Source organism: Lissotriton vulgaris, chromosome 9 (assembly GCF_964263255.1).
Source record: "Lissotriton vulgaris chromosome 9, aLisVul1.2, whole genome shotgun sequence".
NCBI lineage: Eukaryota > Metazoa > Chordata > Amphibia > Caudata > Salamandridae > Lissotriton > Lissotriton vulgaris.
The window spans coordinates 512,965,633-513,037,721 of NC_141697.1; the positions used below are offsets into that span (position 1 = coordinate 512,965,633).

The 72,089-nt window shown below is 43.0% G+C and overlaps 1 protein-coding gene across 1 annotated transcript; it reads left to right on the forward strand.

Moving 5' to 3' along the window:
* The first annotated feature begins 7,481 nt into the window (after positions 1-7,481).
* NAA30 (N-alpha-acetyltransferase 30, NatC catalytic subunit) lies at positions 7,482-52,819 on the forward strand. Its single transcript, XM_086937975.1, has 4 exons — positions 7,482-8,220; positions 18,790-18,913; positions 47,166-47,221; positions 50,590-52,819. The coding sequence occupies exons 1-4, from the start codon at positions 7,738-7,740 to the stop codon at positions 50,725-50,727; spliced, it is 801 nt and encodes a 266-aa protein (XP_086794101.1). The 5' UTR covers positions 7,482-7,737; the 3' UTR covers positions 50,728-52,819.
* Positions 52,820-72,089: the final 19,270 nt, after the last annotated feature.

A 72,089-nucleotide genomic window follows, 5' to 3' on the forward strand; every position in this document is an offset into this window, starting at 1 on the left:
TGAAAGACCCCCGAGACGCTGACTGCGCAGCACCCGAGGCATCCTCGACTCTGTGCTTTGGGGTTTAAGAAGCCCCACAACCGAGCAGCATTTGCACCAAAGATCAGCCCTCCAGCATCTCCACGATCTGCGTGGGGCCCTTTTGCTTTGTGCCACTCGACTCGCCATCCCGGCCGCTTGTCACGTGATCAGCGGCCATCTTGGCGACGAAACCTACGATTTACACTGTGGGTCTGGTTGCTCCAGACCTGCCCTCGCTCCTGTAGAAAGGAGTACCCGCTCTGACCTTGCTGGTCCGAGTAATAAGCCTTTGTCACTTTCCCCGTGGCTTGCTTTAGCCAAGGCTTGTTTGCTTCAATCGAGTTGCCGACACCGCCATCAGCTAGAGGCTTCGAGGGACAGCTCGTGATCGACTCCTGGACGTCCTTGACCTCTTCGTGTCCACGTGGCTGCAGAGAGAAGCAACACCTCATCACCTGTTTGCACCCGACTTTGCCTGGTTCCAATCTGGTTCCACGGTGGTCACTGGTCAGTGACTTTGAACATTGTCCCCTCTGCTTTCAGGTCTTCACCACTTCAGATCCACCCTTGGATCCACCGGACACTTCTCCTTCACATCGCCTGCAGCATCTTCAGCTTCAAGCGCCAAGAACCTGCGTGTCAAAACCCGACGCCACTTCGACCCTGTGCACCCACTTCCTGTGGGTGAGGTAACATTGCAACGCCGGTGTCCCTACACTGGTACACACCTCTAGGGTCTGTGTCTTAAGTTTTGTTCCTCTAGGTTCATCTGAAGTGCCTTTAAACTAACTTTGTGTACTTTTTACGCACCATAGACTTTGCATTGGAAAGTGCGTGCACTTTGAACACTGCACCCGAGTCCCGTGGGCCTTTCCCGACTTAATCATTGCTAGTCTCGAATAGCTCCAGCGATTCCCAAGGCCCTAGGCCTGTTCTCTTTCCCATTGGTATCTCTTATACCACTTTCTTAGTATATGGTTTAGGTGGCCCCTAGGGCTCATCCATATTGTGCAACTTTTGTGTATTTTAAACTGTCTTGTGATTTAACGCTTGTGCTTCTGTGCTCATAAAGAGTCCAGGGGATTTTATAGTTAATAAATCAATATATATTTTCAATATATATCTGTGTGGTGTCCCTTTCATTTGGTATTCAAGGGGGTTGTGTATGGTATAACAGCTGGCTTCACATGCCTTTCAGAGTTTAGCCTAAGACTGCTTTGTCCACGTTACCACTAGGATAACTGGTCTACAAGGTTGAATTACAACCATCATCATAAGGGTTGCTTGCATGGTACAAAGTGATCACTAAGAATTAGTGAGCATTATATACCAGGCCAACTTCTCATAACAACTTACATGAACTGGCCTAAAAAGTGCTGTGGCAGAGGTGTAGCGATAGTGTACAACATTTCTCTCACTGCTACCACAATAAATGATCACCCAACACCAGATAGTGAAACCTTACTTCTACACTGCATACCACTGCGAGCATTCACAGCCTCAATTCTCTTTCATTTACAGCCCATCCCTCCTGGGGCAACATTTGCAGACAACCAACTGGTGTCTGTATCAGGTATCATAATTGACAAACCTAGCCTTTGTATAAGTGGAGATCTCAATATCTGATAGTGTAAACATTACATTCACCAGACAAGAGGCTTCCTAACCAATAACCTTAAAGCTCTTACCTAACGCCAACTTGTCAATGGGGCAGCACATGATGCTGGAAATACCCACAAAGCAATATTTACTCAACTTACTGATAACACAGCCTGTCATAGGGAGCGACCAATACATAATCTAGGTTATCCTAAACTTTCTGATGGCACCATCACTGCAAATAAAACCAGTGCTTATAGACCACAGAAGGCTTTCCATACACATATTCCGGAAACAATTCTCAGCAACATGTCTGCTGAATCCTTTGATGTTAAACAACCAATAAAACCAAAGGCTCAGAGAAACTGTGACATATTAGCTCAGATCAAAATGAATTGCACCATGCCAGAAATTAGGCTGGCTCACTTCAAATATAAATACACAAAAAAGTAAAATCAGAATGCTAGAATGATAGTGGAGAAAGACACATGACCAAAACAAAAAACATGACACAGAAACAACACACAATCGACCAGAGAACAAATAAAACCGCCAAGAGATGTTGAAAGTCTTGAGCCACGCTGGAAAGGACTGGTGCAAGTGCTACTCGCCACTCAGACTGCTGTTAAGTGTCTGGGACACAAACATGGCTGTATGCCAGCCACGTTAAGAAAGCTCCATTGCCTTTACTCTATGATCAATGTGTGAAGCAAAAAATTTCTGATTTGGAAAGTGAACAAATTCCACAGCAAGTATCTTTCAATGATGGTGAGCTGGTTGAAGAAGGAGATGTAGCGCATCCACTGGTCAACTACATTCCTATTGAGCCTAAATTGATACCAATACCTCTATTTGAGCATCCGGATTGTGATTCGCCGAGGTATAAATTGAGACCTAAGACTGTCAAAAACTATAGACTTTGAATGAAAAAACTCTCTGGGGAGAAAGCAACCCAGGGCCGTGGTCAAGACTGCCAACGTCTGGACCTGTACAAAAGCTTGCCTGTGAGGCTTTGAAGTACAGGATTCTGAGAACTCTCTTTGTTCTTTAGTAGAATAGATGGGGATTTTTAGGAAGTCTTAGCCATGTTACTTTGCTTTTGGCTGTTAGGTATATTTGATTTGTTTCTCTTTTTTAAAAAGAAAAAATAAGAGGCCTGCAGAATCAAGGTTATCTATCCAAGGAAGGGAAGGGTAGAAACGAGAGTATAAGAATAGTCTGAGCATAAAGACAAATATTAGGAGAAGCATCATTCAAGAACAGGTACATTTACATCACACACAAATAATACAATATGGGTAAGACTAGGAGTATTGAACTGAGACCATTTTGGAAATCACCCTCTCTGGTCTGAGTCAGGAGGGAAAGACTCCAGTGTCTGGTATACAACAATTTTGGACCAAGAAAGTGAAAATTGTTGTGCTTCTGATAATAATATTAGGAATGCTAGGGTTGTTGTGGTTAGAATAAAACCACCCAGTTTCTAAATAATTGACATCAGTACAGAGCCAGCTTATGGATCACTTTTATTATCAAATGCTGTTAGAATCTATGGCACCACGGAGGAGAGGGAGAAATTTACAGGCTATGATAACTCCTCTAAGCTATTATCCTTTAATGAGCGAAAGCTGTCCACGGTGGCTATGATACCCATACCTGTGCATGCCCATAACACCCTCTTTTGTGTTCAAGGTGAAGGGCCCCTTGCTGTTGGAAATAGTATTTGCTCCCGTACTGTGATATTAAATTGCACTAGTTCTCCATCATTTGTGGCCTCGCAAAACACCTATTTTGTTTGTAGTAATCAGGCTTATGTCTGGCTCCCTAAAGGATGGTTAGGGCAGATGCTATATTGCATTTATTCTTCCTCACACTTACCTTGCACCATCTGATAATCACAGGACAAATTGACTTAATAAACAGGAAGTACAGGTTGACCAGACAGATACCACGCTGTAACAATTTTTTTTTTTTTTTTAACGCTTTTTAATGAAAATAAAGCGGCATGTTAGATAACAGAGACACAACATTTCACATGTAGTCATTGGCACACATTGTAGTAGCACCACGATGAACCAATTCTCCCCAGTGCAGCATAGACAATATCAAGAAAAACACATCATTCAAAAATAACAGACCCCCTGGCGGTTCACAAATCTACCCCCGGAATGTGTTCCAAGGCCCCAATATTTCCGACCATTTTTTCGAGGCAGCCGGTATCTCAGTGACCATGCACCAGCCCATGTCCTTGGCCAAGTCCGCAATGCTCGGTGAAGTCAGAGCCCTCCACAGTCGTGCAATACTCCGCTTTGCTACTATGAAGCCCATTGTGACCCATGTTCTCTCTCTGGCTGTAAGATCATTGGGGTCCCATATGTTCAACATTATTAATTGCACTGTATCTGCTTCCCCATTACTTCCTCCATCATTGATACCACCCTCTCCCCAAACCTCTGAATTGTGTTGCATTTCCAAAGTGTATGGATGAAAGTGCCCTCCTGGCCGCACTGTTGAGCACACCCACTGTCCTGGGCGTACCCCATGTGAACCAATGAGGCTCCGGACAGATACGTCTTGTGAAGGATTTTTAGCTGAACCAGTCGGAGTCTGGAGGAGATAGCACCCTCACTGGGAGAAGCCACTGCGGCTCACTATTCCTCATCCTCCAAGCCGGAAACGTTGTGGTCCCACTTAACTCTGAGCCGTAGTAGGGGATCGGTAATGTTGTTTATAAGCTTCTTGTATATGAGGGATATGGCCTTTTCCGGCAGATCCCCATCTAAAATTCTGTTTTCCAGAGGGGAGAAAACCGGGAGGGCTGTACCCCCAGGGAGAGCCGATAGTAGTGCCTGCAGCAATTTATTGATGCAATGAAGGGTCTAGTGCCTTTATGGGGTCCTACAGCTAATAGTGTACAGGTGCGCCGATTAATCAGAGTAGTTTAAGCTGTTATTAATTAGCATGCTGGTGCACTCAGTAACAATACTGTAGAAATGCAAGCTACCTGTCTTGTTTCCCTTCAAAGTCAAATTGTTTGACATTCTTTTAGCAGAGAAGGAGGGGGGGTATGCCACTTAATTAGTAGTTCCTGCTGTGTGTATATCCCAGATAACGCTCCTATTGTGAATTTGGCCAACAACTTCACAAAATTGCTGCTGAAATACATCAGGATAATGGAGACTGGACTTGGCCAGGATGGTTTAGACTGCTTACATGGGGTTGGAAACTATTAGTGAGAGCCATGGTTATAGATGGGATTATTTTAGGGTGCTGTCTATGTGTGAATTGTCTTGCTGTGGTATGCTCCTTTCAGCCTGAAAGCCCTCTCCAGTTTCTGTTCCACAACAGAATATGCTTATTATGCCAGAAGAAGAAATAAGGCTTTTAATGAACATTAGTGTTAGTGTCCTCACAGATTAGCCTTCTTACAATGGCTCATTTGTTTTTTTTATTTTCTCTGTTAACAAATCTATAATGGAGAATGTCTGAAAATGAAGTACTATCCCAATATGAGGGACCAGTCCAAATGATCTATTACTGATTCTATAGGTTAGTGATAGCAGGTAATTGGTAAATGTTGAACTCATGTTCTAGGACCATTTGAGGAAAAGGTTATATAATATGAACATGAGTGCAGACATTTTTTTAAATCCACCTGACTTTGTAAAACATTGTCTGAGGAATTTCCATGTATGTGCTGACATAGTGCTTTTTTTTCCCAAGGCCCTTGGAAAAATAAGGAAGGTTGCTAGAATAATTACACCTTGTTAATCATGTGTGCTTCTCTGAAATGTAAAACCACATTTCTGTTCCACTTCAATTTGCAATTAGTCATGGCTGGGATTCTTTCTTACATTACTTACCTTGAAAATGGAGTGTGGTTAGCTATTCTATTTGTATGTATAACTGGAAGGAAATTTCCAATGGATTAGGAGAGAGGAGTGGAATCTGTACACAGACTTGTTTGAAATATAGTATAAATATAAAAGGAGAATTCTTTCAGCTGTTCATTACCTTCACAGAACAGGGTTTTCCTTGTTGGTTTTGCACCAGCTTAAGCATGAATAAACTGCTCTGTTTTACCACCAACTACCTGCACACCTTTGGATTTAAGTGGGCAAGAGTCGAATTTTCCAGAGCGCAGAGGTGAGCTTTCCACGACCACTTTAACATTATGACAACTGAACAAAAAATGTTTCTCCTCTTTGGGATATCCCAAAAGAGAACAAACCTGTGCTGTTTAGATTACACTATGCCAGTAGAATGGTACAACTACTAAACATCCTGTCAGCTTCACAAATTATGGAACTCCTTAACCAATAATAACAATTGACAACCATCTTGGATTTATATAATAAAATCCTGACTTCTGACCAAAAATGTTCAAACCTCTTAAGCCCGAGAGGAGAGAATCGTATGTCTTTTGATTATATTGATCAAAAATCTATAAGTTCAGATCTCAACTCGATACACAATTCTTCACACCAGCATAAATGAATGGACCAAAATTTGCTAATGGCTTTAACATTACGTCTCAACATATGTAACATACAAACACTACCAACAGCAATCTTCAATCAGTAATCAGCACCACAAAAAAAGACAGTTAGGTTTTAGAAAGTGCTGCAGCGTCTCTCCTTACAATACTGTGCAGCATCACACTCATGGTCCCGGAAGCCCACCTAACACTTCCTCCTTACCTACAAACTACGTGCTTCCAGCCAAATGTAGGTTTAACTATAACCAACACCGTTCAATCATACACCAGGAAGAAGCCAAGTTGCAGAACCACAGTGACCTCCAGGAGCCATATAGTAGTTGCTTACACAACAATCTGAACATCGCTTTAGGCCTCTAAGAGGTAAGGAAAGTAATGCATAACCACACAATACCCAATTGGGACAGAGGCCTTTGGTGGTACTCTTTAATTCTGCGTGTATAAAACTGATAATATGTTTAAAATGTGCAGTAGTCTATCAAAATGTAGGAATTAGGCATGAGTAGCTATTTAGTCTTGTTTTAAGGTCTAACTTAGTTCTCTCACCAGCCTCATGTTTTCCAAAACACATAATAAAACTGCAAACAAATTATATATATATATATATATATATATATATATATATATATATATATATATACGGTGAGTGGCTTAGTGGCTTTCTATCAGCCCTCTTCATAAATTGATCAGTTCAAACATGATTCACTTTTTTGTTTACAACCAACTACAGAAAGTGAGTTCATCTATTGCCTGTCCTCCACTCTAAGTAACAGTGTGTGCCTGAGCACGTGTACAGCATACTTGCGAACAAACCAGATTCAGGACGAAAGGCTCCCGATTTTTGAAGCCAAAATAGCTTTATTTCAGTTGCCTCCCGCGTCAAATTGCCACTGCTTTAAAAGGTCAGTGGGGAAAATACATTACCCCATTTTTTTCAAAACATCCCTTCACTGTTCTAAAATGTTGTCATGTATGATGTACAGCTGCCCGAAAAGAAATGCACTTCTGCATGTCTGCACAGAAAAATACAAAAAAAAGTAGTACGTCTGCCAAGTGCAGACCGATTGGACGGTCCAGTTCTTCTTTTTACTAACCTCCGGGTTTTGGAGTCCCACCATAAACGCAGAACTGTACAACCATTCAACCCTGGAGTGGGTAACCCTGGTATGGGACACTTTTATAGTTCTAGTTATTGGGACACCTTTAAATGTATAGTTACTGTAACTCCCTATCGGTCGAACATCCTCCATTGGCACTTTTTGTCCCAAGAGACCCCCAAGCACCTGTTCTCCACCTATGTCTGATCGCCCGTCAGAAACCACAATAGGACAACGTCTCGTCCTTACTGTGACCGCGCGCTGCCGCAAGTCATCCGAAGAGTCGTAAAGCGGTGACGGAAGTGTCGTACTGCTGCCCTGGTAGTGTCGCGCAGCCTACCCGGAAGTGGTGCTCTCCGGCAGGCCGCGGCTCTCCGCCGTGTGAGAGGCAGAGGGGGGAGGCGGTGTTGGAGCGTTTCCTCAGGAGCCCGGAGTGCTCCTGCCCGCAGAGACCATGGGCGACGGGGCGGAGATGGCCCCCGACCTGGCCTGAGGCCTGGGAAGCCGTGTGCTTCGCGCAGGATGACCACTGAGTTGCCGCCCGGGCCTAGCGTGCTGGCTGAGGCCTTCCCCGGGCCGGAGGAGGTGGCCCCCGGAGGGTCCTGGAGAGGGCCGAAACAGGAGAACGAAGAGTCGGAATACAGTATCAAGGACCCGCACCACCATGGCCACTATCCGCCCAACGGTCTCATCGCCCCTGAGCTGCGGCACCTGCGGCCGGCCAGGAGTAAGGGCCACGCCTCGGAGGAAGACCCAGGAGATGCCCACCATGGGCCGCGGACTGCTGGCTGCGGGATCCCCACCACAAACGGGTTGGAGGAGGCGCTGGCCGCCTGCAGCCTCCGGGGTCCCGATCGGCGGGGCCCGCACATTAGATATGTGCGTTACGAATCCGAGCTACAGATGCCCGAGATCATGAGACTGATCACCAAAGACCTGTCTGAGCCCTACTCCATATACACTTATAGGTATTTTATCCACAACTGGCCGCAGCTCTGCTTCTTGGTAAGTGAGGATCTTCCCCAAAGGGAGTGCAGTGGAGAGCCAGCCCCTTCTGAGCCCGGGTCAATGACCATCTCCCAAAGTAGAACCCGGTGCTGCTACTCTGTAGCTCCTTGTTACCCTGATCCTCTTTCTCTTAACCATGCCTGTGTAATGGGGAGCACTTGACATTGTTTTTTTTTACTCCTATTTTTTGCCAATCTAACTGATTTCTTTTAAAGGACTACCCACTTTTCTGAAATTTGAGTGCGTCGCAGAATGTAAAATTATGTTAACTGTACTGTGAGTTGGTCCATGTGTTGCTATTTTTGTGTATGATACACGCAGCCTCCTCCAGATCTGCAATGACCAGCCTTAATGTGTGCTGCTGTAACCATTGTTTTCGTAAAGCCCCTTCACACTAACATTTGACCTCTGTTAAGTATTTTGTTTGGGCGTTTATAGAGTGTTCGGTTTAAAAGGGTAGTATACGAGCATTGTGGAAGTGACTATGCATTAAATAGAAGCAATATAATTGAGGTTCAAATCAGGGCAACGACATCTATTTTATCTAACTTGTTCAGTGGGGTGCTTGTAACTGCAAGGTTTGAGGTTGTCTAGCATAAGGAGAAAGTGTTCTTAAAGCTACTTTTCCTGAAACAAAGTGATTTGTTTTTAACAGCGGCGTCTTTGGGCCCATCGTGTACCCAGCCAACTAGCGGGTGCACCCTGTTGCAACTTGTCCTGTCTGATACCCTGAGATAATGCTCCCATGGCCTATCGGCCAATATCGCCGTGTGTTTTTCAGGAGGACATGTCAAAATTAGAGCTATCTGAAATACTACAACGTTTTATTATTGCAGCATTTTAAACGTATTGTAATTGGAAAGTCATAGGGATTGGACTGTTATCACTAGTTGCGAAACCCAAATATTTGTGTTTTCAGTATTAGAGTTAGGGATTTCTTTGCTTGTGTTCAGTAGAAAAACAGCTTTTGTCTGGGTTTAGTTGTAACCAAAAGGTTGTCCTCCTACAAGTGAAGAGTAATGCCCTTGTCTTTTCTTAGTGAGTTTCAGTGGCCCTATGTAGAGTTAAAGGATGGCAGTAATAAAGTTGACCATTACGTTTGTCAACAATCTAGAGATTTCGCCCTGCAGCTGGATGACTTCACAGAGGAAGAGAACCCGTTCAATACAGATATACAGGCCGATTTTAACAGAGTATGCTGATAAGGCGCTCACACACAAAATAAGTCGTCCTCGTAGTAAACTTTAGTCAAAGTACAAAAAGAGGGAAAATATTACAGTGCAATAAATAGACAATGGTATGATTTCCAGTACATTATATAAAAAAAATGGTGATAGTTTGTCTTATCATCAAACCCCTGTATGTATAAGACAGCCTAGTGATAGTTTTACGTTTAGAGGTAGCACCAGAACTGAGGGGGAAAAGCAAAAAACCTCGGCTAGGGGTCCGCTATGCAATCCCACTGCCTACATTTCTCTTGAGATCATCAACATTCATTTAAACTATTCAGTGTTCACTACAAAAGAGAAAACAGAAGTAAAGTTAAAACCACACCGTTTACAACATATATGGGACTTGTAGTGGTAAAGATCATTTAGCATATCCCATAATTTACAGAAATGATGTAATGGGCTATATAAAAAGTCGAGAAGGGAATAGATTAAGTTCCATAGGCCTTTAATGGTACAGTTCCTAGACACCACCACCCCCCCCCCCCTAAATTACAAGGATAATAAAATGGGCTATGATACAAACTAATGACCCCAACAGAGCTTCTCTCACCCTCCTCGCCACCCTAACAGGTGATTAGTGCGCTTTACAAAACCCTGATTGATTGCAATCGTATATAAGTCACAACATTCCTTGGTAGCCACAGTTAAATAGGTTAATTGCAACTAGATCTAAGCCTGACCGCAGACCTCAAGAAGCTAAGGACATATGAATTACTGGAAAGCACTTATAAAAAAAAAAGGCAAGTCTAACCTGCCTAAAGTTTGCAGCCTTTAAAATGGGAATGAGGTAAGACTTTCTTAGTACCTCATAAAAACTGCAAAACATTAAAAAATGCTTCCTGTCCCGTGGAGACTTCCTGTCGCAGCCACAGGGAGGGAGACTCTGACTCCTATGTGTCCCACCCGGATGGGCCAGAAGATAATGAAAAAGGTCCAAACGGAACCTAGTCAGTAAAAACCGACTGAGGTACTTTTAAACCATAGAAGATAGTGCTCAGTCGATGGCACAGTTTTCAATAAAAATGATTATTAATAATGCTCCAGAACTTTGCGCTGTTCGTCAAGTTGCTATCTAACCAAGCCTTGTCCTTCAAAGGAGAGTTGAGGTTAGCCAGGGTGGCTTTGTATAGTCTGCAACAAGCCTTAACAGTAGAGGGATCTCTTTGTTTGGTGCCATGGGCTACCTGCTGGTTCCTGGAGGCTCGTTAACCTTCGGGATCAAACCATCTCAGGATTGAGAAGGGTTGCTGCGCCACAGGGGCCTTTTTGTAACCTTGCAGTGGCACCTGGGATAACACTAAAGGCCTCTAAAATGTCTAATGGCTTAGCCAACCGGTCTGTACAGATTGCAAACTACTTTTGACACTGAGAGAACAAGGACTTGTAGAACTGGACTGGAGAAATCTGTATCCACTTAAGTCTCCTCCCACCATTGTCAGTGGCCCCCTGGTTTCCACCCTATTGAGTTGGGCAACCTGAGGCCAACAAATAGACCTACACACTGGGTTATGATTGCTATGCACACTCCTGGATGAAGAAGTCCAAAATGTGTGCAAAGAAGGGAGTAGGGACAAAAATAAAATCAAGGAACGACCCTCCACCGTTGAAAGTGGGTTTGATATCCTTATTCTTCGGGGACAACGTGTTCGTGGCTAAGGTTAACTCATTTACAATTACATTGAGTAAATTACGTATGCTCCATATGCCAGCCAGACAGTCGTGCACAGCCCGTGTGTTTAATCCCTTCACACCTCAAGTCCCCACACATGTGATGTTAAAATCTCTTGCAATCACAAGGTTAGCGTAGCTCTGTATTTTTTTTTTAACACAGGTTTCTTTGAAGATGCCCATCCGGGAGACGTTAGTCTTCGGCAGGGGAGGAAACAGCAGTATAAAAATTCAAAACTAGCAACTGCAGTGGAGTGTAAAGATCTGTGGGCACCGCTTCAAGACTACTACAAGACTAAACTAACCAGACCACCCTAGCTCTGCCCTCACCAGATGGAGTAGTTGGTACAAAAAACGTCTTGAACCCTTCCAGAAAAAAGCTGTCGACGGTGGCCCACGTTTCCTGCAGGGATATCACATCGTACTGTTTTATATGAAGCATCCAACTTGGATTGTGAAACTTGCTCGCCAACCATGCGATGTTCCAAGAGATTTTACTGATTTGCATTCAGTGAAAGTTGGTATGGCCTGCCTCAGGGGGCCTGTTTGGCTGATGGTTTAGAAGGTTCTTGGTTTCTGATAAGGCTCTAGCAGGCAGTCAATCGCAGCAATCTAGTGATCCCAATGGTTCATACCAATTGTAGGTGTCTATACCAGAAGCAACCTCCTGCCGTGTCCTCCGGCCCAGGTCATTGAGTCTGCACAAGTTCCTGGCTCCGGAAAAGAACAGGTAGATTGGGGGTCTGTAGGAGTAATCCAAGGGGAGGGCCATAATCATCAAAGTGGTTCCTGCAAGCTCAATGCAAGTATTTTGTCCGCAACATGGGGATTGTTAAAGTTAATGACAATACAATCACCTTTCCAGTCCTTCCTGTCTCTTCCCACCCAGCTAATTTTCCTACATAATGATTTGACTTTCCACCCCCAAGCCTGTGGCAGTGTTGGCGTTCAGCCTATGCAGCACTTTGCTTTTGAGTTGACTTAATTCTTCCTTTGCTCCCTCTGTGAGAACTAGGACATTTGCTATAACTACCATAAAGAGAGTAGATTCTGGTGGTAGGTGTAGAGAGGTCGACACCGAATATGGTTGTTGGTAGCCTCGTGACAAAATCTTTATGCCTCCCCTCTAGATGGTGTAACTGCACTACTCGCGGCATCCCCAGGGTTAGACTTGGATTAGAAAGGAGCCCTCTCATTCCTGGTTGTAGAAAAGTTGATGGGTGGGCAGGCTGTAGAGATGGGCGTATACAATTAGAGGGGCCATCCGATACTGACTCCAGTAGGGATGGGGCAGTGGACTCCTGATGTCACTCACCTACGTGCTGCAACACACTGGGATGGATGAAGCAGTTGTGGCCAAAATCCTGGCACCCACTGCCACAGGGTCAACTCAGAGGGGCAAATTCAGGGTGGTACGGCGCCTTTCTAATGCTGATAGGCTTTGGACAATAGGATCCAATTTTAGGTCCAGGGCAGTCGGGTCAGGTTTGGATATAACCGAACTGTCAGGAGAACTGGAATGCACTCTTACTCTTATGTCGTTTGGTGTTACTCCAGATAGGGGGGCACTTCATTTTAGTTCTTGCTCCCTTCCCGACCCCAGTATCCTGTGCAGAAATCACTGAAACCGCCCCCCTGTCTGTCTAAAAGGTACCATGGTCCGAATGTAAACCAGTTCCACTGCCCTCAGTCAAATCGATGAACAGTGAATCAGGGACTGTAGTGGGTTCAGAATGATCTGGAGTTGTGAGGGGAGTGGCACTCAGGGGGGGGCATTAAGTACATGATTTACTAGAGAATGGGAGAGACTTCGGACAGCTAACTCAATCTCCTTATCCAAGACGCCGACAGCTCTTTGTAAAAAAAAAGTCCATGGTTGACATTGTGTTCATAGGCGTTTTGGAAGTTCCTCCTGCTAGCTTGCGATTTCCCATGGTGGCACACCAACAGGGCCAAGATGGATTCAAAATGTATACTACAGAGTTAATCAGTCTCTGTCAGGCTAGTTAGCAGCTTGGATTAAAAGGCTGCCATGATGGTTCAGCATCATAAGCAGCAGGGAAGGTGAAAAAAGTGTATTGATTAATGAAAGAAAAGGCCCCTTATAGGCTACAGGGAAGATGCTAACGCTGCAACAGGATGACATCCAAAGAGTCCCAGGATGAGGGGAAAAAGGACTTAAACTCCCTACTTGCCTCCACAGGGGAATCCAAAATTCAAAGTTTCCTTTCTTCATGGTTCAAGATCTGCTCCTCTCTGGCAGTAGAATATCACCAGAGCCGAAGGCCATGGACCAAAGGGAGTGGCCCAGCCTCCTCCGGTCTCTGACAGGCCTGTGCGCTTCCCGCGCCACAGGATTCGGGGACAGTGAGTCTTTCACCAGCCTCAAAGGTCCTCTCCAACACCTCTCAACAAACAGGCGTCATCACTAAGCTATCCTGCAAGGCTAGTAGGTCTGTATTCTCATACCAGCAAGGCTAGGAGGCAGGTATCATCACCGTTTAGAATGTATGTTGCATCATCTAACTACAAGAGGGGCGGCTCCCATAGTCCATGTTGGGCGAAAGCTTGATAGTTATATTAAAGGTTGTAGTTGGCTTTTTTTTCGTTACATATGCAAGTGGGCTTTTAGGTTAAGAAGTATTGAGCCTTGATGTATGTTTTAAAAAATTTTTTTTTTTAAATAAGTGTTCTCTGCATATAGTATTTTTTAGGTTGTCTTATGTGATTGTATTAGTCACCTTCACTATTGTTCCTCCAGCTTTCTAATGCTTAAGTTGATATTTTTTCAGAACATTAGGGTTTGGATTGTTCTAGCTTTATTGCACCCATCTCCATCCCAGCTAGAATGTTGGTTTATTCAGTTAGATCCCTCACTGCTGCTATTTTATCAAGTTTGGTGTTACAAGTGAGCCTTCGCGGAACATTGGACTTTTCTGATTTTCTTTTACTATGATTCTATTATAGGAACGGTACAATTATCAATAAGTGTGTTGCTACATGGTCTGACTAGTCCCAAATTAAATATTTTTGTGTGAGGATAGTACAAAGGGGGCGGGGAGGGTGATGGGGGTGAAGCAGTTTGTAGTGTTGTAGCAGAAAGTTCCTCTGCTTTTACAAGGTCTCAAAATAGATGCGTATTGTGAGTCAGTGCGTCCTTATTTTGTTTGCTGTAGGTAAATGATTGGATACATTTCTGGAGCTTGGCTGTTGTATACCGGACACACGTACTCAGCTGCAATTCAGTAATGCATAACATTTTTTAAGTATTTTCTAATATCAAGTTTGTTATCTTAGGAGCATGTTGCGAGTTTCACAGCACCGATAGACCTTGAACAACTATCTGTCCCACCAAATGATTTGTAGGTGAGAGTACGGCCGCATTGGGCCGATGCACCCATAAAAAAAAGCGTATTAGCTAGGTAGAATGTGGCAATAGGATGAGGAGCGAGGCTGCAGTCAACCTATGGTAAGTAGGAGGCGGGGTCACAATCCTGTTAGTAAATACAAGAGGTCTTCCAGACAGCACATGCGCGCGCACGCTCAACCTAAAATGGAGAGACAAAGAGTAAGATTAACTACTGGCAATAAAGCATTTTTGAACGACAATCAAAGCCACAAATAAAAAGGTGTGGAAGGGCTGTAAGACCACAAAGTGAATACAGCTTGTCTCAAAGAGACTACGCATGCAATCCCTAGCGTAGACCTTAAAAGGGGGCATGTTCAGCTCTATGTAAAACATTGAAATAAAGTCCATAGCCAGAACTCATTTTTTCCCACTGAGCACTAGATCTTTCACTGAAAACAAAGGCCTTTTATTATTGTCTATCTGCCTCATCTTGTAAACAATGGGATTCTATCAATGTGAGTGGTGACTAATTTTATATGATTTTGTATATTCTCTAAACTCGTGGATACACTGCAATTTGAAAATCAGGCTTCTCTGCGAGTGGCAGAATGAGGGCACTGTGTGTTTTTAAAATACCCCTCACACACTATGAATCCCATAGTGTCATTCTCCCATCATTGGGGTCTTCCCGTCCCTCTACGGGGCGGGGAGTGCTTCGACCTACGAGTGACGCGGGAGCACTTATATTTTTGACAATAGGCTATGTGATGTGATGAGGATAGTGATATGTGTTAGGGAGTGTAGGGACCTATTTACGTGAATGGTAATGTAAGAAAAGGGTAAAAATTCCCTGGCTAGTCGAAAAAATTAACTTTAATGGCTTTGCAAGCTGGGAACATTCACGGAGCTGCTGAAGGGTATGGAATAAAGCCAGATTAGGCATGCGGTCACTAACCAGTCAACTAATCACCCTAAGACGCAGGCTCATGAGGCCCTATCACCACGCTTCAAATAGACCATATTAGGTCATTTTTCCATGGACATGCCTCACTAAGGGCCATTTCAAGCCCCGTGGCTAAATCTAGCAGCCGATTTTTGCTGTTAAGTTTTGGGACCATAGGCATTTAACATTTAGTTTAGAATTGAGTATTTTTGTAGGGATCAACAGAGGTCCTGATGAGTAGGCAGGAGTGGTCTGCCTATGAAACATGTCATGTCGACAAAGTAGACCACACTTGTAATTCTACTTACTAACCCCCTTTTTTAATGTTCCCAGCTTGCGGGACGGGAAGACCCCAATGAAGGGAGAATGACACTATGGGATTCATAGTGTGTGAGGGGTATTTTAAAAACACACAGTGCCCTCATTCTGCCACTCGCAGACAGGCCTGATTTTCAAATTGCAGTGTATCCACGAGTTTAGAGAATATACAAAATCATAAAAAATTAGTCACCACTCACATTGATAGAATCCCATTGTTTACAAGTTTAATTCAGGAGGGTGATTCTATCATCTCCTCTACACTTCCCCAATTTGATTTTTTGGCATTATCTGCCTCATCAACATCCCTAATGTCACTCATGAAGAGACTATTAAGTATAAACTAGGCTCCAAGGGGATGGAGGTAAATTTTGTGTAGGCTACATTTTTAATGAAAACAAAGATGTTCTCAGATCTTAGTATGTTTTTTCATTCATGTTAATAATATCAGGGATAAACACTCCCGTTCAGCTATCACATATTAAGATACAAAGAACCTGAAGTTGCTTTGTTAGCCACGTATTTATCACAGTGGACCATCCTGATGTTGGGACCGAGGAAGTTTTGAAAGGGAATTGTTTATGTTCTCCCTTAGAAGTGCAATAACCACAAAAAGACAAACCTGCCCCTATATTTTTTTCCCCCTTAGTCTCCCTCTCATGACCGATTTACAGCCCTAAACAAGGGGCTTGTTCGCCATTAGAGGCGATGAATCCTGCACACATGTGTAAGTCCGTAATACTGGATGAGGTGAGTGGCCAGTTAGTTATGCACTTCCAGTGAAGAAAATGCCTACACAATAAGGTGTGATAAGCCCAGAAGTAGGGCTTCGTTAGCCACTCCTGAGACGGACGGTTTGAAATTCACACATCTCACCAAACTGAATTCCAGATTCCGCAACCTGATCCTCCATGTTAAAAGGGGATAATGAATTGTGTAGGATTAACATGGTCAAAGTGTGTGGTTCCACACCGTTTAATACACCGTTCCTCAGAGAAAGGAGTACTGAATCAGCTTGATGTCTAAAAAAAAAAGTTCAAATGGCGCAATGTAGTGCATACCCATCATACATACATTTTGACTAACTAGCATGTCCAACAGTATGGATTTCTCTGTCCGCCCTCTGTTATGCCTTCTTAACAGTACGCAGTAACAGTACAGCAGGCAGTGGTCCATGGAACCACTGCCTGCTCTTATAAATGTTTTACAACCATTCCCAAAGGGGAAGGGATCTGTGGGAAGCCCTTCCCATTTTCAGCACTTTATTTTTCTTCGTAATCATTCTTTATCAGCCCTAATTCAATGGAACCTGTTTTAACAAAGACCACGTCACTGAGCCGCAGTACACATTTTGTTTTCCAATCCACGTGTTGCAGTACCTCCAGGATTGGTGCACTAGTTGCAGTACCTCCAGGATTGATGCACCAGTTCCCTGCCTGGGAAAAACAATTGATATCCTTCGGGATCATGTTCGCGCTATATAAAACGTTATAAATAAAATAAATAAATGCTATTCAAATAAGACAAGAAAACAAAAGTAGTGCTTCACTGGCAAACTCTGTAGAGTGACGTAAATGTGTTTGGGTGTGAATTAAATCAATCTGGCCACTATGCTGCCACTCTGTCTGGCTTTATTTAGTTATTTCTATATTTTTCATATTTTTAACCTTTTAACTCCAAAGCTGCACGTTGGAATAGAAAAGCATCAGAAAAAGATGACATTTCCAGTGTTTTTCTTTTTTGGGTCCATTTCATAGGGGAACAAATAACTGAAAGAAGGAAAGAGGATGAGAACCGTTACTTGAAGTCAGTTTTAAGTAAGTGCGGAGGAGCTGCTAGACAGAAAGAGGGAATAAGAGGAAGAAAGAAAGGGGGGACAGGTGAAGCAGTAGAGCAGAAGTGGATACTGTTGTGGTATTCTCTGGGCAAGAAGGAGAAAACCGCCCTTTTCCTTCTCTGCCTGCCCCATCCTTCCCTGTGCTAGGATGCTAATTTTTGACATTGTTTCCTGCAATTACGTCAGCGCTTGAAGCAGTCGAGCTGGAGAGCAAGAGTTTGCCAGCCTCTGCGAGCCATTGATGGTTCACTGGGTCCCTTATGACATTCGATGGCGGTAGACATTTCTTGTAGTTGTCCCTATAAATGATGCATGCACCATCATTCATGGCCTTTACAGAATGTGCCAGAGAAGCAATACTTTCCTTTTCTCGTGTGTCTTTCTTCAATATGGTAATGGAGGAAGCAGGCCGCTATTCCGGCTGTACAGCGCTGGTCACGTGATGACGTATTACAGCCAATAAAATGGCATAATTTTTTTATGCCTGCTGGGATACTTTTTTTTTGTGGTCGAAATAGTAAATATCGCTGCTATTGCACTTGTTATGTGGTTTTGCGATGTCTTTCGTAAATGGCGAAATGCTGGAGGGTCTGAAGAGTCATGATTTAAAGTGGTGCAGCAGGTGCATTACCTTTTTGTACATAAACAAATCATAACATTTTAACAGACTTTCTGTAATTTATATTGTACAACTACTCAGCAAGCTACACCTTACAACAACAAAAAAGCGTATTAATCACATAGGCGAAACCTAATGCATTTACCAATGCTTGTCTTAGTTCTGGACTCTACCCATTTTTCACTGTATCTTGGCTTTAATCTGCAAACAAGAGGTTCACAACTTTCAGTACTAACTGTACCTATATAGTGTAACCTCACTGGGCTACTGACTCATTTTAAATTTGTATTTAACAAATGTTTTTTTTAAATAAATGGAAATACCATTTTTTTTGCTTACTGTTAACATTACTCCATATTGCATTTTTTGTTTTCTGTATTTCATGTTATGCCAAATCCCTTATTCAAATCCTGAGCAAAAGGCTGTTTTTACATATTTGTTGTAACATCTTGTCAGCGGCCAGCATTCTAGAAGGGAGAACCTTTCAGGTACACGTCTTTGCTGTTTTAATAGTGTAAAAGACTTGTTACTCAATATGGTTACCAACATCAATGCTGTTTTAACTAGAAAACATTTAAACAAACCTACTTTATCTTTAAGGCCATGGTAGGAGAGGAATGTGTGGGTGCCATCGTCTGCAAGTTGGATATGCACAAAAAGATGTTCCGAAGAGGTTATATAGCCATGTTAGCTGTGGATTCCAAATATAGAAGAAATGGCATTGGTAAGAAATTTTTGGTTTACATAGAGCATGTCCTGTACTTCACTCTCTATCAACAGATGTACTTTTATCTACCATTGTTACATTGGTTTATTCTAACGATTGTGTGCTGGATACGACCACACCTGGTAGCTTAGATAGGGTAGTCTTCATGGAGAATAACAGTCCAATTGAATTATACTTTGTTTGGGTGGCCTGCTTTTACCAAGCCTGCACTTGATGCATTAAAGCGAAAGTGGACACCAGTAGTCTAGCAGGGATGGTAAAACAATCATGTTACTGCCTGTGGTATTACAACACAGATGACAGAATAGCTGATTAAGCCTCTATTTTTAGAAGTCTGTTCACTATCAAAGAGCCACTCTGCTTGATAGGAACTTCCTTGCCCTGTCACTATACTGATGTGCCACACAGCTGTGTTTTGTTTCTCTCTCTTCCCTGTTGTCTTTACCTTCGCTGCCTGTATGGGTTATCAGTTTGTCAGCCTATCCTGACTGCCCTATGCTGTGTGCTACTTTAATTTTTTCTGTTTCAGTGCAGAAAGTAGAGAAGGGCACACAGGGAGAATGGGCAAACGGGTGGGGCCCAGTGATGGTAGTCTGTGCTCTGTTTGAAGAGAAGATTTAAACTTCCGCATTGTTCATTAAATGTTGTAGACCACCTTTGTTTGTATTAACCTGAGATTTGCAGTACACACACTATATTTCAACTCGTGGACAGGGCAAATGTCCTTTGCATTGCTTAGAAATGTTATATTGCCCTGCCAATTGTTTTTCTGTGTAAACACTTTAAAAAAACATAAGTGTACTACATGATAAATCAAGTGCACTGATGGCACATCATTATTTTTGATAGGTTTTAGTTAAGGTGACAGTAGCTACCTTCATCAAACCAGGCAGTATAGTGGTGGCAGCAATTGTATTCCAGTCGAAGACACTAGGCTTTTTGTGGTATCTATGTGGTAAGATTGATTACAGACTCCCACAGTAAAAGCCCAGTCCATTTCCCATTCAACGTCTTTGCGGTCGTCATGTTTGCAATATGTGAACAGATCCTGTGCACACGCACGTATGGTTGATAGGCCGAGTGTAAGGACTTCGTATTCTCCTGATACAGATTGAATGCTTGAAAAAAGAGGCGTCAAGAGTTGTGTGAATATAGTTTTATAAGTCAAATGGTGGACAGTACAGTAAGGAAGTAGCCAGCCGACACGTGTTTCGTCACACCGTGAAGGAGGTGTAACTCATCAGGGCTGTAGGGCTACAGGGTAGGAGGAATCGTGTGGATAAGCAGACCCTCCAGGATTTCGCGATTTGCAGCAAAATCGGCACTTTTTAAAAAATGCCGCGGTTTTTACAAAAATGCCCACGAAATTGGCATTTTTGTAGAAATCGCGGCATTTTTAGCTATATCCTGGGGGGTCTGCTTTATGTGGCTATCGCCTGTGAATTGGGCTAGCAGCCAAAGACATCCAGTGCTGAGTTTTACGCCACGCCCAGCCTTCACTGCCACGCTTGTCTGCCCACACCATTCATGGAGCATTCGAACAAGGAAGTGTTTGCTAACGGACGCCATTTGTCCGTCATTTTAACAGGGCACCGGTTGCCCCACCCTAAAGCCGTCACAGTTTGCACCCACCTCCCTTCTTCACTCCGATGCTGCACCAAAGCTCCTCAGATACTCAGCAGCATTGAAGCGTCACAGCGGGATGGCAAACCTCACACCTCCAGCCCTTGATGGCCTGTTAAGAGGTGCTTCGAAGGTGACTGAGAGGGAGAGGCTGCAGGTTCAGGAGCTGCGACATCTATTCACATGCAAACAGCCCTGAATGTGTCATGTCTCTGCTATTTAGAGGGGGGCTCACACATTCCATTTCTACCCAGGGCCCCAAACATCCGAGACTCGGCCAGATTACACCCCTGATTACACCGAGGCAGCACGTGGTTCTCTTCACAGAGCGTAATTACTGTCACTAAATTGTAAGCAAACCTCGGTTCTTCAAACATGCAGTCTATAATTTAAGAAAATACAGAAATGGCACAATCGCACCCACACTGATTAACAGAGTATGGAGGACAATCGGTTCAATCAGTTCTCTTAGAGTATCTCCTGTAAGTACTGTACATCACAGTGGGGGATGGCATTTTGGACAGAGAGCCTGTCTTCCCGTTGTCTTGTGCAGGAGGGGGCGAGGAGCCCAAGATGATACTAGAATACTGCATGCCCAACCCTGTGCACACCCTGGTGGATCCTGTTCCCTCTCCTGTGATGGCTCCTGCCCTCCCCTCCGTGATGGCTCCTGTCCCCCCATGTGGTGGCTCCAGTCCACCCCCATGTTGTGGCTCCAGTCCACCTACACCTGTGATGGCTCTTGTCCCCCCTGTGGTGGATCCTGTCTCCGCCCTGGGTGGCTTCTGTCCCATTCCTGGAACGGCCCCTGCATCGAGGGTGAAGGTCTTGATGGGCCTCTTCTCCAAAGGGCTCAGCTCAAAATTAATATGGAAAGGTTGGCGAGTAAGTAAGTGAAGGGATGGGTGAATGGCTGGATGAATTAGTGAAAGGGTGAATGAATGATTGAATAAATGGATAATGAGAGAGGATGGATGGATTGATGAGAGGGGAAAGATGGAGAGAAAATGTAAATAGCTGGATGTATGGGTGGAAGGGTAGCTTGATAATGGATGAGGGGAAAGATGGATGAGGGGAAAGATGGATGAGGGGAAAGATGGATGAGGGGAAGAATGATGGATGAGGGGAAGAATGATGGATGAGGGGAAGAATGATGGATGGATGGAGGGGAAGGATGGATGGATGAGGGGATGGATGGATGGAGGGGAAGGATGGATGGAGGGGAAGGATGGATGGAGGGGAAGGATGGATGGATGAGGGGAAGGATGGATGGATGGGTGAGGGGAAGGATGGATGATGGATGGATGAGGGGATGGACGGATGAGAGGAAGGATGGATGAGGGGATGGATAGAGGGGAAGGATGGATGGATGGGTGGGTGGATGGATGGATGATGAGGGGGTGGGTGGATGGATGGATGATGAGGGGGTGGGTGAAAGGATGGATGATGAGGGGAAGGGTGGATGGATGATGAGGGAATGGATGGATGGTGAGTGGGCGGGTGAAAGGATGGATGGATGATGAGGGGAAGGATGGATGGATGATGAGGGGAAGGATGGATGGATGATGAGGGGAAGGATGGCTGGGTGATGAGGGGAAGGATGGATGATGAGGGGAAGGACGGATGATGAGGGGAAGGACAGATGGATGGATGGATGATGGGTGGGTGAAAGGATGGATGGAAGGAAGGATGGCTAAGTGAAAGGGTCGATGGAGAGAGAAAGGGAGGATGGATGGATGACTAAAATAGTGGATGGGTGGAAGGATTAGTAAGTGAAAGGATGGCTGGATTGGTGAAAGGGTAAATGGCTGAATGGATGGATGGGATGAAGAGTGGATGGATAAGTGTACAGATGGATAGGGCGAAAGGGTGGATGGATAATGGAGATGAGTGAAAGGATGGATGAGGGGATGGATGAAGGGATGGATGAGTAAAATGATAGATGGATACATGATGGATAGGTTTGCAAACGGTTGAATATGTTTGGAAATGGCTGGGCTTACTTATATACTATTGCGCTACCTCTGATGTGTCTGTAAAACGTACCTATTGTCCTGAATTTTGAGCTCCTGTCCTGAATTTGTGTCCTGAATTTTGACCCTTTGTCCTGAATTTTTACACTCACCGTCCTGAATTTGCACCAATGCCAGTTGGTCACCCTATTCGCTGGCTTGGAGACGGAGCGCCGTGCAGAGATGTCTGTCCCTCAAGATAAACAGGCAGAACCACTCAGCCGAGAGAGCTGAGGTGCACACGGGACGGGGTATCTGCAGAGGCGCGCTGGACAAGGCATGAAGTCAGAGGGTTGAGCTCACCTATTGCAGACCATTTCCCCCTGGGAGTGAGCCATGGGAAAAATCCTAGAGGCAAGAAATTTAACACGGGCGTCAAGTGGCCCCATGTCATGGGTGTCAACTTCAACCAGTCCCCGCTTTTAAATCGGAGACTGACATTTTGCTATGAAACTACAAGTACAAACATGCAGTTCGCTACTGTTTAACAAGTGCCCACTTGGCGGTTTTGACTGCTCTTTCTCTAGTGGTTAGGTCTGTCGAACGGGCATCCGGTGGGATATCAGGTAGTGTTCAAAATACACTGTACTATTTAACGTGCTTACTAATAAAAGGGGCGATAGGTATAGCCATCATTAGTGCAGCAGGTACAGTGGCACCAAGCTCTAAGGCTATTGCAAGACACAAACTGACCTGCAATGGTACGCCTCTTCTGGCGCAGGGCTTTGCAACGTGACGCATCCGGGGATGCGTCACGTAGTAAATACCCCGCACCATGGTGCATCTTTTGCGCCGCCGCTGCGTCACAAAAGTGACGCAGCGGCGGCGTAAAAGCAGGGCGAGGGGCTTGTATATCTGCCCCAAAGTGTCTACATTGTGAAGAAACCAAATATACATGGCTTCATGTTGTTAAATAACTAAAAAAACTAAGATATCTGAGTTTGTTGTAGGAAAAATGGCCACATAAAATGCCGCAAAATTGCCGCTAAATTTCCATATTTGTGCGCTAAATTTCCATTTTTGTGCCGCTAAATTTGCTAATCCATGCCGCTATATCCTGGGGGGTCTGGATAAGGAGCGGCGGAGAAGGGATCCCTTTCGCATATACACTAAGGCGGTGAATCGCCAAGGATTTGTAGCTGGGTTCAGCAAGGGTAGCAGGGCCGGTGGCGTCCTGGGGAAGTTGCTATGCGTGGAATCGGAGCGCACGCGTGAGTGCGTCTGTCAGCGAGTAGACTGCATCCAGTTAGTGGATCCACTACCCGGATGCCGCCTACTCACTGACAGACGCACTCACGCGTCACACAACTCTTGACTTTTGACGCCTCTTTTTTTCAAACATTCAATCTGTATCGGGAGAATACGTAGTCCTTACACTCGGACTATCAACCATATGTGCGTGTGCACAGGATCTGTTCTCGTTCCAGGCTTGCCTAGATCATTTCAGGGGCCTTTTTAACGAAGGGTTTGTGTTCCTCTGTCCTGTTTTGCACAGCATGCCTACTGGACACCAGTCTCAACAACAGCATCATACTGCTCAGAGCGCCACTACTTCCTACTCCCCAACACAAACCCAGTCTCCAAACTGAAATTCTATGTTTGCAATATGTATTGCGGATTGGGTGTTGGTGAGCGTTGGAGGACCTTTACTTCCCAATTAGTGTTCTGCAAGAGAGGGAAGCTTTACTTTAGGAAGAATGGTTTTGTTCACTCTGGACATGCTATCATGTACCGTATTTTCCGGCGTATAAGACGACCCGGCGTATAAGACGACCCCCTACTTTTCTTGATAAAATGTAGGTTTCATGCTGTACTCGCCGTATAAGACTACCCCCACTTCCAGCGCAGCCCAACGCAGGATGTGTATATAAGCTTAAGTTCAGATGTGTGTTGCCACTGGCATTAGGTACAAGGTTTAGTTCTAATCTGTCATATTTCATTGTACACACATTGTGCGGACAGGTAAATGAGGCACATGCTCTTCTTACATACTGTCAATTGAACTTTATTACATCAGTGAAAAAGGAAACCAGCTAGTAGCACATAGTTCCCCAGAATACTTGCTATTGAGGACCAATAATAAGGCTTCCAGAGACTTGCGTTATTCGTCCAGAACTTCTGCAAACAACATGGCCTCATATTATGTACCTGGCACAAGTTTGCGAATGCTCATGCACAGGTGGACATCACCATGTGGCAACTGAAAATCCTGTCTCTTGCCACAGAAAAACAGCATCGGTCTTCTGTTAAAGTTAAGCTGCACCATTTCCTATTGAGAAGCGGTCTGACACCTTCGGGTGAAGTCCGCGCTATGTAAAAACGCATGAAAACATACCGTCAAATTTGGTACCCGGCGTATAAGACGACCCCCGACTTTCCAGAACATTTAAAGGGGTTAAAAAGTCATCTTATACGCCGGAAAATACGGTAGGTACTGCTTTCCAGGCCTTATTGCAGTGGGTGGGGACGCCAACAGCCATTATAAAGTGGACCCCGTGTTCCAGTTTTGAGGGATAACTACTCGCAGCTTGAGCCAGTATTGGGTAGAACAACTAAACACAGAAGAAGCCCACACACTAGTACTGCTGGGAAAGATATCTCTTAAAGTGTGGGACACTTGCTACATTACTAATGTTGGCACCAGGCCGATCCCAAGTGTATAAATCCTTGTTGCGACCTGAGGAGAAACGGATAGCTTGCCTCCCTGTACATGCAGCAGGACTTTCTCTGCCAGGAAAATGCAACTTGTTTCCTGGAAAACCTGCACACACAGTCACAGGACAATCTGTACGGAGGATGTCTCAGTTGACCATGATTGCCTAGGATCCATGAGATCCCTGAAGTTGAGCTTACCTGGAAAGAAAGAACAAAAGAACTGCAGAGTCTGAGCATGCAGTCTTTGACCAGCCCAGTAACCTGAATTCTCCCTCCCCTGCGCCAGTAGGAATTTTTGGAAAGTGACTCTGTTTTGGGTGGTCACCCCATGGTTTTCATATTTTTTTTATGGGGACTCACCTGCTAGTAATGTTGAACTCAGACTCTGCTATCCAGTCCCCAGTGTATGTGCTCTGACACCTAAAACATGTTGAAATTAGGTTACAGCACAATTGGCATATTTGATTTTCCTCTAATGCCATAGTATATGGTGCAGAAATACACCCGTTGCATGAAAAGTTACATGCCACTTGCAGACTGCGGCCCCTCTTGTGTCATTCACTGCAGTGGCAGTGAAAAAATAGCTTCAATCCAACCCTCTCCAGCCTGCTAGCAGCAGCATAAACCTTGCTACCCAAATGTGTCAAATCACCTTTTTTTCTACTATTGGAAAGATAAATATGCCCATCAAGTTATAAGCTTATTTCAACTTGTGTTAGAAGTCAGAGTACATACATCGGGGGTTGAAGATTACCAAAAGGTATGCACAACCTTTCACCCCCCCCCCCCCCCCCCCCCCCCCCCCAACCACAAAATGGGGATGATCACCCTAAAGGGATTGGTTTTGTAACAGGAACCATTTGTGCAGGCATCCTGGCCCATTCAGTTCCATGTATGTTGACCAGAGAATGAAGTTGAAACCTACACTCGAAGTCAACTTTGTAGTAGGAAGTGGGTGTATGTAAGTACTGAATTCCAAGCCTCATGGAACTATGTTGTCGTGAAGATTGTCACTGGGCTAAGCTGGACCCTAAATATATCCATCTTAGCAGAAGCTTAGCACCCACTAGAAGTGATGCTAAAACGTGAAATGCCCTCAATCTTTGGAAAATGATGTGCTCTTGGCCATAATGATCCCTGGCGATGCAAATGAGATGTAAAGCAAACAGGAAAAAAATCCTAATATTTCACACTTGTAGAACTTTATTTTTTCTAACTCTGTTCACATTAGTTACCATGCTTTTCATTTTGCATACTTATTTTACATATGCTTATTGTAAAAGAATAAGATCCTATGGAACAAGGTCTCTGGACCGTTTGTGAATCTGTGTTGTTGCAGCAACATCCACAATCGAAATTAGGGGAGTCTGCTTATTTCTTGACTTTGGGAGAGATTTGGATAAAAGCATAGTTCATTTGTTACCTTCTTTATAGACGTAGTGAGACAATGAGTAGTGTAGGGGACTTCATCACCACAATAAATTAATTCATGATTCTAAGCGTAGCATCCAGAAAGCCTTCAGTCATGGCCCAGATCTGCATAAAGTGTACTATGATTGGTAAAGGTGTTTTCTTTTAAAACATTGACTCTGCAATATATGCAAGATGTACAGACAGTACAGCTGGCATTGCGTGACACTTTTGTTTTTTTAAATATTTTTTTATTTTCAAAAGTTTTATATAGCGCTGGGTAGACCCGGAGGTATCGGAGCGCTTTACGTGTGCATCAGATCATAGTTACAGGTTACATCATTACAAAGGTTACATAGTTCTTAGAGCATGGCCACATAGTTACTTGTAAGGTCAAGATAAACAATAAGCACAAATCCGTAAGGGGAAAAGCAGGCAAGGTGAGAGATTCAGGGGAGGGGGGGTTGGAGCAGGGGAAGTAGACAGATAATGAAGGCAGGAAAGAGACACAGCATGGGAAGAGGAGGGGTAGACGAATCAAGGCAAACGTCCAAAATCCAGTATGCTGTGATCCCAGGGGAAGTGGTATCACTTCCCTATCTCTGTTGCGAGAGGCTCCCTTTGCGCAGTGGACTCTCTCAGAGAGGCCTACATACTGGATCCTTCACCAGAAAGGGGAAAGGGAGTGCTTAGGCAAGGGGTGCCATAGTATACCTCAAGTGTGAGTGGCTCCCTTGGCGCAGTGGACTCACTCAGCGGGTTCACTGAGACTCCAGAGTATAAATATTGAATCTTTTCCCAACAAGGGGAGAAGGAGTGCTTAGTCAAAGGGCACAAAGGACAGAGGGGAGAATTCAGGGGAGAGTGGATAGGCGCTAGGGACGAGACAATGAGGAGAGACGAAAAGAAGTCTGTCTAAAGACCGACTGGGTAGGTGACGACCAAGGAGAGAATCCACGGCCCATCTGCCCTATAGCTAAACTGAGTAGCTCCATCGGGCGTCAGACAAAATAGTTCAGTCTCAATATATTGGGAGAGGAGCGAAGTAGAGACATAAATAGAGGGCGGATGCGGTAGGAGACGGCAGGAGAGACAATGTGGTTCAACAGTATATCAGGAAAAGATCAAGCAAGTAAACATTATATCAAACAATCTGCAATACATTAGGGTAGGAGAGAGAGGAGCGAGAAAGTAGTGGAGGGTAGGGGAGGAGGGAAAGTGAGGATGGGATGAGGGATAATATTTCTGGGAACGCCTCTTTCTGCCACTGCTAGCCTCATTATACTCCTGGCTGTCCTCGATTTCAGCCAGAGGCTCAACCCAACCTAAACTTCGGTGGAGGGTGACTATTAGTTTAAGACAAGGTGAAGGGACCATTACTTCCTGCAGTGGGGGCAAATCCCTCCTCTGATGTAGTCTGAAAAAACGTTGTAGCAAAGCCAACAATTGTGCCTTTAATGTGCTAATGCACGCAAACAGCATTTGTGCATGCTTGTATTTTCTTTAAAGCCAAATCTATTGTTCTTCTCAGTGCTTTCCCCTGAGACACTAAGCACTGTTGGAGCTTCAAGAGTATGCATAAGATTTGCGAGCATTAGATGTCTGCAAGCTGTTATTGAGTGAGTCCTGTATTCATGTTTGACGCACAGAAAAAAGTACTGAAGCCTTTTTGGAAAGGTGTATTTTCTTGTAAAAGCAACATAAGCCACGTAATACTTAGGGCTTCCGGTTTTATTGTATCTATTTTTTTGAATAAAATATTCCTTCAGTATTTCACTTGTATTTTTGGGCCATCTTATTGGTATTTATCCATTTTTCTTTTTTGTTTTGAGAAAAAATGGAGTCGTAAAATCTTATATTTCCACATTTATTTAACTAATAAACGTACTCCTACTTTGCCAAATATAGCGAAACATTACACCCACAGGTAAATATCAGCTTTATAATGCGCATATACGTTAACATATGCCTTCATTTAGGGAAATCTGAACTGGTTTTTCAACTTTCCATGCTGTCTATCTGCTCAGCTGTTATCCTGAAAAGCACGAAAGACAGCGTGGAGAGTCACACACATGAAGCATATTTTCCTGCATTTTCCGCATTTAAAAATGAATACAGACAGGAAAAACATGTTTTCTGGCTGTATTTATCAGTAAAAATCATTGAAAAGGGAAAACCGGGATTCTTAATAATAATATATGGGATTATGAAATCCCTGTATAAATTCCTCTCTATTTTTTTATAATAAGCGATGTGTAACCCACTTAGTCATGGATTATAAAGAAAAGATTGGCGCACAAATTGATTGTAACTATAGACATGAGGTAGCTGAATGCTCAAGGACAAAGTGTAAAAATGCATGGAGGTCATTAGTGACATAAAGATTACGATTGAATGGCATCTTTGTTGAAGAATACCAGCATTATGGGTATAAGGGGTACCTGTATTTTCAATAAAAAGGAATTCATCTCAGCCCTCTAGGTCGATAACAGGATCACTCCTCGTTGTGACGGATTCTTTTAGAAAGTTGGCATTTTCTTGTCCTAACCATTTTGTGCCTGTGTCCCAAGTCATATGACTGGGTGTAGTTAGCTTTTGTGTATTTCTCCCAGACAGTGATACAAAGGGGAACCAGGTTAGCCTGCCAGGAAGGAAGGGGGGGCTAAGCTATTCCTTTCCCCACTTGAATTTCAATGGGGCTGCCTCCAGCACACCCACAAAGCACTTGACCCCAGTCTAGTGTCCCCCCTGGACCTCATTAGCCTGGGAAAGGGGACATTTCCAGAACCAGATGTAGGAAGGCCTAGACGTTTCTCCCACTTCAAAGGCTGGCACCAGATATAAATATTGGACCCTCAGGCCAGCTTCTCAGTTCACTCTGGGACCTGTTTAGACGGACTGCCCACCACCCTGCTGTCAGAGGATCTCGAACTGCCCTGCTGCTTGAAGGACTGACTTGCTGCTCTGCTGACTCGAGGACTGGACCTGCTACTTGAACCTAGGGTGACCAGAATGACTTCAAGGACTAGTTGACTGGCCTCCTGTACTGAGCTACATGGACCTGACGAGTCCAACATCCTTGAACCCTGCAGCTGGACTGTGCCTGAGGCTAGTTCTGAACTCAATCATGGCGGACAGACTCACAAGCAATATCAATGCTTTGGCCTTACGTGAGCTTCCTTCAGGGATACAACAGGAGATCTTCCTCGGAGTATCTGGACTACTGAATGCGGGACCATCTTTTAACCCCTTCCATGCTCATGACGAGCTCAGCTCGTCATGAGGCACAGTTGAGCTGTGCTGATGACGAGCTGAGCTCGTCATAAATAAAGCAGAATAGCAATTTTCAGCACAGGGGAAAAATAACCACAGCAGCGATGTGGTTAAAACACTCTGCCCCAACTAATAAGCAGGGTAGCTGGAATTACGGAATTCAGCAGTCACACCATTTTTTTTTCATCTTATGAATTTGCGTTTGCCTCTTATTCCATCATCTGCTGCGTAATGTTTGCAGTTTTAGCAAATGAAATGTGTTTCTAGTTCCCACCGATAAAAAGTTAGTGAAAATGCAGGGACGCGTGTTGCTGCTCAGTGGAAGAACATGCACAAAGTTTGATGGGTCCCCTTTAGATTATTATTGTTATATTTGGGAGTTTAACTAGTACTATTCGAGTGAAATCTTAGGACAGTCGTATAAAAATGAAAAAATAATGAAGCAATACCGTCACTAAATCTAAATTACACCACATCATTTCCCTATTCTTGCAATATAATTTAGTCAACCGTGAGACATATTTTGGCAATCCGCTGTTAAGTAAGTCCAGGGGCCCTGTTAATAAGTGCAGGTGCCACCCACCAGCAATGACTGAATCCAACTAAGCACTGCCTATGACCCCTTTTGCCAATATTACTTTGTATGACCGTATGTTTTTAGCCACTAGTTGGATTTTATATGGAAGCCAAACCACCCCTTGAATGCCAGAATGCAAGATGCTCTTGACAGAAAATGCTGGACTGCCTGATGGACACTGAATCACTGAAAATCCAGTTTTAAAAAAGAACGTTTTCTCCCCGTGTTTGTATTTACATAGTGTTTGCCACCCCAGTATTGGTGATATGCTTTATATATAAGTTGTAGTTGCATGCAATACAATTTGTCATTTTTTGCCTTGTTTGCTTGGAAGTGCTCGAAGAAGAGTGTCTGTCTATTTGGGGAGAGGGCACCGATCACCTTTCAAGTGCAGGTGTTCTCTATCATCCCTGTGTAAATAGGCAATTCATTATCTCTCATTTGAAATTGCTCTGAACAGGGGTAGCCCCCACCATGGTCTGTCCCTAGGCTATTGTTAATCACAGGTGACCTCAACCCCTCATGTGAAAACATTTATAGCAGCAGGAGACACTGTCTTTTGTAAGAAAATCAAATGTTGGGTTCAGCGCCCGTATTCCAAACAGTGCTCTACCTGGGCTAATCCTGAGACACAATCGCCCAAAGCTGCAGCCTGTGCTATGTCACACCCTGGTGGGTCTGGGGAGGCCCGCTGGGTTTGGGTGGTGGGCGTGACAGAATCCCTTTTAGCCTAATGGGCGTTATGTGCCTGATCCCAGCAGTCCTACCCAGATCTGCTGTGACCTGTCTCGATATGGTCCAAAATTCCGACTGTTATGTATTCTGTGCAGTGCTAACAATTAATACTCTAATGGCTGTCTTTTTTCTGCAGCTACTGTTTTAGTGACAATAGATTTTTAATGGCAGCCTCATGTCTGAGTATTCAAATACCTTGATAAGACTCACCATTCAGTCTTCAATGTCTTCTGTTAATTTTTATTAGTGGCAAGTTACTTTGTTTGCCCCACTACATTTGTGGCTGATTCAATCATGTTCCCCACCAAGGCCCTTTAGTAGTGTTTCCTGTATAGCAAACTTGGATTCGGGATTCTTTGGTATTCCCAGCAGACACCGCTTAACTGTTCACTTAGGGGTGATGCATCTTTAGCATTTCAACCCAGCATATATTCACAACTCTACAAGACCACACTATTTGGATACAGGCTGCTGATCTCCCTGGATAATTTGTCACTGCTTTTAGTGGGATGAGTTACATCTGTCTACCTCAAAGCAGGCACAGTTCCAATCTTTTTCTGACAGCTGACCCTTACAATCTGCCGCCCACTATAATATTCTCATTGTCTTGTCAAATCATTGTACAGGGATGACACCAGTGTTCCCCCATCTACCATATTGAGCATACATGACAGCATGTCAGTCGAGGTGCCCTTGGGACCTGGCCCCTATTTCCCTCATTGTTTTCACTAGCTTAGTGTAATGTAGAAATATGCCAGGTCCCAACCTAAAGGTCTCCTGCGCTTCCACCAATGTAATTAAATAGTCCCCTTTGTCTAGGCCTCCCGTTATCTTTGAGCCCTTGTCTCTTTATTGGGCCACTGACATATCCCTGTTGATCTTTTGTCAGGTTCTAAGCTCGTAAGATTGCATTGCACATATAAACAGTGACCTTCTCATGACCCTCCTCCCCTTTCTTTCCCATATCTTCTCCATTTATTTTATGAGCTACAGACGTTTGCGAGGGATTTTACCTCCCATTATGAATAGCTCTCTGGTTTGCTCATGTGCCCCTTATAATGACCTTGTTTCACCATCTAACATCATGTAGCTGCGAATAGTAATTATATAATTCCAAGTCAGGTAGGCCCAGGGCTCCCTTTTTACAAGTCTTGTTTTTGTTTTTCAAGTTTTCCACTGCTGCCAGCCTCTATACAGGAGAATTAAGGAGGCTATCCTGTCCGTGAAATGTGTGGGTACTGGGTGTAACATGTCTTGCATGATGAACAGGGGTCTGGGTGGCTGTATCCTTTCTGTCAGTGATATTCATCCCATAAGTGAGAGCAGCAGTGTTTTCCAAAATTGCACCGAGCCTCTGAGGCCAGTCAGCAATTTATGTTGGATCTATATTGCTTTCTCTTTATTGTCAATTATGTATATCGCAGGGTATTTGAACATTTCAGACTTCCATCCCATCCCCATTTTCGGTACCAATGGAACTATCCATAGCTTGGAGTTTTCCCCAGTGAACTTGACCGCCTGAGAACACACCAAGGTACTCCAGTTGTTACAACAGTACTGGCCTTATTTTTTGTGTGGTGCTTTTGTGTGATATGAATACATTAATTGGATTTAAGAGTTATTCCACTATCTTTGCTGCCTGGTTGCCAAAGCCCTACATAGTAATTTGATATTGTTTATCGTGGACAGTGACTGGTATGACGTGTACTCCACAGGGTCCACGCCAGGTTAGGGGCTTATCGAGATTATTACTTCTCTTAGTGTGTTGTTGTTCATAGATATCCCTTGCCTCAGTGAACACTTTGAGTAGTTTTTCTGCAAGCAGCTTTGGGGTTTGGTGATAAAAGTCCACAAGCTCTGCATTGCTGTTGCTAGATCGTCTCTAGTTATGCTGAATCCTCAAGTGACATTCTCTATTCCTCTCATAGACTAGGTAGGCCCACCTATGCAAGGAGTGCACCAATAAACACCATTTTAGCAGAAAATGTCTATAAACTGCTTGGAGATGCGTTTGGTGGCGATCATTTATAGTTGTGTGCATTTCTGCCATTCTATTCCAGTGTCCCTTTAATTTTAGAGTTAATATTTGTGCTCATTGTCTCTTCAGCAGCAGTGCCAGTAGCCTTCTGCTTTCATCAACTTCGTTTTGAAGCTCTGCCTGTAGTCTGTGTACACATTTCTTCAGTGTTTCCCAAATGTTATCTGGTTTCCTCTAACTTGCTGATAATTCTCTGTGCTGCGCTTGATCAGCCGGCGCTATCTTTTCTAATCTAGTTAAGTGTGCCTAGGAAAGTATTATTTGTAGATGGAATTTGGTGCATTTTATAGTAGACTCTCGTTCCTCTCCCAGTACCACTTTTAGTGCCTCCGATGTTGCTGCTGTTTGTGCCAGTCAGCATCTGTCTGAGGGCAGAAATAAACCATGTGGAGGAAATCCGCAGCCAACATTTTACATGTCTGACATGCCACATCTAGCTATATCGCGGTACAAAAGGGGGTGGTGATGGACGGAGCATCTGAATCAATCAATCAAACACTCACACCCAGTCAAAGGATCTGGGTTTAATCCATCACCGTTCTTTAGCCCACTCTGCCACCCCAGTTCAGACATGGCTATATGCAAATCAGTCTGACCCTGTGCCTCATGGGAACAGTCCAGCCCGAACTGCCAAGTCATGTCTTCCCTGGGCCGGAAACAAGCTTCCGAGGACCGGTTTCTGGTATTCCAACCGTCTTCAGCCTGGCTTGCTTTAATCCAGTGGCAAAGTGAGCAAAGGGACTCACGTCTGAGCATACCCTTCCACACTTATGGCGGCCAAAAGCGGTACAAAAGGGGGTGGTGATGGACGGAGCATCTGAATCAATCAATCAAACACTCACACCCAGTCAAAGGATCTGGGTTTAATCCATCACCGTTCTTTAGCCCATTCTGCCACCCCAGTTCAGACATGGCTATATGCAAATCAGTCTGACCCTGTGCCTCATGGGAACAGTCCAGCCCGAACTGCCAAGCCATGTCTTCCCTTGACCGGAAACAAGCTTCCGATGACCGGTTTCTGGCATTCCAGCCGTCTTCAGCCCGGCTTGCTTGAATCCAGTGGCAAAGTGAGCAAGGGACTCGCGTCTGAGCATACCCTGCCACACTTATGGCGGCCAAAAGCGGCACAAAAGGGGGTGGTGATGGACGGAGCATCTGACTACATCAGCACGCTGTGAATACATTTCAAATGTTTTATCAGAGTCTGTAGTTAGAGGAAAAGTTCTATAGTTTGGCAACAACAATAAAGCCATTCTGCAGAACGTGTGTCAAGTCATGTTCCCATGTTCAAGTCATCGTCATGGAGGGCACTTAGGCATGCAAGCGACTATTTTGTGTGGGCTGGTGTTGGCAATAATCATTAATAGCAGCCTCCACTCTGGTGGCTCTTCTGGAAATAATGCTTAAATTTTCTTCAGCAAATGGCTTAGGCGTTAGTAGGATAGTATCTTCTCGGAGTCGCAGGGAGTGCCATTCGAAAATTCAATTAGTTAGAAACTGTTAGACAAAAATGTTCTTACTGTGTCTACTTGTTGGTCACACTGCTGTCTGATGATAACCATTTCACTAGTCCAGGCCATTTAGTCCTGACCCCTTGATATACCTTAAAAAAATGATTTTCCAGATAATTCATTATTGATTTGTGTTTTTGTGTAATTGGAGAGCAATAGCTTGGGTAGACTTCGGTAATCCTGGCTGAATCTTTCTCATTCAACTTTTTAAAAAATGATCACAGTGATGATGTAATATTTCAGCATCCATGAGAACTATATACTATTTTGCTGTCTAAAAATAGGTTTTGGGCGAAGTAGTCTTATAGAGACCGAAAACTCTTCACAGCAACCCAGCTGCCATTTTCCAAACTGGCAGCTGTATGATGTGTTTTAGCTATCATATTGGTAATTTATTTTAATGTTGTTTATGTTTCAAGTCTTCCGTTGATTCAAATTCGTAAACATGAGCGAAGTAGGTGGTAGCAGAGGATCTTTATCTCGTGAGAGATTGTTGATGATAAATACTAATAATCTGAGGACTCGTTCAACAAAGAAAAATGTGCTGCAGAAATACGGCAAGACCAAGTTCACAAAAGATTGAAACTGAGGCATGAAGATGATCAAATATGTTATCATTGTAACAAGTGATAGAAGTTGGAAACGATGGTCAATAGCCTAGAAAAAATCATCAAATAGCAAAAACCAGTTAATCACAACAAGAATCAGTCTTCTGCAAAAGTGATGACAACCAAACCCAATGCCCATCCACTTAGAAGATCGATGGGTACTACTCATCCACCTCCAACAGCTGATGAGAAAGCAGTGGATCTTCAATGTGTTATCTGTGGTTAAGCTAACCGGGTTGACAAAAGAACAAAGTACAGCGTATGTGAGCCTTAAAGGGCAGACCTGTTTTTATCTGCAGCTAGTTTTTACCAAGATGTTTTCATGAATTTATTTGCAGCAAATCTGTATGCCCACCAGAACTGCATGCATGCAGACATTCAAAATATGAATGTACAATGAGTTCCCAGCTGCAACGTAACCACCCGCCTTCTGTTAGGTTTGCACTCTTTGAAAAGGCAAATTAAGGTTTAAAGCCACTATTGTGTGCTGGCTTATGGATTCACTCTGTGACACCAGAGACATAATGGTCAACATTGATGAAACTGTATTGAGCCATAATAATAAAATTAAGGTTCTGCACAATGACCTAATTTGTTTTTGTCTGTCTAACATAAAGAATGACACACTTATGTTCTCAGCTGATTTGACTAAGTTCTTGCTGCCAAAATAAGATCGCAGGATGCAGTAAAATCAGCAAGAACCATTTTAAGAAACGCCCTGAAAGATTTTGATTTTGGCCTTAATGAAAAATGTAATGATGCCCCAAAGCTCTGCCAATCATGAGTCAACAAGAATGCCTGATGTTGGCTTAACATTTTTTGCCTCATTTTTTAATATCAGCAAAGCAAAATTGTTACAAACAAAAGTATTTGAGTTCGGAACAGAAGCTGAAAACATTGATGATGGCTTTTAAGATATAAGCGGAGAAGTGGAAGACAGGCTTATGCTGTGTAAATATACTGTCTTTTCGAAAACATGTTTTATGAATTACATCAGAGCACAAAAAAAAAATCTACTACACATGGTGACAGCCCACGCAACCTATGACGAGTGCACACGTAGTGAGCTAATCACGTTACTGAATCGGATTGGTGTATCAGCAAGTTACAATGTCATAGAACGGACTTGTTAAGCAGCTCATGCTGTAAAATCTTGTGAATCTGACTGCACACCTCTTCCAAGTCACTTTGCCAGGGAAGGATTTACAATTGCTGCTCTTGATAATTTTGATTTTTAGTGACTGAGGACATAGATCTTCTACCTGATGCTGTTGTCCGCAAAGCTGATTTAACTAAATTTATCATATCGCTTATTCAATGCGGACTGAGAATGAAGAAAAAACAGTTCCTCCATGGGCTGGAATTCATGCTCTGATCTCCCAGAATACCGGCCCACTGAAGGAGGTTGGGTTTTTACCTATAATACCCTCTCCTGTCACAAACTATACAACAGTATACACAGCTCTAAAAGAATTTCTAAAATATGCCTGCTCAGTTTATAGACCAGTCTATTCTGTCAATTTTCTGTGATTAATGTGTTTTCCGTATTGTAGCTAACATTTTTATAAGCAATCGAGTAGAATTTGATAATCTTTATCTAGTGATGGGCGCTTTCCACATGACAAACGTTGCATTGTAGAGTGCAGGAAATTATCTCCGAGGATGTGGAATAGACGATGCACTTACTGAGGCTGAAATCTTTGGAAGCAAAACTGTCCAGTCAGTATTGAGCAGAACGTGTTATGTTCGTTCGTTACTAGATATGCTCCTCATATCTTAGGCTTTAGAAACATTGTATTGGAATGCTTTCTGGAACAAGACTGACAAATTATATTTTGCATATCTTATCACAGAAGTGAACTAGGCACACAGTGCACTTCATTCGAAAGACATAATGCACAGCTAGGCAATGTTCAATACACTCAGTTTAAAATCCTAAAACCTGAAAACCAAGTTCGTAGAGTTTGTCAAAGAATGTGAAGGATAATCAGAATTTTCCAAGTACTGGTGATTTTTTTTTTTTGTACACAATAGCTCTAGTGAAATCTTGGTACATGCTGGTAAGGAAGGTGATTGGGAACTGCACGTGACGACTGGAGTCACTGATTACTGTATTTCGCGAATTTGATTGCATAAACTATCTCAGATATGGGTCCTGGTATTTGGAAAGAGTGAAGAAGCTAGAGGTGAAAAAATCATACCTCTACAGAAAATTCATCCAAATACATTTTATGGTGAAAGACAGTTAGGGGAGGTTCAATGCTGTGGCTCCAGATATGAGACCGGAACAGGCGATCCAGAGATCCCAGAAAAGCTCCGAGGGAATACTCGGTCAGACACACAAAAACGAATATGTTGCTCAGTTTAACATGAAGTCCTTTCTATTTGCAATATTTTCAGATAGATTATGAATTCTAAATGAATGGGCCATCATGAAACGTTATCACCGCAAACTTGTGGGCAAGAGAGGGGAACATTTTAATAAACATATTGACAGCCTTTTTCATTTCGTGCAGCAGCAAGAAAGCCCCTTAGAAATGGTTGAGTCAGTGCGACTACACAACTTTGTGATCAAACAATATGTGGATAACAATATAAACACACTTCTACTAGATGTCCTGGAACATGGACCGAAACTATGTGCAGAACTGAAGCAGAGAGATTTGAATTAAGAGACCAAGCTGTTTGACGTAATCACTAAAGCTAAACTTCCACGCTTTAGTAAGAGTTTTGTTCAGCCAGCCACTACAAAACATGGTACAAAAAACAACTTTTACTTTGGATGACGTTGGGCTTGATTGTTGCCAAAAGAAAGATAGCTTGTAATTAGGGGACGGCATTAACTCCGATGCTCAAAGACTGGGAAAAGGACATGGGCGTATGTATGGTAGCAAAAAAAGACAGTTTATACTAATAGAGGATGTCCCGGAAAGTGGGTAAAGGTCTGGGGCAGGTGAAATGATGTCTGAGGTGGGCTGTGTACACCCCCTCACCCCACCAGAAGAGTGTCGAGAGGCGAGCAGAGTGCTCAGCACTGAAAGGGTCTCCTTATAACAATACCAATAGTGTTGTCATTCAGCTGTATGGCCCATCAATTTTAACTGCTTAAAGCTGGACCACACTGTGTTGGTTTATGGTCCCTGCTGTCTCGGTACTCCCTCCTCATTCCCCTCTCCATCTCAATAAGAATGATTCATGACCCTACTTGGATTATACCCTGGTTTGTTTAGGATCTCCTTTCTAAACATGTATGCACCCGACTTGTGTTGACTTTCATATCGCTTCATGGTTTTAGTAGACTGTCACCATGACTTGACCTACTGCACAGTTGTTTGTAATAATATTAAATACTAATAAATGTTTTAATTTTTTAAAAGAACAACTTTTGCAAGCACCTAGAGACATGAATGTAGCAAAAGAAAGGGGTGTATTTATCAAGGACATTCTGCCACATGATCTTCTTCCAACTCACACAATATTTGATTGAGATGCAGCAACCAAACCTGTGAAGCACAAACTCGTACAAGAGCTTGACGAAATCTTTCACCTGAAGAATTTCAATTAAAAAATGTGTCCTCGTTAAAAACTGCTGTTGTTGTGAACCATATGTCACAATTGCTAATAGACAAGATTTCATCCATGCAAAACTTCGGCTATGTTGTTCAGAGTGTTCTACAGATCTAAAAGTCAATGTGCACCTTGCAGGAACTGCAAATTGTCACTGACAGTTATCTTGAACTATCTGTCAAAGAATGTGAGCGAATCAGACGAATTTCTGCAAGTGGAACAATTGACCTTGCCTGCATCACAAATTTGACACCTATACCTGTGAATCTTGATACATTCTGGTCATCAACATCGAAGAAGATTAACTTGAAAATGTTAGCTCGCCTAAACATTGCTGATGCTTCAGTGAACACTGAATTTCCAATTATTGCAAGTGGAATGATTGTCAATCTGGAGTTGGTGCCTGCAGAGAGAGTTTAAAAAAATATGTTCCATATTGTTCAATAATTTAGCAAGTTGGAGGAAGCTGGCCTTCGTGTTGTGCCACATGTTGAGTGGGCTGTTTGAAATGGTTCCAATTGAGTCATTGTACTGCCAAATGACTCAGATATTGTTATTGTGCTACTTAGATTTGTTGCAATGTTCTTAAGTCAAGGTTTGTGATATTTATGGATACATAATGGAATATTCAAGAATAGACACGTAATCTTGCTTCTTATTCTTTACCAGACACTTGACCCAGAGATGCCCAGTGTTATCAGTGCGCATATTCTTACAGGTGATAACACTATTAGCAACATTGGAACAAAGTTTGGAGCTTTAACTACTGAACCTGTAAAGTTTCTAAAAGGATTTGCTGAGACAGACGAAGAATTTGACTTGAAGGACGTAAAAAAAATATCTTGTGCATGTGTGGTACATAAGTTCTTACTGTGTCACGTTTGACTATATTTGGTACAGAGAGCTCGAGATCAGTCCAGCTAAGTGACCTTCCACTGACGTCATATTCTATGCGTGGACACATTAAAAGAGCGTTATACTCGATCAGAATATTTGTAAATGTTTTGGATCATGCATATGTAGAGAAAAATCTGTGTGAATATTGGTTGGGAAGCTATTGATGGGGTGCTAAAACATACAACATTTCTAAAGCCTCTACCCACAGAAATTGCATGTACCTGCAAAACCTATGCTACAAAATTATGTCCCTTTCGATATGTTCTACTTTCTGCAAATTACGATTGCCGAAACAAATTAAGTGAACTATGAAAATGTGTCAAACAGAAGTGATAAACATTATTTTTTTCATGTTCAGATCATAAAGATTTGTGTATACATAAAAGGATTAAAACTATTTGATATATATGTATATATATATATATCCAGCTCTCAATTGCAGACCCCTGGCGCTCCCATCTCCGGTGCAGTACTCCTCTGCAGAGCCACGCTTTAATTTATCCAGAACACCTCCTCGATTGAGGAAATGAGTACGAACTCACAAAGTTCTCCGTTATCCCAAAGTTTTTTATTTGCAGCAATTTCCAGCATGCAAGCAACCAAATCCGACGCGTTTCGCTACAAAACGTGTAGCTTGCTCACGGTCAATACTATGGAAATCTTTTTCGAGCCCCACCTATTTCTATGGGAAATTCAGAACAACTATAAAGGCCCACTAAAAGTGGTTCAAAACTGAATACATTTGATCAAATCGGTAAACGGACATAACTATCGGATTTTACAGAGGGCCGTAATTGGTTGGTAATGTGTTATTTAAAATAATCGGGTGTCCCTGGGGTCTTTTTAAGGTAGATCACAGATGGGGTTCATAAAATAAAATACATTTTATAAATATTAAAAAAAGGGGTAGAAAAAGTGATGCCAGAAGTATCATTAGATATTGATAGGCTGAACTGTGTAAAAAACTACATTTCCCAAGTCACTTCCGGTACGGGTAACAGGAAGTGATGCAACAATACCAGAATGTTTTGGCGGGGCTTCCATAGAAATAGGTGGGGCTCGGAAAAGATTTCCATAGTATTGACTGTGAGCAAGCTACACGTTTGTAGCGAAACGCGTCTGATTTGGTTGCTTGTATGCTGGAAATTGCTGCAAATAAAAAAACTTTGGGATAACGGAGAACTTTGTGAGTGCGTACTCATTTCCTCAATCGAGGAGGTGTTCTGGATATATATATGCTAGGGGGTATTGTGAATCAGTCCTTAAAACAGCTATGGCCAAAGCCAAGACTAGATCTCGTGCCTCTTTACTTGAAATCAACAGAAGTGCTAATACATCTTGCACTTCAGATGAGGATACCACGAACCCCAGGTTCCTTACGCCATATAGCAGACAGGCCAGACAAATAAAATCTATTTTGTCCAAAAGATGGCCAGTGCTTGCTACAGACCCTGTACTTAAACCTCACTTAGCAGAAGTCCCTATTGTCACCTTTAGGAAGGGTCCCTCACTCAGATCCCACGTCTGCCATGAATTTCCTGAACTTAGAAAAAAGCAGGAATGGATGAAAACAAGATCAGGCTTTATACGCTGCACCTCCTGCAGGGCTTGTAAATTTGGCAAAAGTACTAGGCAATATAACACGCCATTCAGTCCAGATCCTATCCAAATCAAGGGCCAATACAACTGTAAGACTGAATTTGCCATTTACGTTTTAACTTGCACATGTGCACTCAGGTATGTCGGCAGTACACGACAACCAGTACACGTTAGGATCCTCCAGCATCTACGTGCCATTGTCAATAACGACCCAGCCTACCCTGTAGCCAGGCACTTCAAGGCAATACATAATAATAATCTGGAGTGACTATCTTACTTTGTTATCTCCGCAATAGATAAACCCAGAAGAGGCGGAGCTAGGGTCAAGATGCTGAGAAGAATGGAGTCTCATTTCATTCTTGAATTAGACAGTAGATCCCCCAATGGTCTTAATAACACGGAAGACCTACATGTGTTTTTGTAAATCTAGCCCTGTTTTGTCCACTCCGTTCAGCATTACCTTGGGTGGTAGGGTTTAGTTGGCTGCTGCCATCCCCCACGTGTTCAATAATTTGTCTCCTTGTTGGGTTGTTGCACGTATCATTTATATACATATTTTCACGGTGATTTATTATTTAGGTATTTGCATTTGTCTTTTGGGTACACTCATTTGAGGACATAGACATAAGTTTTTCTCTGTGATTCATGTAGAAACATGTTTTTGCAACAGTTAGTTTTTTTGGACTATGATATTCCCATGATTATCATGCCAAATAGCCCATGCCTTATAATTATGCTGCTACAGTCATATGTTTACTATTATGCTGTTTTGCACTTTTTGATAGATACAGATGTAATATTATACTGTTTACTCTTAAGCGTATTTTGCACATAACCAATAGTACAACTGCTGGTTTTTTATTGCATCTGTAAAAAACAACAATTATTATTTTTAATAATGCACTTTGCACTTTAATATGCTATTTTGCACTATCAATATCAAATATAGGCGAGGGCTACATGTATGTACATATATTTGTTATATACAATTCTTTGGCATTTGCATTCTATGCTGCTAGAAAAGTTTTCTAAAATCCTTTTAACTTTTATATCATGGGTTTTATCTCTGTCTATTTAACATATGGATTTAAACCTGTTAATGAATTTTTCGAACTGTTGCTATTTCAAAACTGTTTGGAAAACAGACTAGGCTATCTCTTACTAGTAGTTTGTCCTCGCTGTCTATTATCACGAGGTGTATGTTGAAAAAAAGAGAAAAAAAATGCACTTTTTTCACTGCTCAGCGGTTACTATTTAAAACGCAAGCATTTCCAACTCTGACTGTCTGTGAGCAAGGGCGGATGCCCGAAACGCGTCAGATTGCTTGGTTCAGCTTTTAAATAAAAATCTGTGCTTTATAATTACTGGATCCGCGTGATTTCCTGGGTCGCTGTGGTCGGAGCTTGGGAGATTGCATTTGTTCGATATATATATATATATATATATATATATATATATATATATATATATATATATATATATATATATATATATATATATATATATTATAATCGTCTCCCTCTATTATAGCCCCCATTTTGGAAAGTGGCGGAATGGTTGCTCCGAGGAGCAATTTTCTGTCTCTAAAAGACTACTTGACCCCCCCAAACCAATGTTTTGACACCAAAATGAATTATAAACATCTTGTGGTTTCTAAAATATCACTTAATCGCTGCAACAGATGTGCCATTTTTAAAAATGTCGTCCAGAAACATTCGACCTGGATCAGCAATGTCTACCCAAGCTGAATTACTTCTCCAATGATCCAAAAACACAAATCAAAAATTATAATATCTGGGCAACCATTTTTTTACAGAGGTATATCAGGGGGTGGGATATAGTTGTGGGATTCTTAAATGGAGGGAGCATTGGCAGTATATGTCTGCTGCTTTGAGTTTCGCAGTCAATCTGTTCCGAGCACAAGACCATGTGTATTTCATTGATAGGATTACTGGGCTGTAATAAAGTGGCCATTGTATTGCACTAAGTGAGGCTAAGCAGCAAAACCTACCTGTAGATGATGAAGAGGGTGGTTGTTTTACATTATGCAGCCAGTAGAAAAGGGGCCAGTTCAGTAGCAGGTTCTCTGTAGAATTCCACAGCTAATCCATCCACTCCCAGGGCAGTTCTGTTTTTCATGGTATAGATTAACAGTTTAATTTGTGTATAGTAATAGGAGAACATAATGGTTGGCACTGGCGCATCTCCAGCTTGGCCAAAGTGGCTTGATCGATATATTTATGTAACTCTATCATGTTAGCATTTGCTTTGATCTCATATAAATTCTTGTAGAAGACTGAGTAGTAAGCTCTCCCTCTTGTCCTCTATTTTAATAATCTCTTAGCCTGCCTAGGGCAATCTGATCATACCCACAAGGGTATGCCCAAGGCACTCCACCACTCCATATTTCTTTGCCTCTGCATATGTGCCCATAAATGTTGTTCCTTATCTGCTGCTTCTTTGAAAGCTGGTCTTTCTTTGTGTAAGTCAGTCTGCAGGGTTGGATCCCGCTCTTCGACTCTTCTTTCCATAGTGTCTGTTTCAGCCTCTAGCCTGGCCCATTAGCCACACCGGGATTCAAGGACATCATGCCTTTTTGATATGCACTCTCCCCTAGAATAGAGTGACAATACCCACATGCACTAGGGTACACTGTGATATGGGCCCACATGCACTAGGGTACACTGTGATATGGGGTACCCCTGTGATTGGCATGACCTACCCTATCAGACCCCATTAAATAATCAGGCAGGGGGAATAAAACTACATAGAAGTCCCTAGTCCACAATAGGAAATGGCAATTTAGAGGCCAGCAGCATTTTCTGCACTTGCATGTGTGCACTACTGAAGCCTGAGGTCAGTTTAAAAGTAGCCCTGGGTGGCAGGACTGCTTTACAAAAGTAAATTATGCCCAAACGCTACTATGGTGTTTGGGGCACTTTAAAATGGATAACCTACACTGTTTGGGCATATTAGGAAACCCCATGGTCCCCCCTAGGTGTCCCAGGGGTGGGGGGGGGGGGTTCAGGTATAAGGTGCAAGTGAGTTTTTTTATGCCCTGGGTTAAGTGAAATTTCTCATTACTCTCTCAACATTGTGATAAAGTGCTGCTCAAATTTGACTTTGATGCTAGGGGCACTGTGGAGGGAGGATCTGCAATATTTCTACAGATTCAGCCCCCCCCCCCCCCCAAATCTCCCAAAGTTGTTCCATGAGGCGAGGGTCCTGTACTTATAAAATGTTTTTATAAGCCCTAGTGCTGTAAAAATGGCCCAAGAATTTTTTCCCATTGCAAATCCCATGCCACATAGGCTTACATGGTAAGAGATTGTTAACTAATAACTCCTGATAGGAGAATGATAGAACTTCCATTCAAAGACTTACCAGAATGGTAGTGATAAATCCAACAATATGATGTTGTTGAATTTCTCCTAAAATGTATAGACAATAAGTTATAAGACTTTCTTGTTTGTAGGTCCAGATTCAGCCTTCCAGTGGTCTTTCCCTATTGGTCAGAGTTAAGTGGATTAGCCAGGCTGCTTTGAAGAGGTGATAAAGAGCCACTGGGGTTAACCAGCTCTGCTGGGTGGGCAGTGTGCTGCTGCACAGGAATGCCAGAGCAGGGGGAGGAATCCTAAACCATGGTCTTCAAAGGCAAGGGGCCGGGCTCCGTGTCATTTACAACTTCACTCTTTTGACACAAAGCCAGAGCTAGGCTTATGGAAGGAATGCAAAGAGGCTATGGAAAGTAGCCATCCTGGGGGTGTGTTTAGCCAGCTCTTACCTTCCTGCTGGAAAATCAGCCATTATGAATTTGGAGGATTTGGTGCACTCTGGGACAAAATAATGGCCCACATTACAGGATGTGTTCATATCATTTGGGAGTTGCCCTGCTCCCATTGGTCAGGAGTGACCTCCTGCTTGACCTAGAGAACTTGAGTATCTGAGAGGGGCAGAGTCTCTCAGATCTGCTGCTTGAAACTTAAGAAAGCAAGACGTTGCCATGCTGAGAAGTTGGGGTGAAACATTCTAAGGCCTGCCCTCTGGAGACTGCACCAGCTGAAACTACATCCCCGAGGATTATCTTGCTATAAAGGAACTAAAGAGTGGACTCCCTGTAAGCTACAGTTTAACAGAGCTCACCTGGAACATCACCACCAACGATCCTCAACCTGGAGAATGACCAGTGGATTTGTAAGGGTTTTGTCCCAGAGGATTGTGGGAACTAAAGTCCTCAACTTTCAAGGACGATCTTGGAGCTTCCAGACCCTTGGAGTGAGTTTGGGCCACTTTGGGACCCCTTGGGGAACTTGAGGAAAAAGTTCCAGAAGTTTGGAAAACTTTGAAGCAGCTTTGAAAAAAAGCTCCATAGGGGGACCAACTCAACCGTGAGCCGACCAAGCCATCCATGTTCGTCCTCGCTAAAAGCTCCCTAGGTCCGACTTCCAGAGATTGACCAAGAGTAGAAGAAATCCGAGGCCAGCGAACCCTCGCCGAATCCGGCCTAGTGAAGAGCATCAACGTACCCCGTGAGAAAAAAGCTCCAGGAAAAGTGTCTATGTCCGAAGGTAAAAACTGTGAACGGGACCTACAGCAAGTGGTAGCCACTCAGGGCTCCATTGCGGCCAGCCGGAAACTTTGCCATTGAGTCGGTCTATCGCGACCAGATGTCCCAATAAAGTGCTATTCGTTTCCAAGTTCTATAAAGTGATACATCTTTAAAAATTCCTATCTCTAGTTCCCTACATTGGTTTTTTGTCGTTTTGGTGTCATTTTAAAGATAAAAATGTTTTCTATTTTTATAAATTGGTGTTGGATTTTTTTTCTGTGTTTTTGTCTTAATTATATACTGAATTGGTGTTTTTAAATGCTTTACATGCCTGTCTTTGAAGTTAAGCCTGTCTGCTCCCAGTTACGTTACCAAGGGTTGAGCAGGGGAACAATTTTCTGAGACCTATTCTGAGCCCTATACTGTGTTAGTGGCCTTATTGCCTGTGGCAGACCTGCATTTTCCCTTACCAATAATCCACTTTCCATTAGCTATGCATTGGCGAAGAAGGAACCCCCTTTGGCGGTTGCGTGTCCACTCCAAAGCTTCATGCAGTACAATAACAAGTGGTTCTGAAATCTCACTTATCCCACTAAAACATATATGAGGACAGGAGAATGTCTCAGTTGATATTACTAAACTTGATATTGGTGATTCCACCTCCCATTCCATACTGTGGAGCTATCTTGAGAACTACTAACCTCACTCTGGTTATATTCAAAACAAATTTAGTTCTAAAGTGCCGTATTATGTGAGATCATTTTTTTCCCTCCAAAAAACCTTCCGTAATCTTACCACTCCCTGGAGAAGAGTCCAACCCACCTTTTATTTCAAGGAGAGCACCTGTGTTGGAGGACCCTTTTACAGCTCAGAAGCATTTCTTTGGTTCACCAGTTTGATAATGGATGCCAATTTGATCTCATGCATAGTTAGATAATTACTTCACTATCAAGTCATTGCTGTTTGTTTCCGTGTAATACAATACTTTTATGACTAAAACAAAACAATGTATTTTTCTAAAGCTATTCGAGAGTAATGATGATTTGCTATCTAAAGAGTAAAGATCAATGTAGATATTAGACACCATTTAAACTGAAAAAAAGTTTAAACAGCATTTTCAAATAATTGAACTGTCCTAACTTCTAAATATGATTTCTGTGCAAAAAAAGTAAATGCTATTAAAAATCTGTTGTAGGTACAAATTTGGTCAAGAAAGCTATTTATGCCATGGTTGAAGGAGATTGTGACGAGGTAAGATTTTTCAGATTGCACATGCAGCTCTTATTAGAATGTGCTAATTGAGCGAGTGCTCATTTTTGTGCCCTTTGGTATTGTTCAGTGTGCTATAACATGTTTTCATTTAGTTTTCTTTTGTATTAAAGTGTGTTTTCAAGTACTAGTAGAAATGCTGACTAGTGAATTAATTCTGTCCTTGTGTTTTGATGTTCTGCAGTCAAGCTTTTAACTACTGCAAGTTTGTCTTTATAAAAAGGCAAGACTTGGTTCACATTGTAGCATTGGGCTTACTTAGTACACTACTTCACAAAAACAAGAAGGAAACATTTGAGTAGGTTTGCTGAGAATCGTTAATTTTGTGTTACAGATTCCAAAACTGATTTGTTCTTACAGTAAGGAAAACCCATTGATTACATGTGGTCCTGGTACTTCAGATAGATTAGCACAAGTTTGCTAAACACATGAGCTTCGAAAGCAGAAGCATTGTGTGTTGGATTCCATGGCATCTGCTCAGCCTTTCAGATATGGAAGCCATTTGTTGGCATCCAAGACTGAATTTTAAGTGCCTATACCAGGGATCTTCAAACTGTGGGGTTTGTCCCGCTAGGGGGACCGCAAGTGATCTCATTTGGGTTGCCAGGCTCGAGCCAAAAGGAGCATTATGCTGATAACAGTGCTTTGTTTTCTGCTGAAGAAATGAGCCACAGTAAGCTGCTCTGTAAGGGGCCATCACTACCATCTTTTGTCATTTATGTCCTGGCTGGGAGAAGGTATCAAAAGGGAAGGTGGAGAAGTGTGGCTCACTGGTTAGAGCAGGCAGACCCTGAAGCAGAGGTCAGACCCGGGACCAGGGTTCGATTCCCGACGCGGCAGGGTGTTGAGCTCAAATGTCCACGGACTCGATAATTCTCGCTTCGGTGCCTGACCTAATCATGGGTTCACACTATGCAACTCTGGGCATTAAGCTTGCTTAATCTCCACAACGGCCCCCCGGCGGCGGGATGCCTGGCTTTCACCTTGGGGATGCCCTATAGGGGCTATCTCACAGGGAAAAACCAGGATGGGTTCCCAAGGCAAGCGCGGAGATACCCCTTCGGGGGTCGATTCTGGCGCTATATAAGAAATGCAATAATAATAATAATAATAAAGGGGACAATAAATATTCTTTAAAACCCCCACCTCCATTTCTAATTACACTTTGGATACATTTACACGTTAATAAGGTCTGTCTGACCAGAATAGTATGTTTGGTAATCATGTATTTGATTTGCATTTTTAAAACCGTACAGAACTTGCCTGCAATGTTTAAAGTATAGACATATTTAAATATTGCTAGTTTAATAGATTATAATAAATGTTGAAGGGGGCCCGAATATTTTTTCACACTGAGAAACAGCCAAAAAAAGTTTGAAGACTACTGTCCTATACCATTTCTAGATGATTCCTTTTATTAACCTTTACCACATGCAATTCTGGGCAAATATGAGACTGCTGTGACTTAGTTGAATGCCAACACCCCCAGACTCACAATAGGATGTCCTCTGAGTAGTAGTGCATTTTTCCCTTTGTTTCGCTTGGCTGTGAACAATACCCAAACCAGAAAAAATGTTGATGGTTTACACATAATTGTATTTCAGTAGACCATAGCAAAATGTATATGTGAACATCTGATTGATTCAAACCCTTTGGGGCGGCATGAAGATCAACAATTGTGTAGTGTGGATGGTTTTCAGATCCAAAAAGGATTGCATGGCAAAAGTAAAAAAAGGAGACCTATTTTGACCCTGTTGTTTTGAAGGATCATCATCTGGTCAAAATGGCACTTCAGTAGATAACAGAACACAAAGAAATTACTAAATAAAAAGATATAAAGGGCGCACTCCGCTATGCTTGAAAGAGCAATTGTAGCATTTATATAAAAAATCCTTTTTTCACAAAATCAAAGGCAGAAACATTGAGGTCTGTACTCTGCAATACATGATTGTAGCAATCCAAATAAGAGGACCCATAGCTAGAGACAGACAGAATTTAGAAATTTATTTTGCACTGCATTCGCCTCAAACCCACTGCAAAATAAATGCTGCTCGTAACTCTTTGGAATTCATGTGAATGTGTAGCTATTCATGCCATAAAAGAAAGTGTTGGCTGTCTGTAACAATAGGTTTGAAGCTCAAAGGCATTGCAGATTCACATGGAACTTATTCAGGATCCCTATGATTTGGGGTTTTATTGTTTCTTTCACACACATTTACAATTATGATGGGGTCTAAAATGCTGTCCGAAGATGGCATTGATTCACTGGACTGCATAGTGAAGGCTTGTAAAAGATGCATACTTGCCAGCGTCTGAACTTAAATGTGATGCATGTCTACAACCGATCCCTTGGTTGTAGAGTTAAATCCACAATGTTCTCAAGCTATTTAATATCCCAAAAAAAAAAATGAAAGTCTAAATTGCCATTTACTTGCTTACCTTTAGAACACTAAAACATGTAAAATGGGGCTAGATGGGCAGCAGCCTCATTAAGGAGTGTGCTGTGGCATTTAGTTCATTTTGAGCTGCCAAACAGAGAACCCTGTCCCCTCTCACCATTTTCCTAATTGTAGTGGACAGGGTGTTTTATTAATGTATTCAAAACAGTAGCTATGAGTTAATTTATTATTGTTCATCATGGGATCTTCTTTAGCATTGCATTCATGATGCAAATAAAATATATGTACATGGATAAGGTGTTAATTTGCTGAGTTTGCTACGCTGTTCATGTGAAGTCGATCATTGCATTCTGATGAATTAGCTTAAGATATTAAACAAATGTAACTTAAGCCCTTCCACATTCTTGTGAAGAACAAAACATATTTTAGTTGGTGTCATGTGAAAGTACTGTAACAGAATTGCTGGCACTTAACTGATGTCCTGTTTTTCAATTAGTGACTTGTGGTTGCTTGCTCATAGGCTCACTGTCTCAATGTTTATCATCACTATGTTGTTTTTGGGTTATGCCCACTCCATGATGGCCACATTAGAGCATTCTGCATTATGAACTTTAGTTGTAATAGATGTTCACTGATGGGAGTTAAAGTGCTTGAAAATGTCCTGTAATAGTACAGAAGTCGCATGTCCTTAATACCAACTCAAAAGATGCAAAAATTATTCTATTCTATATATATAGCAAGGCGTTTTTGTCTGCTTACTCAGTTGTACAATTAATTTCCTAAATAGTCTTGAACCCTGAGAGAAGATATCCATATCTGTAATGTTTTCTATAATGCTTTTTAACGCACATCTGTGCAGTCAAGTCAGTGATAATGGTACTATAGCGGTTACTTGTAAACCACTTTAAATTCTAATATTAACAAAACTGAAAATATGTTCTCTCTTTAAAGGTTGTGTTGGAGACGGAGATCACAAACAAGTCTGCTTTGAAACTTTACGAAAATCTTGGCTTTGTAAGAGATAAACGGCTGTTCAGATACTATTTAAATGGAGTGGATGCACTGCGTCTTAAACTATGGCTGCGTTAAGTGGACAATGTCGCGTCTAGGAACAACTTATCAACACTGCAAAGAAGTTCTTTGCACACAATGCAGTTTGTACAGAATTGCTTTGCAGATGGACTTAGTATTTTCCATGCAGCTCTTATTTGTCAGTGTCTCATTGAGTATCGCACCTATTTGTTGCACTACGGCATGGACGGCGCATTGGTTCCTAAATGAAACAGATTCATACTTCAAGGAGATCATTTGGTACCTGCGGATGTGCCAGTTTAAGAGTCGAGATATGTTCATTGATTTGCAAGTCAGACTTTAAAATATTAAGAGCGTTTTTATGACCGAATCTGTTTGTGGAACATGTCCAGTTCCTGTTGGCGGGAAAAAGCCAATGTAGGTTGTTAAATTCTGCAAGCATTCAAACATTTCATAAAAAAATTGCCATGGTTTTCTTAAGAGGGAAAACAAATTTTTAGTTTTATTTTTCAATATAAAATTTTCCATTCATAAATATTGGTACCTCAGTGATTAGTGAATAACAACATGTATTGTGGGGTGGGGTGTGTGTTCCAATGAGTAACGGTAACAATTAAATTGCGTCTGCCAGTGCCTGTATAGATAAGTATATGTCTTCACCTCTTTCTTTGAGTGCATGCTTTCATTTTTGTTCTCATTTCTATGGCAATGCCCTTGCAAAGAAACTTCTGATTTTATTTAAATTCTGAATTTGATAAATTATTTCAGATTTTATAATTTGGATGCCTATACCAGGTAAGAGACAGAGTGGTATAGTTTGGAAGGCCCCTATTTTCTTAAACGAAATGTAGGCTATTTTGAAAAATCTGGAGTAGCTGCTAAAAGAACAATGCTGGTAATGCAAATGAATCTCTTGTGTTCTGGATGCACTGTTTCTTTAGGACAGAGGGAATTTTTATAAGGAAAAATATAGAAAATTATTGTAAATTGGTATGATTTTATTTTATCACAATTATTGCTAGGGTCACTCGAACAGCTATTTTAAAGCAGTTGGAACAATTTTCTCAGATTTGAATTCAGATTGCTCTGCTTCAGTGTTCTAAAATGCTTCAATCTAATTCAGTTCTTGGAAATAAATTTCAAGGTATATTGTATCCTACTTTTACCTGCTCTTATTTTCTCTAAACTTGTTTTCTGTATATGGAGAGGGTTTAAATTTGTTCAGCCCAATGCTGATAGGAGGAGGATCAGCGAGTTATAAGTCATTCAGCACTCCTGCTCCACTGTTACTTGTAGGCATTGTTTCAGCGATTGATGTGGCATGCAGTAGAAAGTTTTGTTTCATTTTTTTCCTTCCCTTTTAAGCTAAACCAATATGATTATAATTATTTAACCTTAAAAACCTTGTGGAACGTTGAACTACTCTACAATTGACTTTGTTTTTGAAGCTTTAGATATGTCTTACTGCCTTCTGTTGTTTGGCTCTGTGTTTTCTTCACTAGGTTTCATTGAAAGAAATGTATCTTCTCATGCTCATCTGAGGAACTTATTTGATCGGATATGATCCAAATGGGTTATACATGTATTAACTGAAATGTACCGACCACAATTGGTCCTCCAGTGACGCCTTCAAGAATCAAGACGGCGCTTTACCCTTTTTCAAAAATAAGCTTTCCCAGTATCTTTTCAAAAATTGGATTGGCTTTTTAATCGTTCTTCTTTTAAAGTTATGCAGTCTTTTAATCTGAGAAGGTGCTAAAAATCACTCCACTGCTTTTTCCAGCATAATGTGATTTCCATGTGTCAAATGGAGAACTGAATATTGTTTTTGTGTTTTGTGGGAATAGGGGGAATAAATTAATATCAAGCTTGCACTTTTACTGAGAGATTCAAAATTGGCATATTGTACTAGAAATAGTTTTTCCAGTACTCTGGCTTAAGTTTATTTGTGTGGAGTTGGGGGTTATCACCGGAGTGCAAAATATTAAGTATATCGCAAATCCTGAACTGATTTTGGACTGGTTCTTGGAACACACTTCTTATGCTGAGATGTTGGAGAGGAGTATCACAGGGGAAATGTGAAATGTGTAAGATGAAGTCAAATAAAAATGTAATAGTTTTGCATTTTTTCTGTAAATGCAAATACAAATAATTTGGTGTTAATTGTGCAAAAGGGCCTGGTTTATGTGTGTGTTAGCTATGACTGCAGCCTGTCTTTGAAGACCGGTGCAGGGGTGGGGCATAAGGTTCAAATGTCTTTAGTTCCTTTTAGTAAATTCTAATTGATCATTAGGGCAGCTACGCACTGAGGAGACAAAGGTGTTTATGGGATGGGGCCTGCAGTGAGTCTTTCCCGGATGGTTGTAAATTGGATCAGGTGGATTTTATCCTGCTTGTGTTGATCTCTGGGAACTTTTGCTTTGATTATGAAGAGGTTGTTGAATGTGCACCTCTGTGTCGGATGTTGCTACACCCGCATTTTTTCCTCCTTTTTGGCAGTGGAGATTGTATGAATATACATTTTTCCGCTTCACCGAGGAAATTAGTAACTGGCAAATGAGTAGGGACTCGTACAGTCTGAAGGAAAGAGTTGAGGCAGGTTTAACCAGAGCTTCTCGGGGAGGTATCCTTTCTGTAGTTGTGGCCCTTACAATTATTCCTACTCCATGTCTTTCTTGTAGGGATTTAAAGAAGTTGGAGGTGGGGGATGTTGGGATATCTGTTTTGGCCACTGACTATAGTCCAATCTAAACCCATTGCTTGCTCTTCTGTTACATACCCAGTCACCTGTTGATGGGTTGAAGATTTTTATAGGAGTAACTTGGTAGCGCCAAGTGTTTAAACTTGAATTGGGGATAGATCAGGGTGGGCATGTTTGTTGTAGATCATGGGTACTCGCAAACACTTTCCAATGGGCCACAAAGTTTAGTCTGTGTTGTGACCGAAGGCCGCACTGATGCCAGCCGGGTGGGGGTCCGGTTTTAGAGGGAGTGGTAAGGTGGATGCAAAGCATTTACATCTGGTGGCTGAATTGCACAATGTGAAATCGAGAAAACCTGGGATTAATCCATTCTCACTCACTTTATCAAATTGTGCGATGCTAGGCAATTGATTTATTTCACGTTTTCTTCATTATCACATTTAAGAGGACATCAAAATACAGGACTTCAGAATGTGTGCTGAACAAAACCGTCTCCTGTTTTCGATTTAATGAATTATAATTTTATTCATGTATAATGGGAACATAGACCACCCTAAGAGTGCACATAACAGCTACTTGATTTTTGGTTCACTATTGACCCTGTGTTTTGATTTAATGTTTCTAAATTCATATTTGAGAACTATGCACTGATTTCTGATATACTAAGTTGAAATGGTTCTGCATATTAACGAAATACACTTTTTGAATTTTAAAGAGACCTCATATTTTTACACTTTTTCTGCAAGATATCTTTAAAAATGAAGATGTTCCTAAAGTTAAGCGGTGCAGGACAACTGTGGTACTTCCTTTCCTTAACTTCAATTTTATGGCATGGCACGGAGGCCAATATTATGCATACCTCTTTAATTGTAAACTCACAGCTGCAACATCAAAAATTAAAAATACCTTAGACTAATAATCTATTAATATTCCAATCTGTATATAACTCCTTGTCAGGCAGCCACCTTCCTTCTTTGTTGCTGCTCACAGCCCAGATTAGTACATTGCGTTGAATTTGTCTTATAAGTATGACAAGTGTTGTGTTAAAGCATATTTAACGGATGGGCGTTGGAGATTATAATGTCATACGATACTAACATGATAATAAGCTGCAACGGTAGGGAGTAAAGATGCTTCAATAGCTACGATGATGTGTTGGTGTGAAAACAAAGATGCTTTTGAGTGGTTTTCGGTGGAGAGGGGGTCCGCGTACAAGTCAAGAAGTGGTATCTTTTAAATGGGATTCATAGTAAAATCCCTGGAGGCTCTACCAGCCAATTTCGCTGCGGGCAAAAAACGAGTACCTCACATTGAGCGCATTGTCAAGCTTTGAACGTGTTTCAAAAGAAAACATGCCTCGAGTGTCCATTCTGGGTTGTCGCAATCGATTGCCTTGCATTCAACCCATGCTGTTACGGTTAACCGCTTCTGCGCTCGAGCGAGTTAGCATCGAACGCGAGAGGCAGACTAATTGAAAGAACCTTGCTGAGCAGGCGGTGGGGGGGCTTCCTTCAAGTAAATGATTACGGAGAGTAAATGTGTTATGAGTTAGTGTATGAGCGCATATTTCAATAACATAGGACCTGTGCCAGCCCATATATTTAAATAAAAAGCAGCTTAGCGAGGCTGAGAAACTTAAAATATAAAGATTGAGAAGCTTATCTTTACCAGCGACACTGAGGTGTGCAAGCGAGTCAGGCATAATTGATTTGAGCCGCTGTAAACGCATTGGATGCCGCAACAGCCATTGGGGGAGAAACCTGGAAATTAAATGATTGAATGGCCGACCATATTTTGGGCACATTTTTTAATACAAAAAAAAGTGTATTTTCTGTCAGTTCAATGGAAGGTGAGAGAGGAGGTTAATTAGTTACAGGATAGACAGATAGCAAGGGTGGAAAGAAGTGTGGAGGACAGGGTACAGGACTGTGTGAGTAAGGCTGTATCTGTATTGGCTACACAATTAAGGAGGAAGATAGATGACTATGGAAAAATTGGAAGGAATATTTCTTAATGGGATTGAAGATGAGGAATTTTTGTCTATGGAGAAGGTCTCAGGCAATGGTATGGCTATTGAAGTGGCAAGAAAGTGACACAAAAAGTGAAAAGTTAAAAAAGAAAAAAAGGGGCCTCTAACTAGAAAGGTGAAAAAAGCACAACTATAGTAGAGTTGGATGGTAGGGCTATAAAGGCCACAAAAGGACAGTTCAACTGTCTGTGATGAATCTACCTGTAGTGGAGATATTGTAATTTCATGTTCTTCTGTTTTTACTGATTCAGAACAGGGAGAGCGAGAGGAAGGAAAAGTGTTTAAAAAAAGAGAAGTGAAAAAAGTGAGTTGCATCAGGTTAAAGATATGCTTGGGGATTACATGTTTGACCCTCATACAATACAACACCCTCTCCTCAGTGGATACCAGCAAAACATCTAGCTGAGTACGCAGAGTATTGGATTAGGCGGGAAAAGCCCAAAGAGGTTAGAACTAGACTCCGTTCAGAGTGCCCAAGATAGTCTCTGACCAACAGAGCGGCATGTAAATGTAAATGTATGAAACTTATATAGCGCAGGACTTACCCTGGGGCATCTCCGCGCTTGCTTAGGGAACCCGTCCTGGTATTCCCCTGTGAGATAACCCTGGAAGGGTATCCACAAGGTGAAAGCCAGGCATCCCGCCGCGAAGGGCCAATGTGGAGATTAAGCAAGCTATTGCCCAGAGTTGCAGAGTGTGAACCCGTGAGTCGAGAAGGCACCGGAGCGAGAATTATCGAGTCCATGGGATTATTGAGCCCAAGACCCGCCGAGGCGGGGAATTGAACCCTGGTCCAGGGCCGAAACTCAAGCTCCAGGTCTGCCGCCTCTAACCCCTGAGCCACACTTCTCCACGCCAGAGTTAGATGCAAATATGATTTAATTTTTTAATAGGTCTGGAAGGGACCCAAGACTTAGTCTTGATAAAAGGCTGTCACAATCGCCTGCCTGATGGTTTTGGACCTTTAACAAAGATATTTGATTTATGTGATGAGGAGTCTGCAGTGGATGTGCTGGAACTGAGGCAATAGGTCCAAATAGCGGTGTTTGTTGGGGAACACAAACACAACATTATGTGCAGAACAAAGTAAAAGTCTATTAATGAAAATAGACACCAAGTTAGCTGAGCTAGCAGGCAAGGTCGAACCCCTGGCCGTGGTTTTGTAATCACAAGAAACTCCCTTTTATGTGGAATCAGACCCAGTGGTATCAGAGTTTAGGATCCGGTACACCCGGCTTCTACCCCAGAGGCAAAAGGGAAGAGGAAGATTTAGAGGAGGGAGAAGAACGAGACAAAGTATATTTAGGAAAAGGCCCTTTGTGTTTTGTGGAAAGATTGGATGGCAGACTCGCCCATTTTTTAGACAGATGGAAGGAAATAACTTCAGATCCTTGGGTTTTCCAAACCGTGAGTATCAGATAGACTTTGTAAAAAATCCAATCCAGGTAAGGCGACCAATAGCGTTGTGTTTTTCGAAAAAGGAAGAGAAGGTGGCAGATCAAGAATTGAAAAGGAAGGGTGCCATAGAAAAAGCAGACTATTGTTCAGCAGGTTTTGTGAGCAATGTTTTCCTTGTGGAGAAAAAGGACAAGAGCATGAGTCTAGTGATAAATTTGAAAGAATTGAACGATTGGGTGCAGTACAGTCACTTCAAAATGGAATGGATTCATATGTTGAGGGATTCATATGTTGAGGGATCTCTGGAGGAAAGGGGATTGGTTAACACGGTTAGATCTTTAGGATGTATATCTAACAGTACCATTATGTTACTAACAAAGGAATGATCTGAAATTTCAATGGAAAGGGATTATGTGGACGCTCAAAACTCTCCCTTTCGGTTTGACGTCGGCTCCTTGGTGGTTCACAAAGGTGAGGAGGCCAATAATCTCTTGGTTGCGGCTGACAGTGTACTCGGACAATGTCCTGATTATGTCACAAAGCAGGGAGTTGGCAGGGGAGCATACAACTCTAGATGTCAGTATTTTAAATAATCTAGATTTTGTATTAAACAGGAAAACGTTGTGTCTGGAACCTACATAGGAGACAGTGTTTTTAGGTTTTCAATTTGGACGCTGGATTGTATGTTGAGGTTGCCCATAGAAAAGGTAAGATAGCCAGGGTATTAAGAGTATTTTCAGCTTCCAGTCAGGCAGTATTCCCAGCACCATTGCAATATTGAGCTCTCCAGAGATTGAAGACGGAGTTCTTACACAAGGGAGTGAGGTATTCGCAGGAGGTATCGATAGATGGAGAAACGAGAGAGGAATTGGATTGGTGGTTGCAAAATTTGGCAGCATGGAATGCGAGGGCAATTTTCGGCCCAGTTCCAGATGTGGTTATAGTCAGATGCCAGCCTTCAGGGCTGGGGAGCAAGATGCGGATCATTGACAACAGGAGGGAAATGTACAAGTCAAAATAAGAAAATGCACATCCATTTTCTGGAGTTGTTGGCAGGTTTGTTTGCTGTCAAATGTTTCATCAGGGGTCATGTAAGATGCTGTGTACTATTAACAACCTCTCTGCAGTACGTTATGTCAACAAATTGGGGTGGGGGGGGGGGGCTTGTTCGAAAGCACTAGCAGATTTGGCAAGAGATTTTTGGCATTTTTGCCTGAGCAGAAACATTATAATTCAGGCTCAATACATTCCAGGAAAGGACAATACAGTAGCAGATTGGAATTCAAGAGTTGAAGGATTTTAGCGATTGGAGACTTGGCAAGGAGGTGTTCAGTTTGATCGACAGAAGATCGGGTCCTTTAGTCGTGGATCTGTTTGCGGAACAGAATGAATGCTGAGATAAGGAGGTATTACAGTTGGATACCGGGTCCTGAGGCAGAGAACAGTAGATGCGTTCTTTCAGGATTAGAGCAAATTTTGCAGGTATGCTTTTCCTCAATTTGCTCTGTTTTCTTGTAGGGGATTTCCGTGTATGGTCATACTCATGGGAATAGTCCCGCCCATGTGCATGGACCCTGGAGCACTTCATTAGATATATCTTCTTAAGTTGTCATCTTCTGCCTTTCTTCAGGAAGGCCTGTATAGACAGTTAAGAGATAAAGACAATAATGCAGCCTAACCAACTAGGCTACACTGGCCATTACTTCATCGTGCAGTGAAAAAAGATAGCCAGTTAACCTTTAAATTTAGCAATTTGCTGAGGTTTACACATAGAAAACTCCTTCACAAAACTCTTTTCATGATAGAGATAAAAAGGAATGGATAGATAAGTCCCCATAGGCTGCCATTATTTGTCTGCAAATGGATACCGTGCCTTAAGAGTCTCTAGAGACCCCTGGTATCCCATGATGCACATCCAGAGGCAGTTACTTCCAGTTCTTTTTTCCAGCTCCTGCTAGCTGGAGCATTGAGCTCTACCTTTTTTTGATAATACATTCTAACTTAGTTCTATATTTGGATTTTTGAAGTTTCACTCAACGTCTTTGTACTTTATCTACCTTCTGCTGTAGTTTTATGGCAGAATTTCTGCAGTTTTCTTGTCAAAATGCCATTTCTGTTTGACAAGTGTGTCCTGACTGTTGTAGGAAGGCCATGTCTGATGCTCAGTCTGTTTTCTGTGTTTGCCTGTGTCTTATGTGCCTGACACCTGCTCTATTTGTAAGACTTTTTCCAGGCGTACCCTACGTGACAGGGAGAAGATTCGGCTCCAAGGGTTGGAGCGGAGATGACAGAAGGCAGCATCTTCAGACTCTGGGCAAGGAGAGGGTGAGTCCTCTACCAAAACCCATGCTTCGACCTCTGGGGGGCTCCCCAGTCGAAAAACTACGCCGGTCCCGATCGACGTCAAGGATGACGGCGTCGATAGCAGATATGACTACCATATGCTCTCTGTTTACTCAGGGCTTTGGGTCAAAGCGACGTGGACGATCAACGGCGAAAGAACGGCGAGGTCTCGGACTAGATCGCTGTGGGTTTCCCCGCGTTCGACGTCGACTCAATGTAGATTGCCTACGAGACATCGTCGTCGATCGGAGTCACACAGGCAATGGTGGTCGCTGTCTGTGTCACCGCTGATTGCCATCGACGTCTACGAGAAGGTCGAAGTCTTTGAGAAGGTCGACGTCTAGGGGTCAACACAGACGTCCGATGTTGAGGTACCCTTTTGGGACTCGCTTCATAGTGAGCCTATCGTAGTCGACAGGAAGTTCGCGTGCCAGGCGACGTTGATGCTCACCATTGAGCAGTGAGTTGAGATTGATGTCTGATGTTGAGTCTAGGGCCCCTTCTTCGCGGCCAACCTGAAACGGAGGAGTTTGGTCTCTTCTTCAGGTTCGGAGTACTCTCGTACCTATTCACCGTCCTGGACGCCTCTTGCTCCTCATCAACCTGTGGCCCGGCCAGTGGTTGACTCCACCACAGCCAAGTCCTCCTCCACCACCACCTCTGCCTCCTCCTCCTCCTCCACCACCACCTCTGCCTCCTCCTCTGCCTCGGCCTGGGCCCACGGCTCCTCAGCCCACACGTCCGGTAGAAACCCGAAGACCAAGAACACGGTCTCGCTTGAGACGTCGTTCCCATAGACACCACCGGTCTTCCACATGATCCCGTCATCAATATGAGAGATCTCGATCCCAGCATACCACGGATACGTCTTCCATGAGTACGGAGAGGTACTCCCTTACTATAACGTATTCTCCTCTCAGAGGGTGTCTCCTGTTGATGGTATCTCCACCTTCCAGGAGGTTCTGGTCAGAGGGGCTTCAAAGCTGATATCCCCCGGTCTACGCCTGTGTCGTCGACATCAGTGATATTTGAAACTCTCCAGCAGAGACATTGCTCCCGTTGGTGCCTGGTTTGGAGGAACCGGCTATGGAGCTGTTCTTCATGCCACATTCTATAAAATCTGCGCCTTCCTGGTTACAGAAGAAGTATCACCCACCTGAGTCTGATCCTACCTTACTCCGACTGGACACCACCCCGGACTCAGTCATTGTGGTGGCAGTCCAGTAAAAGCATGCTACAGCTCCGAATTAAACCGGATAAGGAAAGCCGTAAGCTGCGTTCGGTGGGGAGAAAAGCTTGCAACACTGTGGTTACGCCCATGAAGGCGGCCAGCTTTACGGCCTTGCTGGGCCGTTATGACAGATCCCTATAGGAGTCCCTTCAACAATTTGTGTATCTCCTACCCAGAGATAAGCGGGAAGATTTTCAGAAGATAGTGAATGAGGGCCTGATGGTTTTGAATCATGTTATACTTCACTCCTGGCAGCCCACGGGGCCACGGAATTGCTCTATCGAGACATGCTTGGCTTCGTCTTACTTCTCTGAAGCCGTAGGCGCAACAGCGCATTTCCAATCCTCCGTTCTCAGGTACGACTCTCTTTGGCTCCCATGCGGACGGCGAGATGGCCCGCATGAAGACTGAAATGGAGACTTTGAAGGCTATTGGTTTAGAAAAACCTAAAGAGCAGCGAAAAAACCTTCCACCCTTTCCGGCAGGGTAATTCCTCTCTGAGGTTTCAGCGGTCTCAGGGCCGTCAGTCCAAACAACAACAGCAGTTTCAGCAGTCTTTTCAACTGTCAGAAACGCCAACAGCAAGGACGATCCAACCAGCAGTGTGGACAAGGGAAAAAGGCTTCTGCTGGTTCCAAGCCCTAAAGGGTTTCTTCCCCCTCGTCTGTTATCCACTCCGGTGGGGGGAAGCATTCAAAACTATCTGGCAGAAAATAACTCCAGACAATTGAGTGCGAAAATTGTTTGCAGTGGATACTCGCTGCATTTTACAAGTCGTCCTCCGTCGATTCCTCCAACTCTACCATGCTACCTGCTACTAGAGTTGCAGAAGGAGGCCAGCACCCTCTTACAGAAAAGGGCGATAGACCTGGTTCCTCAGGCACAGAGAGGAACAGGACTGTATTGTCAGTTCTTTCTAGTCTGCAAAAAAGACCAGAACGAGTTCAGACCCATCCTTGACTTGATACAGGCCAACAAATGGGTTTGCAAAGTAACGTTTCTGATGATTTCCTTGCATCAAATCTACCCTAAACTTCATCAGGGAGACGGGCTATGCGCAGTAGATCTGCAAGATGCATATTTTCACATGCCCATAGCGAGGAGATACTGACACAAACCATAGTGACAGATGCTTCTCTCCACGGCTGGGGTGCACAGTCCGACCACTTTCAGATACAGGGCATGTGGTCCCCAAAAGAGATGAATTACCCCATCAACTTCCTGGAGCTTTGAGCAGGCCATTTGGCGCTGAAAGCCTTCCAGCTGTCGTTTCACACCAGTTCCCTACTTGTTCAGACTGACAATACGACCATAATGTTCTACCTCAACAAGCAGGGGGGCTAGAGATCTTGAGCGTTATCTCGGGAAGCCCAGGCAATCTGGAACTGGTTGTTAGCCAGGAACCTGACCATCACAGTAACTCACCTCCCAGGTGTTCAGAATGCGCAGGCAGATGCACTCAGCAGACTCTTTCAAGAAAATCATGAATGGGTCTTAAACAACGAAGTGGTGCGAGTCATCTCCGAAAAATGGGGTACTCCAGAAGTCGATCTGTTCGCTATCACGGAAAACAGCAAATGCCTCGACTTCGCCTCCAGGATTTACCAACTAGGGAGTCTGGGGAATGCACTATGGATCAACTTTCTCTACGGTTTTCCGCCAATTCCCCTGATCCCGACAGTACTGATCAAGCTCTCTCAATCACAGGCCATGATGATCCTCATTGCTCCGGAGTGGCCCCGTTAGTGGTGGTTCAGACTTCAGAGACCTACTCCACCGGTCTCTCCTGCCACACCTCTGTCTTCCATGCCGGACCTTCTGACGAAGTTCAACGGGCAGAGGGTGCACCCCAACCTCTCGTTGTTGAAATTGGCGGCATGGCTCCTGAGTTAGTACAGTACGGACATTTGAACCTCCCTCTGGACTGTACGGAGATATTGAAGGAGGCCAAACGACCATCTACAAGCACGTCCTATGCATATAAATGGAAGAGATTTGCATCTGGTGTGCATCTAAGAACGAGGATCCTACCTCCTGCAAGAAAGATGTCACCCTTCCTTACTACACTCTGCTCAATCTGTCCTTCAGTTTCATTCAATCAAAGTTCACCTGGCAGCTTTAATTGTTTATAGGAAATGTCCTTCACAAACTTCCTTTCGTTTAAATCCCAGTCATCAGAGATTTTCTTAAAGGATTGAAGAAAGTGTTTCTTCCCATTACGCATTCTTTGCCTCCCTGTGAGCTCAATGTGGTCCTTTCACGACTGGTGAGGGAGCCCTTTGAACCCATTCATAAGGCTTCTCTTTAGCATCTGTCTTGGAAGACTGCTTTCCTTGTGGCCATAACTTCTGCCCATAGGGTTAGCGAACTTCAGGCATTTTGTTGTAAAGAGCCTTATAGAGTTTTTCATTCCTCTAAGGTAGTTCTGAGGACTCAACCTAAGTTCCTCCCTAAAGTTGTTTCAGAGTTTCATGTGAATAAAACTATTACATTGCCTACATTTTTTCAGAATCCTTCTTCTCCTGCCGAGAGATCGCTTCATTCGCTTGATATTAGGAGGGTCTTGAAGTTGAATTTGGACAAGACTAAGGATAGCCATAGATCAGACCAGGTATTTGTAAACTATGGCTCGGTCTGGACTTGATCTAGCTACCTCCAAACTATACATTTCTAGGTGGATTGTTTCCTGTATTCAGCTGTGTTATCAGAAAGCTAACAAGACTTTGGTTGGTAAGCCTAGGACTCTCTCTCTCTACCAGAGGTAAAGCAGCTACTGCCGCTTTTCTTCGTAGCATACCTATTTCGGAAATCTGTAAGGCTGCCACTTGAAACTCTGTTTCAAAACATACATTTGAGCATGTTTACTTAAATGTTTACTAAGCACTAAGTAGTGCTTAGTAAACATACATTTACCAATCACTACTGCAGACACTGATGCTATGCCAGATGCTCAGGTTGGGCAGGCTTCACTTTGAAACCCTTTTGCACAATAGTGCGGTTGTTATCTGTTTCACCATTGGAGAGTTGTTTTGGGATGGGCTTGCTAGTCTATTCACATGATTATAACTATACACAGAAATCCCCTACAAGAGAAGGAGTAGTTTCTTACCTGTAACTCCAGTTCTCTTGTAGGGCCATTTCTGTGATATAAGCAACCCGCCCGCCTTCCCAGTAGCAGACACAGAGGTGCCCTAGAATCAGCAAGCTTTGCTTCTTTATGCCTTCAAAAAGAAATGAAAGTACCTGCCTCTGGCTGTGCATCATGGGATACCATGGGGTCTCTAGAGACTCTTAAAGACACGGTTTCCATTTGCAGACACATAATGGCAACCTATGGGGACTTCTCTATCCATTCCTTTTCATCTCTATCATGAAAAGTTTTGTGAAAGAGAGTTTTCTATGTGTAAAATTCTGCAAATTTCTACATTTAAAGTTAAACTGGCTATGTTTTTTCACTTCAAGATGAAGTAATGGCCAGTGTAGCCTAGTTGGTTAGGCTGCATTATTGCCTTTTTTTTTATCTCTTAAGTGTCTATACAGGCCTTTCTGAAGAAAGATAGAAGATGACATCTTAAGATATATCTAATGAAGTGCTCCAGGGTCCATGCACATGGGCGGGACTATTCACATGTTTGGGACTATTGGCATGATTGTGACTATCACGGAAATACCCCTACAAGAGAACTGGAGTTACAGGTAAGAAACTACTCTATCCAGAGGGTACTATTGAAAGTGAGGAAAGAGGGTGTAGATTGTGTTAGTGGCACCCTTCTGGGCGTCCCAAGTTTGGGACCTAGATGTGATGGAGATGTTGATATCTGACCCAGTATTTCTGCCAAATATTCTGGACTTGTTGGTGAATGCAATGGAAAACGGGCACCAATTGACTTTGGAAAGACAATTGCGGTTGATGGCTTGGTTGATTTCGGCAGACCCTGGCAAGTGTCAGTATTGTCATTGAAAACTTCTAAACTTGTCAAGGAGTGATGGACTCCAGAGACTTCCAAGGCATGCAAGTTGGCATGGAGAAGATGGATCTGTTGGTGTGCTCCACTGGGCTTAGATTCCATATCTACCTTTTGGTAGATGAGGTGATTTATTTAACAGAGTACTTTCTGGAATGAAGGTCGTATAGTTCAGTGAACATTAGTAGGTCGGCAATTTCAGCTGGACATGAATTGGTGGATAGTGTTCCTATAGGACAACATGATGTAGTCAAACAACTGTTAAGAAGTGTAAAGTTAAAAGTCCCTCCAGGCCAAGTTATTCATCTTTGTGGGTCGTGGATCTTCAGGAATTAGCGAGCTGGTCAGAGAATGAGTTTCTGGATTTGAAAAGACTTTCTTTGAAATCAGTTAAGCTTCTTTGTCTAATTTCAGAGGTTGTCAGATGTTAAGGACTTGGAGGTATCAGGACGGAGATATTTCCCAGAGGGAGTTTGTTTCAATATAACTAGGACAGTGGTTCCCAAACTTTTTTGACCCGTGGCTCCCTTGATCAAATTGGCAGTTGGCCGTGGCTCCCCCCCATTTTTTTTTACAGGTGGACGGGTGCGTGTGGATGTAAGCCCGACCTCAGGAGTACTTCCTGTTGTTTTCCTTAAATTAATTGGGATGCAATGAAGGTATTTAATCATATTTGCAACAAAATAAAAAGATAACAGTTGTAAAAGGGGAAAAACAAACTTTTGTTTTATGTGCTGATACGTTGTCTCTCATCGAGAATGTAAATGCGTTGTGAACTCAGGCGTGGGAGGCTGTATTGAAGCCAGTGGCCATATTGATGTTTCAGTAATATTTGAATGCCTTCCCCTTTCAAGGACTATCCGAGAGTTCTACTGGGTTTGGTCTAGAATAGTTTAGAAAAATTACTATGGCCCTGACTGTAAACGCACATTTGAAGATATTTTTTAAACAAAATACACTTTCTTTTTATGTAATTGTAAATGCATATTCCCTATTGAATATATGGAATATGCATTTACAATGACATTTTTAATAAGTGTATTTTGTTGAAAAAACATCTTCAAATGTGTTTTTACAGACAGGGCCATCGTCATTTTTCTAATCTATTATAGACCAAACCCAGTAGATCTCTCTGTTAATCTGGAGTTAAATTCCACCAAGTTAAGACGGAGCCGCTCGATGTTATCATTGCATCCTGGAGGGAAAATGCACCCAACAGGCAAACGCACTCGCCGAAATTCATTTAATACACCCCTGTCAACCAGAACCCTGCCAACCCTTCCCCCCTGCCACCCTCTCCCCCTGCCTGCCAGAACCCTGCCAACCCTCTCCCCCTGCCCCCGGATGTCTCCCAGTCTCTTGTTTTATGCCTTGTGGCTGGCCCTCCGCTAGGAGTGCCCGTTCTGCCCATGCTTGCTCCCTTCGTGACCTCTCCTGCCCCCTCTACCCATGTCTGTCCCCTTCGTGTCTTGAGACGGTCCCTTCTTTCCATGCCTGCTCCCTTCGTGTCCTCTGACTGTGTCTTCTATCCATGCTGCTCCCTTTGTGTCCTCAGACTACCTTCTCTCCATGCCTGCTCCCTTCGCGCCCTTAGTCTGCTCCTGGTGTTCATGCCTGCTTCTGTCGTGCCCTCTGACTACCCTTCTGTCCGTGCCTGCTCCCATACCCCTGACTGCCCCCTCTGTCCATGCCTGCCCCCGCAGACTGCCCCTTCTGTGCATGCCTCCTTTCTTCTTGCACTCAGTCTGCTCCTTGTGTCCCTGACTGCTCCATGTGTGCCCCCTGATTGACCCATCTGGCATTGCCTGCTCCCACTGTGCTTTGAGACTTCCTTCCCCTTCTGTCCATCCCAGCCCCCTTCGTGCTCTCAGACTACCTCATCTGTCCATGCCTTTCCTCCAAGCCTTCTCCCTTTGTGCCCTGAGACTGCCCCCTTCCTCCATGCCTGCTCCCTTCATGCCCTAAGACTGCCCCTTTCCAGTGGTGGCTGGTGACATTTGAAAGTGGTGGGCGTAAAATTTGTTTGGGAGTCCACCACCGCCAGCGAGCGAGCCTGAACAACCTAAGGGGGATTTTTTTTTAAAAGAGTGGGCAAACTGGGACATATTAAGGATTTTGGGGGCCCTGGACCTAACATATTCAGGGGGTCCCCGGCCCCTGTTAGGAACGGCTTTGAATATATGGTCCAGTTTCAGCTGTTTCATGCCCTCTTTGACTAGGTCACTGACAGTGCACAGCCATTCTTCCAAAATTCAAAATGTGTTTCCATCTATAATATTCATGGACAGTGATGACGTGTTTCAATATTTGCAACAGAACAGCAGCTCACTAATATTAATGCAAATGATCTCTGTGACACCCTTCCATTTCTCGTGTGTGTGAGGTACTATTTTGATCTAAAAGTAACTTTAAGGGTGTTGCATGAACGTAAACTAACATTTCTCTGCAAAATGTCACTCAAATAGACTAGTCTCCCACATCACTCAATAAAAACAAATGTCAGGAAAACGGTCAAAAAAGTCTGTTTACGAAGGTCTAGAGACAATAATTAAATTAATATCTAAAAATCAAAATGGTTAGAAATAGAAAAATAATGCTATCAGTGAATTTTTGCTGCGCTAATAAATCGCTCATTACAGGCAAATGAATGCACTAAGGTAGGACTCAGAATACGCACCTGAGAGTGTAGCAAAACTCTGGGAACATAATTTCTGTGTGAATCGAATTTTTTACCCAATTGTTGTTCTGTTAATTAATGCTCGCCAGGATACCACGGTCACCTAAACTGCACGAGGTTGAGCGTTTCAATGGCATCAATAAATAAAGTTAAGTGCAGCTTTCCAGACACACGGCATTGCCTGTGCAACCAGTAAAGGTCAGTAAAGTTCACATATGCACAAAGCGCTGTGCCCAGAAGAAACCGGAAACCCCTTTCCATTTCACCCACACGCAGTTGTGATTAGTGAGCAAGAACAGAGCACATAATCCACACAAAAAATACAGTCGCGGCTTGCAACACCCATTGGACTCAATGGCTTCAGCCTGTCGAGATTGGCAGTAGTGTAAGCTACAAGAACACCACTAACCTTGTCCTGTGGCCAAGCAGAGACGATATCTGACGCTAAGTCCCTTATTTCCTCACAATACGGAACCCAGCAGAGAATATATACTACTCTGTCAGACTCCGCACCCCAGAGGAAAAAAGGGAAAGAGGATGAAGGTGTGTTCCCCCGACTTCTCTCTGGGACTTGATTTACTCTTTGGGCTGGGTCTAGTATACCTTCAAGGATGCAAGTGGGATGACAAAACACACCATTACTCATATACTCACTGACCCCTGTTTTTCCTGTATTGTGCGTGTGCCTTTCTTCACTCACCAGGATTCCTCTATTCCCTTCCTTTATTTCCAGTGTAATCCCAGACTTATCTCACTGATGCCGATAAAAGAAAGTCCAAAACAAATGCAGGTTCAGGAGGCTAATACCAAAACACGTGCCTCTTCACAGCACTAGTCCCCTTCAAGAAAGTTACTTCTCTTTCACTCGTGCTCCCTTCTTATTGTTTCCTTCACAATACTGGGGCAGGATTATCCACAAAAAGATACAGTGTCTCTGGCACAAAGAAATAATAACGTTGGCTTTGCAGCGCTACACATGTCTCGAATACAAAGAGCAGGCGATTATACTCCGGAGATTCAGTACCTGCTTAACTACACAAAAACCTTGCTACAAACTAACAGTGTTTTTCCCTGAGCGCGTCCAAAATCCGGTCGCTTACAGAAATAGAAACACTGTTACATTTCTCGCGTGTTAAATCAGAAGCGTCTCGCGCCTCACAAGAACATCGCGGCTACACTTACTATTTAGCAGAAACAAAGTATCCAGTTTCCAAAGCTTTCAGGACAAGTAGAGAAAAGGCGAGCCCGCGCTTTTCTCACAAACAATCAGAATGGGGTTACAATACCAGCCGGTATTCAGGCACTTGAAGTCAGGACAAACAGGCTTCCAAAAAGGCTGTGCTCTTCTCGCTGGGATCCGGCGGGGAATACCATCCGCCCTCCTTGATTCTCCAACAGGATTAATTGACAAGCACTTTCCCCTTGGAAAGGAAGTGCTTATATCCCACTAGAAAATCCCAGGGCAGTCTGGGACTTGTAGTTACCATGATTCTTCCTGATTTCTCTGCATACCTGGAATACTGTCCTCGTGATCTCAAAATCGCCACACAGCCCCCAACCACCCCCAACCACCACCTCCCCGTCGTGTGTGGCAGCTCAGGATGAGACAGCATCCCGGGTGCACACACAGCCGCACCCGAGCACTTCAGAGGTCTTTTAAAGACCATTTACATGTTCATGAGGCCTTGCTGTTGTTTTACCCCTTCTAAGAGCCCCTGCAGCTCCACTCTGCATGTTGCCCACATCGTGCTGCGGCGCCCCTGGCATCTCATAACGGCGCACCAGGGAGCCGCGGCGCACAGTTTGGGAACCACGGAACTAGGAGAACAAAGACAATGCCCAGAAGTATTTTTTTTATCCAAATTTGGATGTGTAGGAAACGGAGAGAGTTTGCGGGACATCATGGATGCACAACTTTTTAAATTCATTCAGGAAACCTTACAAAGCCGTGTCTACATCTATTTTGCCTAGGTTGGTGAGGGAGGTTATGAAGAAAACAGGGAAAGGTCTTGCTAAATTTGGTGCACATTCTACTAGAGATGCTATATGGCATCTAAATCATATTTATTGGGAAGTGGATTACCTGGTATTTTAGCGGCGCACAAGCATATCATGCAGCCAAAATATGCAATGTAAGGTAAAGGAACATGGTATGGAATATGTGAATGTACTGTTGACATACTATGAGCAATGTTGACTACAAAAGGGAATAAAATATGTTTTTAAAAAAACTGGTATTTTAGCTGCAGCTGATTGGTCCTCAGAATCAATTAAAAGAAATACAATTTCAAACCTGTGGATTCCGCGGTTAGGAATATTATGACAAGGCTTTAAACATGCATTATATTGGCCTCCGTGCCTTTCCATAAAATTCAGATTTTTATTAAAGACATGGGGGCTGATATTATCCCGCCCTATTTATTCCCACCCATGTTTGGTTTATTTTAGGAGGCGATTACAAGATGTAACGAAGAAGCTGGGAAAAAGAAGGAAGTTGTCTGTGACTTGATTGTTTTAGGAATATTAATCGAAGTTGAGCATTAAAGTTTGTTTGCAGCAAAAGAAGGAAGATGGCTGCCTGACAAGGAGTTATATACAGAATGGACTTTTAATAGATTCTTATTCGAAGTTCTTTTTAATTGTTGATGTTGCGAGTTTGCAATTAAAAAGGTATGCATAATATCAGCATCTGTCTTTAATAAAATCATGATTACCCACCAGGCTGTGGAAAATCTGAATTAACCTTCAAATAAAAGATTGCCTGTTTATTTAACATATTTTTAGGTCTCGCCTATTTTATCCCGTTAGGGATTCAATAGGCGAGATTATAGTAAGCAGTCCGAAAAGTCTACCTAGCTGTGGATCGCGTACAGTTCATGTGAGGCAGGCAGGTGCGTGCACATCAAACCCCATCGACACTGCATCAGACTTCAAAAGAAGCCGCTTGCACACCACCATTTGTCTGAGCCTCGGCATCAGACTTCAAAGGAATCTGCTCCCCGGCCCCCCCACCCCTCAAATCAGACTTGAAAGGAATGCGCTCCCCCGCCACAGCAATGCTGGGAGCTTGGTTTTTTTTGCATCCATTTCATGGGGAAGCCATGTTTTGTTCGGCGTTCTCTGCACCTTTCTTGGTTTTTTTCTGGACAAAAGTGAAAGCCTACCGTGCTTGTTTACAGTAGCCTTGCTCATCAAATGCTGTTGCTATGTTGCCATCTCTCTAGGGACACTCAGCTAGAAAACACTAGACTTGCTAGCTGCAATGCTACATCCGCTATGCTTTGCCTCCAGACACGTTGATCCCTTGCAGACTCTGCCCCTCCTGATTCTGAATCTAACCCACGCAGTCTCTCCAGAGTGATACCACCGCTCAACACCAATTCTCCAGTAGGGCTGAGCCAGTTGCCGTTTCAATGCCTATATACCTCACCGAGGCTGAACAAGTTGCAGAGTTTTGTCACACTCCCCTCCAATCCTCACTACTGCGTTTTTATTCATCCCATACTTGTTTTTTTTTTTTATTTATTCCTTTGCGACCCGGCTGCACTGTATTGTAAGGCTGATTAGTTAGTGGTTTACTTAATATATATTTCTAGCAGTTTGACTCCATCATAACTCATGCCAGCACAACTCTTGGCAACAAGCACTTGCACGCACATTAGGTTTAGTTTTACCTGTCCCCTTCTCCATAACACGCATTAACAAAGCAATATCTGTCCTGGCATTTTGAAAGAGAGTTGGCTGAGCATGTACAATGGTGTGCATGTTACCTGTGTTCATTCGCATGTTTCTGGCTTCTCGGAGTATGCTTACTATTAAGTGTATTCAAAATTATTTACACAAGTGCCACGCTACCTCAAACCTATTGACTGCACCATTATGCCTGGGGTTACCAACTTGAAGCAGAGGAAAGGATTATTTCAGAATGGGCCATGGATTACCACCCATTGCCCGCAGGTCATCAAGAATTACCACCATTCTAGCTCAAGTTGAAAAGACATGCCACTATTCTCCTACAGACAACATTGTACCAGGGGCAGGCATCATGTTATGGATGCCCACAGGTTGCAAAGAATTGCCATTTGTTTTTGCCAGGGCCATCATTAGAGTGGGAGTAGGTAGAGGGCATCATGCCATGGATGGCCACAAGTTTGCTAAAAATTACCATCCAAGGGAAAGCATTTGATCTGAGTGGGCACACTGGCATACCCACTCCCATGCACACATGGACACCTTTAAGGGCACACACAAACATGTATGTAGCGTTGATTCATTTTGTTTATGCTAATCTTAAACTTTTATCCTGGCTCCTGCTACTGTTCTGACCACACACCCTCACTCACCCTCACACCCCCTCGCCCTCACACACCCTCACTCACCCACCCACATCCCCTCACCAGCATAGAATAACAAAACATAGCATAGCATATCAAAACACAGCATAACATAACAAAACAGCATAGCACAACAAAACATAGCATAACAAAGCATAGCAAAACAGCACAGCAGAGTAGAACAAAACAGCAGAACAAAACATGTCATAGCATAACAAAACACAACAAAGCATAACAAAACACAACATAGCATAACAAAACACAACATAGCATAACAAAACACAACATAGCATAACAAAACAAAGCATAGTATAGCAAAACAAAGCATAGCATAATAAAACCCAACAAAACAGCATAACAAAGCATAGCATAGCAAAACAACAAAATGTAGCATAATAACAAAACACAAGAAAACATAGCATAACAAAACAAAGCATAGGATAGCAAAACTAAACAGCATAACAAAACAAAGCATATGATAGCAAAACATAGCATAGCATAACCAAAAAGCATAACACAACACAGCTTAACCTCTTCGATGCTCATGACGAGCTGAGCTTGTCATGAGCCACGGCGCTCCGGTGCTTATGACGAGCTCAGCTCATCATGGCCCGTGGAACGCTCAGGTGCCGGGAGAATTACCCCGCTGTGCTGAACGTTCCACGGAGCCAATGCACCTGTGACGAGCTCAGAGCACAGGAGCACTGTAGCTCTCAGCTCGTCATGAGCATGGGGGCGCTG

Bases quoted from the DNA above. Each gene is read 5' to 3' on its own strand.
- NAA30 (XM_086937975.1), top strand. From the start codon at position 7,738: ATGACCACTGAGTTGCCGCCCGGGCCTAGCGTGCTGGCTGAGGCCTTC. The intron at 8,221-18,789 runs GTAAGTGAGGAT...TTTATCTTTAAG, and splicing joins GGCCGCAGCTCTGCTTCTTG to GCCATGGTAGGAGAGGAATG. The intron at 47,222-50,589 runs GTAAGATTTTTC...CTCTCTTTAAAG, and splicing joins TTGAAGGAGATTGTGACGAG to GTTGTGTTGGAGACGGAGAT.